The 67491-nt window shown below is 38.2% G+C and overlaps 3 protein-coding genes across 3 annotated transcripts; all 3 read right to left on the bottom strand.

The window, feature by feature from the left end:
• Positions 1-24044: 24044 nt before the first annotated feature.
• On the bottom strand, positions 24045-26340 carry LOC131614261 (uncharacterized). Its single transcript, XM_058885873.1, has 4 exons — positions 26040-26340; positions 25644-25862; positions 24706-25563; positions 24045-24622 (listed from the first exon to the last, which is right to left on the bottom strand). Exons 1-4 carry the CDS (start codon positions 26338-26340, stop codon positions 24045-24047), a joined length of 1956 nt encoding a protein of 651 aa, XP_058741856.1.
• Positions 26341-27995: 1655 nt separating this feature from the next.
• LOC131614260 (uncharacterized) lies at positions 27996-29622 on the bottom strand. Its single transcript, XM_058885872.1, has 3 exons — positions 28884-29622; positions 28362-28803; positions 27996-28272 (listed from the first exon to the last, which is right to left on the bottom strand). Exons 1-3 carry the CDS (start codon positions 29620-29622, stop codon positions 27996-27998), a joined length of 1458 nt encoding a protein of 485 aa, XP_058741855.1.
• A 24192-nt stretch (positions 29623-53814) lies between these two features.
• Positions 53815-56246, bottom strand: LOC131614258 (replication protein A 70 kDa DNA-binding subunit B-like). The gene is made up of 9 exons (XM_058885871.1): positions 55908-56246; positions 55326-55593; positions 55149-55239; positions 54941-55068; positions 54771-54861; positions 54529-54691; positions 54284-54441; positions 54073-54130; positions 53815-53985 (listed from the first exon to the last, which is right to left on the bottom strand). Exons 1-9 carry the CDS (start codon positions 56043-56045, stop codon positions 53815-53817), a joined length of 1266 nt encoding a protein of 421 aa, XP_058741854.1. The 5' UTR covers positions 56046-56246.
• Positions 56247-67491: the final 11245 nt, after the last annotated feature.

Genomic DNA, 67491 nt, shown 5'->3' with positions numbered 1-67491 from the left:
GCTGATTACCATTCCATATATAATAATTTGAGCCTTGTGCTTTTCCTTTGCAATCTAGTCTTATTCAGTTTCTTGAAATGCATTTTAAATTTTAACAGTCAATTTCTTGAAACAATTTTTTTCATAAAATAAAATGAATTTACTTGCAAAAATAAAGGTGAAATTTCTTTCTAAGGTTTACAAACAATAGGAAGAATGCAAATAGTTGCTCCGAGAACGGTTGAGACTCCGGGAACCAATATTTCCCCATGAGGTCGCTTTGCGAACATCTCCCGATGACGGATCTTTACTTCAATTCATATTATTTACTTCGGACAGCGGACAACTGGTAGCCGGATGTTCCAAACAGAGTTCGAACTACAAGAAGACGACATCTTCTGATCAACAAGAATTCAAGTCGTATCATTAGGATTTTACATCCGCGACAATTCTATTCACATTCACTTTACATTTTATAATTGTCATAATATTCATGCATACATTACATCACAACTGCATAGTCAAATTAGGCTTTTAATCATGAGAATGCCCGAGTCATGAGGGCATGAACTCAAGTTTCCCCTGCAAGTCCTGGAGAAACTTTTTCCTTCAAGACAACGATCCATGTAGAGAGATTTCCCCAAGCAAGTCAATAGATGGTAGTCTCCCTCAAAGAGATAGTTTGTTCACTTTTGGAATCCCTCAACTGAGAATTTCCTGCAGAGCAACGCTCGACAATCTTCATCAGATAAGATAGTCTGCTTCTCATTTTGGACTTCCCCAAAAGTTTGGCATTTTCCCAACAAGGTCGAGAGGTGCCACTTCTTGTCAAAGAATAATCCAGAATCTCCCAGCAGATCGACAAATGATTCCCCAACAGAATCAGTGAATGGTAGTCTTCGTCCAGAAGATAGTTCATGATCCCCAGCGGAGTCAACAAATGGTAGTCTTTCCCCAAGGAAAGACAGTTTGTCTGTTAAATACTCAAGAGATCGACAAATGGTAGTTTCTTCAAACAGTTTGTCTGTTTCAGGGATGTTTAGTTCCCCACAGAGTCAATAAATGGTAGTTTTCCCCTTAAGAAAACAGTTTGTTGATTCCCCAGGCACTAATCGACGAATGGCAGTTTTCACCCCGAAAACAGTTCGTCTGCCTTCAAAACAAAGTCATTAGCCCCTCAAAAGAGCATGGGCCCATATGACAATCTTTCAAAGATGCCAGGTCAAAAGGGAAGATGGTGAAGTTTCTTTATTACCATAAAATGGTATCTTACCTCCAAGTGCTGGTAAGAAGTTTGATGAGGAAACAAACCTTTGAAGTTTCTTTATTACCGTCAAATGGTATCTTACCTCCAAGTGCTGGTAAGAAGTTTGATGAGGAAACAAACCTTTGAAGTTTCTTTATTACCATCAAATGGTATCTCATCTCCAAGTGCTGATGAGAAGTTTGATGAGGAAACAAACCCTCGAAGTTTCTTTATTACCATCAAATGGTATCTTACCTCCAAGTGCTGGTAAGAAGTTTGATGAGGAAACAAACCTTTGAAGTTTCTTTATTACCATCAAATGGTATCTTACCTCCAAGTGCTGGTAAGAAGTTTGATGAGGAAACAAACCTTTGAAGTTTCTTTATTACCATCAAATGGTATCTCATCTCCAAGTGCTGATGAGAAGTTTGATGAGGAAACAAACCCTCGAAGTTTCTTTATTACCATCAAATGGTATCTCATCTCCAAGTGCTGATGAGAAGTTTGATGAAGAAACAACCTTTGAAGTTTCTTTATTTACTGTCAAATGGTATCTTACCTCCAAGTGCTGGTAAGAAGTTTGACGAGGGAACAAACCTTTGGAAATTTTCTCTTTATCTGAGATATTGTCCAAACGCAACTAAGACCAGTTTCGAGATTTGGACATCCGGAACGAGAGGAGGTTGTTTACCTTTCTCTAAGTATCAACACTTAGTTAAAGAAGATGGATTGCGCATCCTACATTGCCATCCATTCACCGGAATCCACATCAAGTATTTCTGCAGGAGTTTGTCTCCTCATCCCCCGCCAAGTGCGACAAAGGGATCAAATCATGCAAAGATTTTATCAATTACAACATCTCAGGAGCGCCCAAAATTCGGGCATTCTTTGATATTTAAGTCCCTTTTACGCAGGAGAGATCGAGATCTCAATCTCTCTCCCTCCAGATAAAAGAAACTTAAATAGGGGCATCTGTCATACCCTAATTTTTGACCCCCCTGAGATGACATATCTTCAGGATTTTTCATCAGGTCAAGACAAGTACCCAGAGCAGTCATTTCTCCATCTGGTACCTAATCGAGGATGCTCAAAGACAAGAAAGCTCAGGTAAAGGATCAATCAATACAAAGACTAGTCTCTAATACAATCATGGGGCTCAAAAACTTCACTTTTCTCATCTATGATTGATTAGACATCCAGTCATATGAGTACAGGTTTACTCAGGTCACCAGACTAGGGTTTTGAGCCTATCAAGGACTGAAATCAGGGATCACATTTGGGAAACCCTAAAAAAACCTCAGAGGGTCATTCAAAGACATCAATCATCTTCAAATAACTCATATTACAAGGTCTACTGGACATCACACTTCAATTCAAAGTCTACAGTCATTACTTTCACATGGTCGACAAATTAGGGTTTTGACCTAATTCACCAAGATAGTTGACTTCTGATCAGGGCATGAATCCAAAACTCAAGACATGATTCAAGGATCTCTACTACCTCCATATAATCCATTTATATCATCCATTTGGGGAGAAGATCTTATTTCTACACAAAAGCCCAAAAATTCACTTTGTCAGGAAAAAGTCAACTGTGAAGGATCATCATTGACTTTTAAGGTTTTTGGTCAAAAAATGACTTTCAAAGATCAATATCATCAATATATGGATGTCCAAGTCATTTGGCCAAAGAAATTCAAAGAAATTCATCAAGGAGCGAAAAGTCGGGAATTAGGGTTTTTTAAGGCATGGTGAGATCTCAAAATTTCACCTACACAACTCAAAAAACTTCCAACATGAAAGTTGTAGATCTTGCCAAATAAAACAACATCTTACAAGGGAACTTTTTTCAAAAGATCAACCATTTATGAAGTTTTGGAGATTTTGAAGTTTAGGTCATAAACACTTAGAAATTTTTCTAAGTGTTTTAACCTAGTTTTCTTCCAACTTTGGCCTCATTTTTCACAAATTTCCCAAAGGATTCTGAAGAAGACATAAACTAATGATTTAAAGTAGATGTTTAGGGCTTTCCAAATTGTGTTCAACCTTCTCAAAATTCAATTTGAGCTAAGAGTTATGCTTGTTCAAAGTTGGCCTCATGAAGTAAAATTATAGGTCATGCATCATTTTGGAACTTTGAAATTTTGTGCACATGACCTCAAATACAGATGCTACATGACCCATAATACATCTGCAAACATGCCATGCATTCATTTTCACCATGCCATAAGAATTGAAGAAGATTCTAAAAACAAGAACATGTGATTATGTAATGATTACATTTGTGAATTTATGGCAAATTGATGAATCACCCAAGGAATCTTCTCACCAACCAATTAGAGCTCATTTCTGGCTCAGAATTGTCCCCTAAGATCAAGCAAAATCGAGGGCTAGGGGATTGATCAAATGGAATCAAAATTCTCATCATTGCATAAGAGATATTTGCAAATTTCCTTCATGGCTAAGAAAGCAAATCAACTTCACTAAGGAAGCTCACTCCTCTGCAGCTATACTGATCCATTTGCCTATAAATACAGATGCATTCCTCATTCAAAAACACACCAAAGCAACCATATTACTTGCTTTCTCTTTCTCTTCTCTTGTTCATTGTTTTTCAAAGTTCTTTGGCAAGAAGAATCGATTTCTTCAAACCAGAGCTTATCTTTGGGAAGTGAGCATTCTAACATCTCAAGGGAGGTCATTTGAGGTGATCCAAGCACCTGGATCACTTCTGTAGGTGGAGGAACACCATTGTTGCTCTCACTTTGGAGCATCTGCAGTTGGAGGTCCATGGAGTGATTCAGAAGGTTTCAAGGCAAGCCAATCATCCAGATACACTCCTCAGGTCATAGTGAAGCTAACCAGATGGCTGCAGCTCATCTGTAACTCGAGAATCAACACCCTCCATGTTCACTTGAAGCTGAAATCGAGGGAGGTCCATAGAACAATTCAGGAGGTTTGAGGTCATTACAAGCATTCAGTTAGCATCACTGAGCCACAAGGAAGCTTTTGGGATCATTCATACAAGCCCAGTTGCTCTCTATCATCCTCACGATCTCCATTTTCAGAGGTAAGTTTCTGAACTCCACCTCTTTAATTTAAGTACTCTTTGTGTTAAAGCTCGATTCTATCTTGTTCAGCATCATCAGAGGATTGAAAACCCTCTATCATCGTTCATTTATTCATCTTGTGCATCATTTAATTTTAAAATTAGGGTTTATGTGTTCTTCGTGTTCATGATGAAATTCGTTAGTTACACTTAGAATAAATGAATTCTGAGCCCATAATCATGTTCCTTGTCCAAAAACGAGTGAGATTGATGTTTACATCATGCCATTTAGTTGAGAAACCAGAGAGTTAGGAATTTGAAAATCTGAAGCTCGAGGAAGAAGATGAACATGGCGCGCGTAAAATTTGAATTTCCTGGCTTATCTGAAAATATAATATATTGAGTGTATATAGTTAACAAGCTGCGCGCGCAGCTCAGTTGGTTAAGTTTTGAAATGTGATCATGAAGGGCGTGGGTTCGAACCTTTCTAGGGCCAAACCAATTTTTTAGCACCCATTTTCATTTCTTTTTTTTACAAACTTCACACAATTAATAAACCTATCAAAATAAATCATTTTCACTTCATTTTTCATACACCTATTATTTAATATACCTATTTTGTGAATAGTCAAAAAAATCATAAAAATATTATTTATTTCTTGAATTTTAATTAGGTTTAAAATAGTATGTTTTTAAGTGTTTTATTAAATACTTTAATACATATTTTCACTTTGATTTAACCTAATCATCTTTGTAAATAATTTTATGATAAAACCCTAATTGTTTAGGTCTTAATTAAGTAAAAATCTTTATTTTTACTTTGATTAAGTTGACTTTTGTCAATATTCAAAACTGTTTTCAATCTCTGACTAAACGGATGATTAAGGTTTTCAAACAACAAAACCTTGTATCATTCCAAATCATTTTCAAATTGCTTTTACACCAGTACTGTAAAGTACTGGGCCTCTAATAGAGTGTAAGTCCCAAAAAACCTTCTCTTCTTAGCTTGTTTTCAAAACTGTATTTTCAAAATCTTCTTTCTGTTTTCAAAAACATTCTTCTGGTATTTGAAGGGCATTATTCCCGGTGAAACTCTTCAGATACCTATGTGACCTTTGTCCATCTTCACTTCTTCTGTTTTCAAAAACCATTAACTGTTTATCATATATATATTCACCTGTTATCAACAAAACAACAAAAATTACTGTTGAGGCTCTGTACATACTTCTTCAATGGCCTCCACTCCATCCAGGTTAGGCTTTACAAGCTTTCAATTTACAGTCTTTATTTAAATTACTGTCAAATATAAACTGTGCATATATTAGTTTAGAGCTACGTTTGAGTGTAAACCCTAGGACAGTTAAACTATATATATATTATAGGAATATGACCTAGGATTGAGAATGTCTTCCCGGTGAAGGCTCTTTCCTAATTAGAGATCTGTAGTTCAAACCCCCAAGATGAATTATTCCCGGTGAAACATCTTGGCAAAAACCTTAGAATCCAAATAATAGGACACATCCACCCAAAGAGGAATTATTCCCGGTGAAACCTCTTACCCATTTGCTTAGAGCCAAATAAGTTCAAAACTACATAGCTTTCTCTTGTGCTATAACAAGGACCCTCGATTAGCCTCCTCTTGGGCTTTGTACAAGGACCCACAGGCTTCTTAAAAGCATTTCCAGCTTCCTCTTGAGCTTGTATACAAGGACCCATCAGGTTTCTTATAAATATAGGAACAGGTCTTTAGTCACCTTTTAGCCTACCCTGGTGAGTTTCTTCCAATTTAAACCAGACTTTAAACAAGCTAAGTTTGTCTCAATTTCACATTGAGTACATTTTTGGAATGAGAGACATGGACAGTCTCTGTCACCCTCATCTTCATCAATCTTCCTTAGCAGAGTCTAGGATCCATGTTTGGTCATCCTCAGCATTGAGTCAGCCTTCATCTTGGGCTTTAAACAAGAAGTCTCCATTAGATAATCTTCCTGCCCTTCATTTTAATAAAAACCCCTGGAAAGGGTTAGCCTCCAACATCTGTCTAAAATGCCAAAATCCCTGGAAAGGGTTAGCTTCCACACATTCCTTCATTTTAATAAAAACCCCTGGAAAGGGTTAGCCTCCAAAGTCAATTAATAAAAATGTCAAAATAAATAAAGATTCATTTCTCTTAGGAGATAATTTCCCCAAAAGAGTCAAAACCCCTGGAAAGGGTCAGCCTCCAAAAAACATGATAAAGTCAGTCTTTTAACAGACAAATTCACCAGCTGAGTCAAAATCCCTGGAAAGGGTTAGCTTCCAAAGAAAAATAGTCTTTTAATAAATAAAACCTCCTCAGTAGAGTCAAAACCAACAAAAACAGTTAGCCTCAACCTTGGGCTTCATACAAGGCACCCAAACAATAAAACTCCCCTGTCAAGAGTCAGCCTCAACCTTGGGCATTGTACAAGGCAGATAATAGAGTCCGCCACAACCTTGGGCTTTGTACAAGGCAGAAAATAATGTTTTCCCTAAATAGAGTCAGCCTCAATTCTGGGCTTTGTACAGAACACTAAAATACCCTGTAATTAATCCCCAGTGGAGTCATCTCCCAGAGTCAATAATATTAATTAATCAATCAAAAAGCCTCAAGCTTGGGCCTCATACAAGCCAGCTAAAGTCAAATCTTTTATACAGTAGATAGACATAGCTTATCTCCATAGAGAGATATTTTTACTACTCTACCACATTCAAACAAACAAACATTTCATTTCAATTTTAATCAAGTCTCCCATTTAGGATTTTGAAAGGCATGAGCTGGCAGTAAAACCCAGACATGTGGTAACTTTCCCTAATTTGGATGAGCATCTTTCTTTCATTTAAGAGGCATTTGACTGGTATACTTGCACATACACAAGTAAGGTCCCCCTCTTGAATGAAATGAATTCAGTTATTCTGTCACTCCTTTAAATGTTTGTGGTAGAATAGTACAAATACCTCTCTGTAGAGATAATTTCATGTCTCTTTACTGTAAACAGAGATTTAATTCCAAGCTTCAACCTTGAGCTTCAAGCAAGGCACCAAAAATAATTAATTTCCCTAGTTAGTTCCCCGAACTACATTAAGCTCTGACTTCCACTAGGGATATGTAGGCATGAGGTTCACAAGGAATCTCAGCGAGCTAATAAAATACCAAAAATAGTCAGTTTGTCTGTCTGTCTGTCTTTTAAAATCAATTCAATTCTCTCTCCTAATACAAAGGAGAAACTTTCCCAATCATAGCAATAAACACAAACACAATGACACAGAGAAGGTTCCTGTAGAGTACTACAGATATGTAGGGTGTTTAAACACTTCCCTATGTATAACCGACCTCCCGGACTCCAGAATTTCTAGTCTAGGTGTAAATCCCCACACTTAGCAAACTCCTAGGGTTTAGTTGAGATCTTTTTTTCCCTTTCCTACTCGTAGGACAAATAAGAAAGTTCGTGTGATATCGTAGGAAGAACTGAAATAAAATTCATCCCACCACGGGCGCATTCTCCTTCCAAATTTCGCGTGAAGGGTTTAGCGTGCCGTCCTCCCAAGTGAAACGGGGAGGTAAAGAAAACGACCACCACACAAAGGTCTTCCTTCCACAGGAGGAGACTGGATGGGTGGTTTGAGCAGATATTCCTTAATGTTGTCGAACGCTTTCTGACAATCGTCTGTCCAAACGCAACTTTGGTTTTTCCGTAGAAGTTTGAAAATTGGAGCACAAGTTGCAGTCATGAGATATATGAATCTCGAGATGTAATTCAAACGTCCAAGAAATCCTCTAACTTGTTTCTCGGTTCTGGGTGAAGGCATTTCTTGAATTGCCTTGACTTTGTCTGGATCCACTTCAATTCCTCGTTTGCTGACAATGAAACCAAGGAGTTTTCCTGAGTAGACACCAAAGGTACACTTGTTGGGATTCAGGCGAACCTGAAACTTCCGTAAGCGTTGAAATAACTTTGTCAGATCCTGTATGTGATCTTCCTCATTCTCTGACTTGGCAATCATGTCATCCACATACACTTCCACTTCCTTATGCATCATGTCATGGAAAAGTGTAGTCATGGCTCTTTGATATGTTGCCCCTGCGTTCTTCAGTCCAAAAGGCATAACGCGATAGCAGAACGTGCCCTAGGGGGTGATGAAAGTTGTTTTCTCCATGTCTTCAGGTGCCATTTTGATTTGGTTGTATCCCGAAAATCCGTCCATGAATGAGAAAATTTTGGATTTTGCTGTACTGTCAACCAACATGTCAATATGTGGTAAAGGAAAATCATCTTTAGGGCTAGCTTTGTTCAAATCTCTGTAGTCGACGCACATGCGGACTTTTCCGTCTTTCTTAGGAACGGGAACAATGTTAGCTAACCACTGAGGGTATTCTGAAGTGACGAGGAAACCAGCGTTGATTTGCTTTTAAACTTCCTCTTTGATTTTCATGGCCATCTCCGGATGAGTTCTTCTCAATTTTTGCTTGACCGGAGGGCATTCTGCTTTTAATGGTAAGTGATGCTCCACTATACTGGTATCCAACCCTGGCATATCCTGATAAGACCAAGCAAAGACATCTGAAAATTCTCTGAGCAACTGTATCAAACTCTCTCTGATCTCTGAACTGAGCGAAGCTCCAATCTTAACCTCTTTTCTGTTTCCATCGGATCCAAGATTAATAATCTCTAGAGGCTCATTGTATGGCTGGATGGCCTCTTCCTTTTGTTGAAGTAACCGTGAATTTTCCTTTGATATTTCTTCGTCTTCTTCCTCTGCCTCAAATACAGGAAACCCAAAGCTTGGAGAAGTCATATGGTCGCACGTTTTAACGGGGTATTTTATGATTAATCTGCATATGTGTGATAAGTTTTATTTAGGCAACAAGGGAAGACTCGGTGTATGCAGTTAATGGAATTTTTGATGTTTTTAAGGGTGTTTTTTAGGATTACCAATTTTCGAAAAAAGAAAAGGAAAAACTAACAAAGGAACAAAATGACATTTTTATTTATCAATAGTCACTTCTTGAAACAAAGACCCTATAAAACAAAACTCTATTGCTTTGGGCGAAGCAAAGAGGGACATTTTCCTAAGAAATAGTAAAATGCAAAGCCCTATGAAACATCTCTTCAACCTGGGCTATGGCGAGAGGACAAAATAACGGTGAAAGTTCCTACTTAGGAGTGCGAACAACAGTTTAAACTTCAACAGTTGTCCAATAGTGGCGAACCCCATTGTGCACTAAGTAATCTGGCACCTTAGGCTTAAGTTGGCCTGTGGTAGGTCTTGATTTACCAACCACTGTCTTTGCAACACTTATACGATCTTCTTCTATTTCAGCAGACTGAGCGGTGTGAGCATACCCATTTCCAAGTGGAGTTTGTCGGTTTTTCTTTTGAGGAAACTTCCAATCTTCTGAATGGAGAGACTCGTTGTCGGAGACACTTTCCAGATCATCCTTTTCTGTATTTTGGTCTTGCTCTTCTCCCAAGATGGCATTGACTAGGTATGTGAACTCTAAATCAGTAGCCTCAGAAGGTGACTTGGGGATATAATCCTCAATGATGACTTCACCAGTCGATGATGATGAATAGCAAGGGTTATACATCTCTTTTGGCTGAGTAAGGTACTCGTAATCCATGTTCCATACAGTCGGAACAATGTCTTCAAGAGATATCTTTGAACTTTCAGGAGCGGAGTATTTCACCATGTAGTCGAATTTTCCGCTTGGTTCTCCTAATGTATCTCAAGTCTCTTCGGGGATAGGAGGAACTTCTTCTGATGAACCATGACTTCTGGTGGTGAAGCTGTTTGTAACTTCGTCACTACTTGGTTGAGTCTTACTTTCAAATCCCTTAGTTGGATAACAACAAGGTGAATCAGACTCTGATAGGGCTATGCATCCTGCCTCGAGAAGGTAAGACATACATTCCACTTCAAAATTCTCATCGGTGTCTTCCGTACTGACGGTATTGACTATTTGTTGAACAGGTTGAAGAAAACCTCCACTGTGGAAAGTTTCTTGAATTGGAAGAACTACCTCAATTCCTGGAATAGCCTTCGATGATGTTGGAAAGAATCCAACTCCTGTTCTGTTTTTGTTGTTGGTAGGAATTTCAATGTGCCCCCAAACACTGGTAGTGCCATCCTTCACAACTTGGATTGCATCTTTGTAGGAAGAAATAGACGCTGCTTTCTCATTTCCTTTTTCCTTATCCAAGGAAAGTGCTTGGAATTTAGTTCCAGACCTCTTTTGGTTCTATGTCGGAGAATGATGACAGGTTACTGACGATCAAAGCTCGTTCTCCACATACGGTTACCAATTTGTCATTTCTTATGAACTTCAGTTTCTGATGAAGTGTGGAATTAATTGCCCCAGCCTCATGAATCCATGGGCGACCTAGCAAACAACTGTATTGTGCTGGGATATCCATAATTTGGAAAGTGATTTTAAACGTCTGAGGTCCAATAGTTATGGGAAGATCTACCTCTCCAAAAACTGACTTCCTTGATCCATCAAATGCTTTGACGATGACATGACTGTCCCTTAGCGGGTAATCTTTGAAAGATAATATTGACATTGTTGATTTTGGAATGACGTTGAGAGAGGATCCATTGTCTATTAGGACTCCTGTGAGAACATCACCCATGCAGCTGACTGAGATGTGAAGTGGGAGATTATGGTCCGCCCCTTCTTCAGGAAGATGTTCATCATAGAAACTTAGGCTAGTTCCTGCGGAGATGTTGGCAATGATACTGTTGAATTGTCTTACAGTGACACTTGGTTCTATGAAAGTTTGTTCCAAAACTTTCTGTAGGGCTTCCCTGTGAGCTTCAGAACTCAATAGTAGGGAAAGAACAGATATCCTAGACGGAGTATGTAGTAGCTGGTCTACAATGTTGTATTCACTCCTCTGGATTAACTTCAAGATCTCATCATTTTCTTTCGCTTGAACAACATTGGTCGGATGATTGTCTTACTTATGCGGTGCTTCTTCAGAAGGCTTTTCCACATTTTCTGTTGCTCTGTTGAAGACTCGTCCAATTCTGGTGACTCGACTAATGTCAGCAATGTTGACAACAGACGGTAATGGTATTTCCTTACCATTTTCAATGAATGTAGCATTGTATTTGTATGGTATAGCCTTATCAGACTCATACGGTACTAGACCTGGTAAGTAGATGACTAATGGAGCAATTGCTGTCTTCCTGCTGTCATACTTGACTTGTACTGGTTCAACTTGATTAATTTGAGGAGATACGGTAAAGACTTCGTCATCTTCTCTGTTGGCAAGAACTGTAATGGTATTTTCATCCATTAGTTTCTGAATGTCGTTGCGTACGCGCAAACATCCTCGTGAATTTCTTCGACAGATTCTGCATCTACTGTAAGGATGGAAGTCCGTTCCAAAGTAGGCAAGTCCATTTAAAGTCTTATGGAACCTGACTACCGATCCTTCGAGATCTTCAACTTTGTAGATTTTGTATTCTACCAGACATCCTTGAACCATGTTGACGTCGTGCTCAGTTTTGACTCGGATATGTTGAATCCATCATAAGTCCATTTGTTCTTGTAATGCAGCTTGAACTACAACATATCCTTGATTATTCTTTGGACAAATTTCACATGTGAAGTAGTTGTGAGGTGGTACATGACCATATCCAGCTTGTCTAGCGTGCATTTTGACGAGATTTTCCCCTATCTGACGAATGTCGTAGATTTGAATGACATTGGGGTGCTGATCTATCAGATTTACTGAAGCTTCTTTATTCTACGGCAAAGGATTTGCCTAGACGTTAGGATTAGTGTCTTTTAAAGATAGAATTCCAGTCTTTACTAATTTTTGAACGCCGATCTTGAAATTGAGACATCTCTCAATGTTGTGACCTGGTGCCCTCTGATGATAGGGACAAGATTGGTCAGCCTTGAACCAAGGTGATGATTCATTTGCAGGATTTGGAGGGCTCTTCGTCTGAATGAGTCCTTTCGCCAATAATGTTGGAAACAATTCCGCATATGGAATTGGTATGGGATAAGGCCGGATACCTTGGAATCCGATTGTTGTTGAAATTTGGAGGTCAAACCTGCTGCTGAGGTTGCTGCGACCTTTGTTGAAATGGTTGTTGAGAAACCTGAGGTTGATAAGCTGGCGCTGAGTTAACAACTGGAGTTACTGTAGCAACTTGAGGTTGAAACCTCTTTCTAACTTTGTGCAAGACATTGCTGACATCTTGATCCTTTTTCTTCTGAAAAGAACTTCCATACTTCCTTGGACCAATAGAAGATTCTGGTTCTTTGTTCAAGCGTCCTTCTCGAACTGCTTCTTCTAAACGTACACCCATGTTTACCATCTCAGTAAAGTCACTTGGTGCACTTGCAACATTCGTCCGTAGTAAAATGGACTCAAAGTCTTGAGATAGATTTTCGTCATTTCTTTCTCTTCAAGTGGTGGACAAATTTGAGCAGCAACTTCACTCCATCTCTGAGCGTATTCCTTGAAGCTTTCTCTATCATTTTGAGTCATGGCCCGAAGTTGATCTCTGTCAGGAGCCATATCCAGATCGTACTTATACTGTTTGACGAAGGCCTCTCCGAGGTCTTGGAAAGTACGAATCTCTGAACTGTCCAAGTTCATGTACCATTTGAGTGCAGCACCAGTCAGACTATCTTGAAAATAATGAATAAGCAATTGTTGATTATTAGTCTGAGTTGACATCCTTCGAGCGTACATCACGAGATGACTTTGTGGGCAGGAATTCCCTTTGTATTTCTCGAACTCTGGTACTTTGAGTTTGTGAGGAATCTTAACATTTGGAACCAGACAGAGGTCTGTAGCATTTGCAGAAACTGTTCTTGGAACTCGTCCAATCTTTCATACACGCCAGCGTCCTCACTTGGAGCGTGATGATATACTTGTCCGCCCGGTGGAGGAAAAGTATGCATAATCGGTCGTGGAGAAGCCATGACAGCAGATATTGGTATCTCAGCATTCTGTTGTGTGAAACCCATTGCCGTTGCTCTTGGAACTTCAATTTCCAAAGGTTTGTAACACTCTGGTGGACGCATCTCCGTTGTAGCTCTTGGAACTTCAGAAGCTGGAGGTATGTACCCTTCAGGAGTAAATTTATACGGCATGCCCCAAGGTCGATTGGGCGGCATGGTATACTGAGGAATAGGAGTAGAAACAATCTCGGAAACCACAGTCCTTTGCGGTTCTTCTGGCGTTGGTCGATTCTGCGCAACTACCAGAGCTTCTACCATACTATTGAGTCTTTCAACAGTACCTTTGAGAGTATTAATCTCTTCTCTGAGTTCTTCATTCTCTTGTTCAAAGTCTTCCATTCTTTTCTTGCGACTTGAACGAGTGTTGTATGGATGAGATAGCTTGAATGCCTTTGTTCACCTCCTTCTCCTCCTCTCTTTCTGGAGAAAGGAAAGTGACTATTAGATCCGCGACAATTCTCGTGTCAGTGCGTACAACTAAAGCGATGCATGATGTGTAATTAAGTTATTATTTTTCAAGGAAACACCATAATTACGTTATGAAACATCATACTTTTATTAATTAAGCGAAAACGTCGTTTTTACACACTTTGAAAAGGGAAATACAGAGAAACTGAGGGAAAGGACTCTAAAACTTTGACGAAGAGCCGACTCCATGTTCTAACATTTTCTTTTGTTTCTTGAGCTGAGCGTTCTCTGACGTGAGTTGATCGATGATCCAGGAAGCAGGAGGGATATGATGAGAAAGTGATGATTGTGTCACTTGTCGATCGAGCACTTCCAGTAACTCATCCTTCCTTCTTAGGATGTTCTGAATGTCAACATTTTATGTGTTGACGATTCGGTACTTGTTCCTCCAAGCATTCCTTTCTTGGCATACCTTGTTTAATGCCGCTTGCAGTTTTTCAACATCGGTGGAGAAAAGGTAAATTGGTTCCCTTAGGGGAATAGGTTCTTGATGTTGATATGGCATCCTGAGCTTGAATGCTCTGACGCGTACCCATTGAAGGTAAGGATCCAGGGAGATGCAAAGATGTTTTCCTAACAATCTTCTCCCTTTTGTGTGAACAAGACGCCAGGCCTGGACAATTTCCTTCTTCAGCATGTTACCATGATCGTCGATGTTCTTGAAGAACAGACCCTCCAATTGAATACTACTTGGAATGTTTTTCATAGGATAGCCGTATTGACGACGTGCTAAAGCTGGATTGTAACTGATTCCTCCCTTAGTTCCAATAAGGGGTACGTTGGGATAACTTCCCCAACTGAAGATGATCTTGGTTTCGTCATTGTCAGGACTACACCAATCAATGTCTGTATGAGTGAGAGACATGATTTTCTGTGACCAGTAAAGGCCATCCCTCATGTTCCAGAAAGTGCTAGACTTCGGCAGGTGCGAGACGAACCATTCGTATAACAACGGTACGCAGCAGGTGATTAATCCTCCTCGCTGCATGTTTCTTGAATGCACAGAGTGATAAGCATCTGCAAGCAAGGTTGGAACTGGATTTCCAATCAAGAATATCTAAATTGCGTTGATGTCGACGAAGTCGTTAATGTTAGGAAACAAAAAGAATCTGTAGATAAGCAAAGCCAAGATTTCCTCAAATGCGCTCATATCTTGGATGCTGACGAAGTACCGAGCTTGATCCAACAAGAACTTGGAGGGTAATCCTTGAATTCCTCCTCTACTCACCATATGAGTTCTGATTTCGACTACGTTCAAAGGGGTAGTTGCAGCAATGATAATGTCGTCAGGATTCTTTTCCAAACCGGAGTACGGATCTTGCACGTACACGGGTATTCCAATCAGACGAGAGTATTCCTCCAACGTAGGCATGAGTTGATAATCTGAAAAGGTGAAACAGTGATACGTTGGATCGTAAAACTGTACCAATGTGGGAAGGATCACATCCACAATGTTGGTGCTGAGAAGAGGCAGAAGTTTTCCATACTTCTCCTTGAAAGCCTAGGGATTGACCACCAGTTTTCCGAGCTTTTCCAATTCCTCTACTTTAGGAATCTTGAAGGTGTATTTCCTAGCTCTCTTTCTTCCGTAATCCATGGTATAGATCCTTAAGTCCTTTCTCCGTTTCTCTCTTTCTATGAAGTTCAAAAACGTTCGTTATTTAGTTTCCTTGAAAAACGACTCGGAAAAAGACTCTTTTTTTTGTTTTAATTATTATGATGAATGAATGGATGCATGAATGCACACACAAGAGATTTTAAACAAACATGGCGTAGAAGGGTATAGTGGTCACGAAGTTACAACGCAAACCTCGCCCCAATGGTAAACTAAGGATAAGGATTTTTGTACCTGTAGAACGGGTTCTAGGGGTCTCAGAGTTTTTGCTCAACCTTAAAGATACGTTGATTGGTATCTATAAGAGAGTTTTCTCTGAGTGTAGTATCTGCGTGACAATTACTTTCGTAATCACCGCTCTACGTCCTAAAAAAGGCCTTAAGTGGGGTTAATGTGTTTCTAGGTCCTCCTGGTACAAATCAGTTTCGGAATGCATTGGCGCAATTAATCACAACCAGCCAGGCAAATCCCAAGAGTAGATTTGGAAACCAAGATTAGAGGGCCTTCACCGAGAAGACATCCTCCATCCTATCTTATGTTGCACTCAAATCCGGGTATAGGATTTCTCACCACAAGAGGGAATCAAGCCCTTTCCAGATACAAAATAAACAAAATAAACAAATATATATGCAGCAAACACATGAAATGACACAGAGGTTAGGCAGAACCTCTCTTGTTTAAGGGGGAATTTGGCATCCCTAATTCCTCATTGGGGCTGGACCAGCAACAGGTCAACCATTGGTTTGGATGAAAAACCAAGGTTTTTAACACTTATATCCCCAGTAGAGTCGCCATTTTTCTGTGGTGTCGTTTTTTTTACCTCCCCGTTTCACTTGGGAGGACGGCACGCTAGACCCTTCACGCAAAATTTGGAAGGAGAATGCGCCCGGGGCGGGATGAATTTTGTTTCAGTTTTTCCTACGATATCACACGAACTTTTTAATTGTCCTAACGAGTAGGAGAGAGGAAAAAGATCTCAAATTAACCCTAGGAGTTTGCTAAGTGTGGGGATTTCACCTAGACTAGAAATTCTGGAGTTCGGGACGTCAGTTATACATAGGGAAGAGTTTAAGCACCATACATATCCGTAGTACTCTACGGGAACCTTCTCTATGTCATTGTGATTGTGTTTACTGCTAATGATTGGGAAAGTTTCTCCTTTGTGTTAGGAGAGAGAATTGAATTGATTTGAAAAGATAGACAGACAGACAGACAAACAAACTGACTATTTTTGGTATTTTATTAGCTCGCTGAGATTCCTTGTGAACCTCATGCCTACATATCCCTATTGGAAGTCAGAGCTTAATGTAGTTCGGGGAACTAATTAGGGATTTTAAATGATTTTTGGTGCCTTGCTTGAAGCTCAAGGTTGAAGCTTTGAATTAAATCTCTGTTTACAATAAAGAGACATGAAATCATCTTTATAGAGAGGTATTTCTACTATTCCACCACAAACATTTTAAAGTAACAGAAAAGCTAAAAAAAGGTGTTTCATTAAGAGGGGAGTCTACTTAGTTGATCAAGTATGACAGCCATCGTGCCTCTAATATGAAAGATTCTCAACCAAATTAGGGAAACGGTCGTACAAGTCTGGGTGTGTTGCCAGAGCATGCCTTTCAGTGTCTTAAATGGGAGAAATGATGATTTGTTTGAAATGATGATTGTTTGAAATGATTGTTTGTTTGTGGTGAGATAAGAGAAATATCTACCTATGAAGATGAGCTATGTCTATCTATTGTTTGAAAGATTTGATTTTTTAGCTGGCTTGCATGAGGCCCAAGCTTGAGGCTTTTTGATTGATTTATTGACTCTGGGAGAAAAACTCTATTGGGGAGAATTTAAACTACGGAGTTTTTGTGTTATGTACAAAGCCCAAAATTGAGGCTGACTCTAATTGGAGAGTGTTTATTTGATGGATTTTATTTGGTGTTCTGTACAAAGCCCAGAATTGTGGCTGACTCTTTAGGGAGACTCTATTTTTGTGTGCCTTGTACAAAGCCCAAGGTTGTGGCTGACTGCTGAGGAAACTGAGTTTTTTAAGACTATGGATGACTCTATTTGTGTGCCTTGTACAAAGCCCAAGGTTGTAGCTGACTCTTTACTGTGGAAGTTATTAATTTGTGCCTTGTATGAAGCCCAAGGTTGTGGCTAACTCTAGCTAGGGGGAAGATTATTTTCTGCCTTGTACAAAGCCCAAGGTTGTGGCGGACTCTTAAAGAAACTGAGTATGGAAGACTCTATGGGGAAAAGATCCTTGAGATTAGGAATCTTTGACACAGGGAAATATGGTTTATCTGCCTTGTACAAAGCCCAAGGTTGTGGCTACTTAAAAATGAATGACTCACTGGGGAGTTTTACTCTATTGGAGGATTTATTTATTAAAAGACTGATTTTTTTTGGAAGCTAACCCTTTACAGGGGTTTTGACTCAGCTGGAGAGATTATCTATTAAAAGACTGGATTTTTGGAGGCTAACCCTTTCCAGGGGTTTTGACTCTTTTGGGGAATTTATCTTTTGAAAGAATGAATCTTTGGATTTGAAGGAGTGATTTTGGAGGCTGACCCTTTCCAGGGGTTTTTGTTAAAATGAAAGAATGATGTGGAGGCTAACCCTTTCCAGGGGTTTTTGTTAAAATGAAATAATATGTGGAGGCTAACCCTTTCCAGGGGTTTTTATTAAAAATGGCAGAAAGAGTATCTAGTGGAGACTTCTTTTTTTAAAGCCCAAGATTAAGGCTGACACTGACTGAGGATAAGAAAATATGGATCCTAGACTCTATTAAGGAAGATTGATGAAGATAAGGGTGACAGAGACTGTCCATGTCTCTCATTCCAAAAGGTGTACTCAATATGAGATTGAGACAATCTTAGCTTGTTTAAAGTCTGGTTTAAAGTGGAAGAAAGTCAGCAGGATAGGCTAAAAGGTAACTAAAGACCTGTTCCTATGTTTATAAGAAACCTGATGGGTCCTTGTATACAAGCTCAAGAGGAAGCTGGAAATGCTTTTAAGAAGCCTGTGGGTCCTTGTACAAAGCCTAAGAGGAGGCTAATCGAGGTTCATCGAGGGCCCTTGTTATAGCACAAGAGAAAGCTATGTGGTTTTGAACTTATTTTGGCTCTAAGCAGATGGGTAAGAGGTTTCACCGGGAATAATTCCTCTTTAGGGGGATGTATCCTATTTTGGGTTCTAAGGCTTTTGCCAAGATGTTTCACCGGGAATAATTCATCTCGGGGGTTTTGAACTACAGATCTCTAATTAAGAAAGAGCCTTCACCGGGAAGACATTCTCAATCCTAGGCCATATTCCTATAATATATATATATATATATACTGGTAATAAAAACAGTTGAAAATGATTTGTGATTTGAAATGATTATTGTTGTGAAAATAGTTGATTAAAATAAAAGAGGGGGTTGGGACTTACACTCTATTAGAGGCCCAGAGAAAAGATTTACTATTTATAAAAACAGTTGAGGAGATACAAGGTTTTATTGTTTGACAATACTCGATCGTCTGTTTATTTTGAAATATGAGAACAATTTTGAATTTTGACAAAAAGTCAACTTAATTAGGGTAAAGATGAAATCTAAACCTAATTGAGACCTAAATGGCTTAGGGTCTTATCACAAAATATTTATGAAGTATTAGGTTTTTGAAAAGTTTAATGAAAACAAATATTAAAACATATTTTAAACACTAAAACAACACCATTTTCAACCTAGTAAAAATGCACAAAATAAATAATACTTTTGTGATTTTTGATTTATTCATGAAGTATATATATTAATCAACGAGTGTGTGAAAAATGAAGTGAAAATGACTTAGTTTGATAGGTGAAATAATTGGTTAAAGTTGTGAAGAAATTAAGTGAGAAAAGTGATAAAAAATTAGGTTTTGGTCCTAGCAAGGCTTGAACTCACGCCCTTATAGTCACACACTCAAAATAACACCACTGGGCCAAACGCCAGTTGGTGACTATAACACGCGCGCATTTGGTTTTGTATTAAAACAAGTTAGAAAATCTAAAAAAAATAAAAGGATCAAAAAGTTTGGGACGAGGGGGATTCGAACCCCAGACTTGAGGCATGAGGAGACTAAGAGCGCATGTGAGGCCACTAGGGCAAATTATTCATTCGTTTAAGAAACGCCTACCATTAAAAATAAAATAAACTTTGCCCAGAGATTTGAAAATTGCGCGCCATAGCCATGGTCGTCTTCTTCCTTGAGCTTGTGAGAATTCAAAATTCTAACTCTCTGGTTTCTCAACCAAATGGTATGATGTAAACATCAATTTTTCTCGTTTTTGGACGAGGAACGTGATCATGAGTTCAGAATTCATTTATTCTAAGTGTAACTAACTAATTTCAGTATGAACACGAAGAACACATAAACCCTAAATTTAAAATTAAATGACAAACAAGATGAATAAATGAATGATGATAGAGGGTTTTCAATCCTCTGATGATGCTGAACAAGATAGTATCGAGCTATATGAGAAAGAATACTCAAATAAGTGGGTTGGAGTTTGAAAAAATACCTCTGAAAATGGAGGTCGTGAGGATAATGAGGAACACCTGGGCTTGTGTGAGTGATCCTAAAAGCTTCCTTGGGACTCAGTGATGATGACTGAATGCTTATTGTGACTTCAATCCTTCTGAATTGCTCTATCCGACACCTTCGATTTTAGCTTCAAGTGGACATGGAGGATGATGAATCTTCAGTTACAGATGAGCTGCAGCCATCTGAACAGCTTCACTATGCCCTAAGGAACGTGTCTGGATGCTTGGCTTTGTTTGAAACCTTCTAAATTGCTCTATGGACCTCCAACTGCAACATCTCCAAAGTGAAAGCAACAATGGTGTTCCTCCACCTACAGAAGTGATCCAGGTGCTTGGATCACCTCAAATGAGCCCCCTTGAGATGTTAGAATGCTTACTTTTCAAAGAGAAGCTCTGGTTTGAAGAAAACGATTCTTCTTGCCAAAGATCTTTGACAAACCATAAGCATGAGAAGAGAAAGAGAAAGAGAAAGCAAGGAATGGAGTTGCTTTGGGGTGAATTGTATGAAGGATAGCACTTGTATTTATAGGCAAATGGTTCAGTATAGTTGCAGAGGGGTGTGGTTACTTAGTGAGGTTGATTTGGTTTCTTGGCTATGAAGGAATTCAAAAATATCCAAAATGCAATGATGGAAATTTTGATTCCATTTGATCAATCCCCCTAGCCCTCGATTTTGCATGATCTTAAGGGAAAAATCTGAGACAGAAATGAGCTCCAATTGGTTGAGAAGAGATTCCTTTGGTGATTCATCATCTTGCCATAAATTCTCAAATGTAATCATTACATAATCACATGCCTTTGTTTTTGGGAATATTCTCTAATCCTTATGCAATGATGAAAATGGATGTATGGTGTGCTTGCAGATGTATTAGAGGTCGGGTAGCATCACTTAGTGAAGTCATTTGCACAAAATTGCAAAGTTCCAAATTGCACATGACCTATAATTTTCACTTAAAGTGCCTAACTTTGATCAATCATATCTCTTAGCTCAAAATGAATTTGGAGAAGGTTGAGCATTATTTGGAAAGCCCTTAACATGTTCTTCAATTAATTAGTTTGGTGTTTGCCCAAATTCTTTAGGGAAATTAGTGAAAAAGTCCCATAAAGTTTGAAGAAAACTAGGGTTTTCTTGCATGTTTTGTGAAGGCAGCCACTTTGAAGCTCCATATCTCTTCAATGGTTGATTTTTAGCCAAAAAATTATATGTGTCAAAGTTGTTTATTGGATCAAAATCTACAACTTTCATGTTGGAAGTTTTTTTCAGTTTGTAGGTGAAATTTTGAGAAATTCCCTTCCAAAGTTTGGCAAAAACCACTTGAAAACACTTAGAAAAATTTCTAAGTATGAAAAGTCAAACTTTTGACTTTTGATTCTTGATTGATTTTCTTGATTTTTCTTGATCAAATGACTTAAAATATCATATATTGATGATTTAAAACTTCAAAAGTCATGGTTGACCAAAATTCCCAAAAAGTCAAAGGTGATCCTGTACAGTTGACTTTTCTCAAATGAAGTGAATTCTTGGACTTTTGTGATGAATCAAACTCTCCTCCTCAAATGAGTGATGTGAATGGATTATATTGAGGTAATAGAAGCTTTTGAATCATGCTTTGAGTTTTGGATCCATGTCCTGATTAAAAAGTCAATTATCTTGGTGAATTAGGTCAAAAACCCTAATTGTCGACCAGATGAAATTGATGACTGTTAGAATCCAAAATGTGAATAATTGTTGATAACTTTTGTGGTATTTAGAAGGAAGTATTAGGAGGTATTGAGGCATTTTGGAGCAAGTTTGGAGGCCAAAGGAAGGATTTTTGTTCAGCAAGGGCCGCTCAGCGGCCATTAAGCGCGCTTTCCAGTGGCGAAGGGAAATTTTGTGCTCAGCAAGTTTCGCTAAGCGGCCTCAGCCCGCTTAGCGGCCTCCAGCGTGGAAGCAGATATTTTGTGAGGACCGCTTAGCGGCCGTCATGGCGCTAAGCGGCGGTACTTTTTCAAGTGGCCACTTTTAGGCACTTAGAGATTTTTTGTGGATCTTATCTTGTTATCTTTTCATTCTAAGAACACACACACTCTAGGGTAAGAAGAGAAGAAAGAAAAACTCATCCGTATTCAAGATTTCTCAAGCATTTTTCTTCATCATCTTTGAATTTCTATGCTAGGAGGTCTTGTATTGATGTTTGTTGTTGAAGCTATGGATAGCTAAACTTCTCATGTGTCAAGATTAGAGGTAGTTAGCTTGTAGAGTATGTATTTAGCTTGATCTTTTGTATATGAACCTTGTTGGTGATTAATATATGGTGAATATCTTTGTATTCATGTTTATATGTTGTTTTGATACACTATTGAGAGATATGTTTCAAATCTTGACCAAAAGGGTATTCATCTATCAACAATCAAACTCTAGAGATAGATTTGTGAGTTAGTAATCACTTGTATCAGACTTTAAAGGTTATTATGTCAACTGTCGGCATGAGAGATCATCTGATGGTTAATATAATAACAATCACGACACTGCTTTAGAGATAAACAGTATCGAGAGGATACGTGATTGTATTAATCATTGATATGTTCATATACATGATCATCAAGAGTATATACAAAAGCAAGCTGACGAAAACTAATCTTGACACAGTTTTACCAAACCGTTTTTAAATCCTAAGTTATTGTCTTTAATTTCTTTTCATGCTATTTATCTTTCATGACACTAAAAACATCCAGAACCTTAACTCAAAATACACTAAGCTGTAGAACGGCGATAATATCGCATCAATCCCTGAGGAGACGATACTAGAAATATTTATCCTATACTTTCTAACAATGACTGCTCTAAGTCTCTGCTTTGACTTTGATGAAAAGTTAAAAGATATGACATCTCAGGGGGGGGGGGGTCAAAATTAGGGTATGACAATAAGTTTTTTTTAGATAGCAAAGATCTCATCACAGGTGAACTTTTCAATTTGTTGTTATGCTTAATGGTATTCAAAGATTAATATTGGTTAAGTTTTTGACATTCACACTCAATAGAGGTATCATATATTTTTTCAACGATATCCAGAGATTCAACCATCATTTGTTGAGGATAACAAAGATAAAATTTCAAAGTGTTGGACTGTGATGAACAACCAAGGTGTATACCATGACATAATATATAACCAAGTTCATCTCCAACCTCTCGTTATTAGTGGTTGGGTTTGTATGGAATCCTATTACAACCTACCGTCTAATGTGGTTGTGACAGTTGGGTACTATGGCAACAACAATTTCGGACTTTTATCATTTAAGGAGGTGGTGACCCCAGAAGATTTGTCGCGTTTTCATAGCAGAAGTCTTTATCATCAGGACATTTAGTTTTTTGACATGGATGTCTTCCCGTTCAGTGTAGATCGTCCTAAATTAGTTGAGTTATTGTTTAGCTTTTTCTTAGTTTTTGTGTCCCAACAACATGTAAAAGTAAAAACTAACATGTTTTTATTTTGTAGAAATTGCATGAGGATTTCGCTTCGTTTCTCGGTGACCATGGATATGAATATATTAGACTTTGCAGTGACAATGGAAAGAATAAATGCATGGCGGCATTAAAACTTTCAGACCCCCGCCGCACAATTAGGATATGGATGGGACGACTTCTGCGCGGAAAACAACTTCAAACGCGGAGACCGAATCCGATTTAGGTTAGACGTTACTTCTGTTGCCAAAATATGTCATGTGTATTCACTCCCACAAGTGTAGTGTTTTTATTTTCCCAAACAAAAACATCTAATTATGTGAGTTTCTAAGTAATACTTTATGTTAAACTGTTATATATATTGGATAAGAATGGTACAAATGTATTATGACTTATCAAAAGAGTATTGCACATCAAAATTAACTATGCATCTTGTTTCCCCTAGTGATATGGATATGAACTCTGGCTATATTAGAGTACATATACCAAAAAAATGAAGTGCCTACTGTCATGAGAACAGCAGTATCCAGAGATATTTTGGGCAGTAGCGTACAAAACAGAGCACAAAGCCTGCACGTTCACATTTAATTACTTAAAAGTTAGCACCTCATGTTAGCATAAGCATAAACCGTTGCCACAGTGTTGAAGCGAGGAAAGTATATACCTTAGATAAGAACCATCTATATGTTGTTGAAAACCTCTTTGTACACGACGTTTGTCGTAGTCGACTTTAGCCGGTTGTTTTGATCATATATAAATATTTTTATTCCTTGTTTCGTTGTGACCCTTGATAGTGCTACATAGATTTGTCCATGAGTGAATACGTCCCTCAGCAAATAAAGTCCAACTGTATCCAGAGATTGTCCTTGAGATTTATTTATCGTCGTTGCATACGAAACAACTATTGGAAATTGACGCCGTTTAAGTTTGAAAGGCCAAGGGGACTGAGAGGGAGACATGTCCATTCTTGGTATGTATACCATATTACCACAACCTTTTCCAGCCATGATTTTTGCCTCTATAACATGGTTGGCCATCTTAGTTATCATCACCCTTGTTCCGTTACACAAACCCTCCGACTGATCTATGTTACGCATAAGCATAACAGGCGTTCCTACCTTCAGGAAAATGTGGTGGTTAGGTAACCCCGAAGTAGTTAGTGAACTAAGAAACTCTGGTGTGAGGATGTCGACCACATTGGTGTCATGAATCTCGGACCTGTCCACAGTGTTTGAGCTGTAGTATTCCTTCATGTCACCTATATTCCATAAATGTGATTAACAGTGAGTGTAAAAGATATTAAATATGTTCATAGAATGTTTGGAAGAGGATAACGAAGACCTGGCATTAAATCAAGCACGTGACGATTGATTTGATCAACAACTTCTAATGTAGAAGCAAGTATCGCGCGACTTTTGAGGTAGTTGTTAGATTGGTAATTCTGTACGAAATCAGGGTAAGTACTATTGACTATGGCTACAATTGGATCGGTGTAATCCGTTATCAAAAGTTCTGGTGGCAGTTCAATGTCGGCAAACCCGTCATTTGGCTCAGAGACCTTTCCTTCACCAATGTCTAACAACCACTTTGAGAAGTCTGCTATTTCTTTCTTTTCATGTTCATTTGGGCCGGATTGCAGTCGCATGTTCTGTGTCAAAGTCAAAACTTCAACCGACCACCATATGTAAGAAGCATTTATCGCAGAGTGTACGATATCGGAACGACTTCCTTTGGGTACAACGGGCAAAATCTGTCGAAAATCACCACCGAAGACGACCACCTTTCCACCAAAGATTTCCTTTGAATTACCGTATGTACGCATCACATCCTTCAAAGTTCGGTCGAGTGATTCAAAAGCATGCTTGTGTGCCATGGGTGCTTCATCCCATATAATTAGCTTTGTCTGTCTTAGAAGGTCTGCAACGTCATCATCATAGTCGATTTTGCAGGTAGAATTATCCATTGTTGGGACAGGTATTTTGAATTTCGAATGTGCAGTTCTACCACCAGGCAATAATAGAGAGGCTATTCCACTCGTTGCAACGGTTAAACATATAACATGCTTGGACCTCAATGCACTTGCAAGCGTTCTCCACATGTATGTTTTACCGATTCCACCGTAACCATGTAGAAAGAACACACCACCGTTTTGAGCTTGGACAGCGGTCATTATTTTTTCAAATATTTTCCCTTGCTCATCTACGAAATAGTTAGCCACATATCACAATGAGAACTACATATCAGAGGAGGCAAGTATACTATAACTGATAACCACAAACCTGTTAGAACATTGGAAAGGCGGGTGAATTCGGTACGCATTGCAGAGACATCATAACTTTGTTCATCGTATATTAGCCTGTTCCCTAACTGCTGTAGAACGTACCCGTCTGGATATGGAATTGGTTTATAGTCGTGGAGGGTTCTTCGATTTGCTTGCAGCAGTTTTTCAATCTCAGTTAATGTCAAATTCAGCAACCGTTCTTCAGTCAACACCAAATCTGTCCCGGTTGCGGGTATAAAACGAAAACACAATAACATTAAATTGGTAAATGAAAATCAGAAGACCGAATACTTTAACACCTGGAAATTTATAAGCACGCGAATAGTAGAGAATATGACAGCAACACCATAATTGAACACAATTTCATATTACTGTTTTTGTATTTGGGCACAACCTGCATTGTTAACTATCTGTCTCTGTTCATGAAGCAGGCCATCAGCCAACAGTGTCCATGTCTCATTCCAAATATGAGCAGGCCTATTAACAGCGCCGGACAAAAGCATCACTACGAAAAACTTGCGGAGAAAATGACCCGAACCCCATTCACTTGCTTCCTTAATCGCCCCTATGTATTCTCGGTCATCTTCAAGGAATCCCATTGCAAAGTATGCATCCCTAAAAGTATCATATTGTATGTCGCTAACTCTGCGAATATCTTCATAAGTAGAAGGTCCCTTAACCACAGTCAACATCATCCGTAGGTAAAATAATTCTCCAGTCGTTGGGGGTACCCATATTAAACGGCCAATGGTGAAGCCCTTTTTACGCGGTTTCCAAGTTCTGCTTTTTTTGTCATAAACAAATTTTGAGACAAATAGGCCACATGTCAGTTCTCGTGCTTCTTCGTACTTGCTGTTAGCAACCAACCAAGCTGTGAACATTGACTCTATGACACTTGCTTTTTTCCAGAATATCTTCCATTCTTGCGTGATCGGGGTAGTAAACCGCTTTTTCACCAACTAAATGATAATACATCCGTTCAACCGCCGGTCTCCTGCCATGAATTTTGTAAGAATAAATTCTCCAACATGCTTCACATGAGGAGACATACCTACAATCCAGATATTGTTGGATCACATCAACGGGTTCTTTGTCTATTCCGGAACCCGAGTTTGTGGATATTGACGCTGTGATTCTATCAAAACCCTTATGTATATATTTGAATAGATATTTGATTGATGTACTTTGGTTGCACCACTCCATGTTAATATGTGCATGGTATTTCAGAAGGAACCTTACGTTGTAAGGTACAACATGGAGGTTGTCTAAAGACACACCATTTTTTTGAATGACATGGGAATTAGAACGTCTTCTGTATAGGGGATAGCCATCTGCATCAACAATTGTGTTTTCTTGGAATTTCTTTGGGAAGAATTTAGAGCACTTACGATTTTTCATACACTGTGAATTCATCCGTGATGGACCACACGGACCGTGCATCATGTGGGCCGACACCAGTTTGTACAATGTTGGTTGTAAAGTCGGGTCCGGAATCTCAGCACATATGATATTATCTATGTCAGTTGGGGTTGGGTATTTGCTCTGAGGGTGCAAAAACAATAATATGTGAGCATGTGGCAATCCCCGTTTTTGAAACTCAATCGTGTACATGACTGCAATACAAAAGCACATGTTAAATGAAATATATGGTTATCAACAAAGAAACTGCAAGCTAATATTAAAAGTATTGACCAGAGAAAGAAAATTTACATGCAATAACCTTCCCGAGAACGTGGCGTTTGGTTATATCATCCATTAGCTCATCAAACTTTATTTTGAAAACTTTGGTAATGAGATCAGGTCGATCATGTGGCTTTAAGTTAGTCCCGGTCAGGGCACGTTGTATTTCCGACCAAGCAGGATTGCAAGTAAACGTCACAAACAAATCAGGGAAACCTAGCTTACTTGAAATGGCCATACCATCAAAATAGAGTTGATCCATGTACCGCTTGCTCCCAACAAAAGTAGATGGCAAAATAACCCTTTTACCTCGTTTTGGTGCCACATTAGCCTCATTGCCGTTGCATCGATCATTCAGATTGCTATACTTTCCAGCTCGTAACTTGGATTGGTTGGTCCTTAACCAATTTAGACGCTCAGACTCCATCATTGCAAATCCATCCACTAAAAACTGTTGAAACAGTCGCCGTGAATGAAGCAAGGTTTTTGCCTCAGATTGGCGATCCTGTAGGCGGAAAGCTAGCCAATCCATGATGGATTGCCGATTTTTGCTCGTAACCTTCTGCTCATGTTCATACCTGTGAAGTATGTTTTTCCTATATCCATCCTCTCCATAAACAAAAATGAGAGGGTATTGTTATGCCAAGTAAGCAGGATGAAATTCCGTAATTTATTGCAAATGACCATTGCGGCCGTGGATGATGATATCTCGCGTTGTATCAGGATCAATATCCCCAACAATCAAAGCAGCAACCTCCGATACAGTGGGTGTATTGTAGACACGGCCATCTTGGGGATGATCGCCAATTAGCCGTATCTTCAAGTCTAAGAAAGGATTGCCTTTCAATAGATCCCTTGCCATTCGAAATGCCTTTGCATGTGGATTGCAGTCGTCCAACATATCCTTCAACTTAACAACCACACCTCTGTCGACCACATTGCTGTCACTGTAGATGATTTTAAAGGGAATAGCTATGAGTTTGCGTCAGAATTACCAGGGTGAAATATTGATGGATGGATGGATAAGTACAATTACCTGAAACATTTAATTCGGTTATCCACTTCATTGTCGGTGTCAAAAATATATAGTTGAGTGTACTGCGGAGTGCTTCTATCTTCTGGTATCAACGTCCCTATTCGATGACATGTTTGACCATGCAAGCGTAATGTAGGAGGTCCTCTACCATCAGCAACGGTTTTGTCGAATTTCATTCCCGGAGAGGTGAAGGAAAACATGGCGTTGTATGTACAAAGATTGCTTTGATAGTTTTTGCTTTCGGAACTGGTACCGCTATGTAGAAGATGTTGCAGCAGTGGAGGGGGGCTCGCAAGTAACGGTAGTACAACTTTTCCGCTCTTACAACACTTGTGGAACTTAGGAACAGTGGTATTTTGTGATTTTTGTTTCCTTTCCTGATACCACATATATGCATGACAAAACTGACATTCCCAAACTCGATCCCCTATGTCAGAGTATTCTGCATTGATTGGTAAATGGAGTTTAGAAAATAATATATAAAATTTCTAATTAAATAGGACAATGAGAAAAGAAACATACCTTCTAGATAGGCATCTACGAAGGATTCATTATCGACTCCATCATAATCATCATCAGAATTCTCACCCAAGTTGATATCATCTTCGGAGCTAGAGTGTGCCTCAGTAGTTCCATGAGCTGCGGTGTCAACAATTCGAGTAACATTGAGAGGGTTTGCACTGGCATTAGATGTAGAAGCCACGTCGGTGTTACGTACTTGGAAGTCCGCTTGGTTAAAGTCTTTGAGTAGGTTGTTGGGAGCATGACGACTAAGTCTGGTCCTTTTTTGAGGTAGTACACCTTGTACATGTCTATTGGAAGGGGCTGTGTTAGAATGGCTAGATTGGTTGTCAGTTAGAGGTCGTCGATTACAGGATGTCGGTGTCGTGCTGGTAGAAGGAACAGCATCGCCGAGGTTGGGCATATTTTCTTTATCTGGGTGATGTGGGCCATTCCTCCGGTTCGACAATATGATCCTCCTCCCCTTCCTAGCCATTGCATGAACATTTGAACAATGCGACGGTTGACATTGTGCAGAAATAGGAGTTCCATTTGATTGGAGGTTTCCACCTATGGAACTACTTCCATGTGTAAGATAATCATCGTTCTGGATGGTTCCGGAAACTGGAGGTTGCATGACAGTAGGTGTACCCGGGAGATTACCATGACGTTTGCGTCTCCGGTGATCCAATATAATTTTTCTCCGACGTCTCGCAATAGCAGCCATCGCAGTTGAACTTGAAGCAACATCGTACTCCATTACTTGATAAAGATACAATGCAGTATAGATTTCTTATAGAGTACAGCAATGCAACAGATATTAAACGGTTGGTTTTAAAGTTGGAAGAATTACATAAAATTGGTAGAGTAAAGCCTTGGCCTAAGTAAGCAGCATCCAGTTCTGTACTGATATCGCATGCAAATGGGATGGAGACCAAAAAGAGAGGGTAATTTGAAATAATTGTATTTCCCGCTAATGGTGTAAATTATATTTGAAATTTGCCATCAAAATTAAAAGATATTAATATTATATCAGGTTCAAAAACCATAATTTTATAATATTGTTGTGAATGAAATGGGACAGGTAGAAGCATAGGGTTAATATATATGTAGATGTGCAGTGTAGGAAAAAGTGGAAGGTAAGATGATTGGGCAGGTAGAAGCATAGGCTGCCGGAACTATTACAGATAGCAAGTTTGGAAGAAAGTAAAAAAGCACTTCCTGACACACAGAGCACGTGAGTTTGTGTTGTTGATATTCTATATGCATAAAAAATAAGCACATTTGTTTGGAAGACTGAGCTGTAAAGGTGTTAAAACCACTGTAAGCCTTATAGTTGTTTCAAAGGTGGCATAAAAAAAACGTATGCACGCATCACATACGCATATAGTAAGGTTTGAGTTACCAAAGATTTGAAAGATATTAATATTATATTAGGTTCAAAAAGCATAAAAAAAACTATTTTGTTATTGTCAATGAAATGAAATGGGGCATGTAGAAGCATAAGGTTAATATATAAGTAGGACTGTTATTCGATAAAAAGCAATATAAGCCTTATAGTTGTTACACAGGTTCAATAAAAAAACGTATCGGGAGAGTGAGTCAATACATAAGCCTTATAGTTGTTACACAGGTTCAATAAAAAAACGTATTGGGAGAGTGAGTTCGTAAGTAAATACATGTTCATTGTAAAATATTAAAAAGATGAATACCAATGCTTAGCAATTAAGATAGAGTTTAAAGTGAGCCAAAATACCAATGGAACGTAGAGAAATAGACCGTCGTCACCAAAATGTAATGACATATCCAGTAGGATAGTTCTATGAAATAGGACTTGCATATAGCGGCACGCGACACAATATCAAAAAAGTACATGCCATTACAAAACGGTGTTTCAAAACAGGAGTACAACTACATTTTATTTCTCCAAATTGATGATCTTTTTAAGTTTTGTCGAAGAAATTTCCCCATCACACACGGTCGTCGATTCGCTTGAGCCATCATGGTTTTGCCTTTTTGCGGTGGGTGTTTGCGGATTGGGGTTATGTTTGGAGGTTATCTCTAGACCATGAAGTCAGATAATACAAAGAAACAATAATCAACAATGCATACGTCGACATGTGTTTTGAATAGAGGAATTTCGTATTATGTGTATCATACCGTAACAACGTCACAATCATCGGCAGCAGCAGTGTTAGCTTCATCAACGCTCTCTTTTATCTGCAACAAAAAAGAAACACGTGTGGACGAATTATAATCATTCAAACCAATTGAGTTAAAAAATTCTGTAATGAAGTTATAATGTTATTAGTGTCATACCCCAATTTTTGACCTAAGATACCACCTCATATCATATGCATCATTTGCATCTCTAACAAATTGCATAGTTTGTGTTTGCTACTTGTGACTCAGCAGGATTTGATCAGGAAATCACTCATCAGTACAAGTAACAATCAATTAGGGTTTTGTTCTCCCTTCATCTCAAATGAATCATCTTCATCAACAATCAACATCTGGTCCTCAGAGATTCATTTCAACAAGCTCAAAGGCTCTGAACCAACCAGATTAGGGTTTTGACTGAAGATAGCATACTCCTGACTTTTGCTCAGGATTTGACCTAATGACTTGGGACATGAACTCAAGACCCCAAGTACATCATTTTGACCTAATCTATTGACTCAAGACATCCCCTACACAAGGATTGATCAACAGTGAAATTTCAAATCATCAGATTAGGGTTTTGAACTATCAGGGACTGAAATCAGGGATCACATTTGGGAAACCCTAAAAATCCCCAGGAAGTCAATCAAAGGTTTCAATCATCCTCAAATAATCCCTATGACAACATCCAATGGAAATTGCATCTCAATTCAAGATCAACAGTCATCAATTTCATCAGGTCGACAATTAGGGTTTTTGACCTAATTCACTGAACAACTGACTTTTTAATCAGGACATGGTGCCACAACTTAAACCATGGCTCAATATCCTCTAATGACTCAATATGATCCATTCATACCATTCATTTGGTGAGGATAGCCTGTTTCATTTGAAATCTCCAAAAACGCGATTCGTCTGAAAAAGTCAACTGTACAAGATCACCATTGACTTTTGGGGAATTTTGGTCAACCATGACTTTTGAAGTTTTGAATCCTCAATATATGATATATGAAGTCATTTGATCAAGAAAAATCAAGAAAATCAATCAAGAATCAAAAAGTCAAAAGTTTGACTTTCCATACTTAGAAAAATTCTAAGTGTTTTTTAATGGTTTTTTCCAAACTTTGAAAGGGAATTTCTCAAAATTTCACCTACAAACTGAAAAAAACTTCCAACATGAAAGTTGTATATTTTGATCCAATGAACAACTTTGTCACATATAATTTTTTTCCAAAAGATCAACCATTTAAGAGATATGGAGCTTCAAAGTTGGTATCTTTTGAAAATTTCACTTAAAACCTCATTTTCTTCAAAGTTCATGGATCTTTTTCACCCATTTCCTTAAAGGTCTTGAAGGAACTTTCAACTAGGGTTTTGAAGTGTGCAACATGAGCTTTCCAAAATGTCCAAGAGCATGAAAAAATATGGAGTGTAGCTATGGTTTTGAAATTTGACATTAGTGACCATTATGCTTGAATTTTCACCATTTTTTTCACTAAGTTATGAACACTATGTGACCAATAATGCAAGAAATGACCAAATAGAATGATGACAGCAAGATTCTTATATCTAAAGATCAGATTGGAGAGAATATATTAGCACTTGAGTTCTTTAACCATGGTTTAGATTTTTAACCTAAAGCATTAAATGAAAAGATTCTATCTTACCTCTTAAGCCAAGTTGCAAACCATCCAAGCCATTCCTTGCTCTCACCATATCAGAATGTTTGCCTATAAATAGAGGTTTCTATTTCACTTAAAATTCACACCAAAACCTCCCAAAAGAATGGTTTTTCTTTCTTTCTTAAGTGTTAAGTTTCATAAGTTCCAAAAGAGGTAAAATTGCAAAATTCCAAACCTTGCAAGTTCTAACCAAACTCTTGGTTCTAACACTTCCTAAACATCATATGGAAGTTGTGTGAACCATTCACACCTCTCAAAAACACCCAAAACACATAATCACTCTTCAACCTCCATTTATGCACAAAGTGAGCCAAAACTTGCCAAAACAAAATCCACTCGTGCATCCATCAAATTTCCACTTCCAACACCTCATATACATCATATAGAAATCATCTAAATCATAAAAACACTTCTGGTATCGTGCCATTCAAGTTTCCTCATTCAAAAATCAGACAATTGCAAGTTGGTTTGTGTGGAACAATTCAGGAGTTTTCAAAGCAAGTTAGGGGTTGGAATACACTCAAGGACACTCAAGGAAGCTCATAGGATCATCAAATCGCATCTGGAAACACTCCAAGCAAGAATTCAATTTCCAGTTTTATGAACTTTTAAGAGGTAAGACTTGAAACTCAAACTCTTATAATCATGCATCATAAATGAAAAGTTGGTTTGCTATCATGTTTCTGCACATATGAGGATCATTAACCCTCAATCAATTGGTTGATTTGATGCACATACACGATTTCACATTGATTTGTTAGAATTAGGGTTCTTCGTGTTCATCCAGAAATTGATGATCTTACACTAAAAATAAATGAATTTTGTGGATACCACCATGTTCCTGGGATCAAGACGAACAATTTTCATGTTCACAACTTTCAAAAACATTGAGAAATGAGAAAGTTACGAATCAGAGGAGATTAAGGTTGAAGGTGGTGTTCTTGGCGCCATTTTCGTTTTTAAATTTTTATTTCGTACAAAACTAATTGAAGGCTTTTGCATTACAAGCCACGCGCGTGGCTCAGTTGGTAAAGCTTTTGGACTTGAAACCAAAAGGGCGTGGGTTCAAGCCTTGGTTGGCCCATCCCTTATCTTTTTATCACTTGTTTTGTTTGGTTTTTTACACAACTTCAACTAATTAATTAACTAACCAAATCAATTCATTTTTGCTTCATTTTTTGCACACTTTTTATTTAGCACATATATTTTATGAATATAAAAAAAATCACAAAAATATATTTATTTAATACATTTTTAATTGAGTTTAAAATGACATATTTTAAGTGTTTTTAATACTTTTAAATATTGTTTTTCACTTGATTTTTCAAACTTAACCACTTGTAAATATTTTTTGAGCAAACCCTAATCATCTAAGTGTTAATTAAGTATAATCTTTTTGTTTATCTTGATTAATTTGATTTCTTTCAAAATTTCAAACCGTTTTAAGACAAACGATCACAATTCTTTTTAAAACGATAAATCATTTCTTTTTTCAAAGGAAACTATTGATTAAATCTTTTTTGATCAATTGATTTTCAAAACGATGTGGGGCCTCTCGAATATTAGAGAGTATAAGACCCACTCCTTTTTCTTTTTATACAGTCTTTTTGTTCAAAACAAATAAACTTCTTTCAAAACAAATTTTCAAACAGTTTTTTCAAACGACAAACTTCAAAAAAAACAATCAACCATGTTTTATAAAATAAAACCTGGGCCTCCACATAGGTATAAGTCCCATTCCCGTACATGAAATTAGGTATTTCATTGTACACCTTTTTGTACATACCTCAATCAATTTGAATTTTAACTTTGAATAACTAATCAAAAATGAAGGTTTTCTTTAAAATCTTCCCAAAAATATACCATGGGCCTCCATGTAGGTATAAGTCCCAAGCCCCTTTGTAAATACTTGATTACATAGCTTTGAATAAACTCAATGGGCCTCTCCCGGAGTATGAGTCCCGATCCCCGTGTATACAAATGGAGCATGCTTACAGGTATATTTCCTTCATAAACTCCATTATATACACACACTTTGTCATATATAACTGTTCATATAACTGTTCATATTTGTTCATGTACTTGTTCATATTTGTTCGTACTTGTCCATATTTGTGATTGTGTTATATAAACTTGTTCAACTTAGTACAACACTAGGTTCCCCATAGCCTCCTATTGGGCTTCGTGCAAAGAATCTCCCTAGTTTAGGTTAGGACATAAAGTATGGTTTCCCGGTGAAATCGCTCTAAGAGCTCAAACCAACTATACCATGCCTCCTCTTGGACTTCGTACAAACGACTTGTCCCTCCCATAGCCTCCTCTTGGGCTTACAATGCAAGGACCCTCGATTGTCCCTCCCATAGCCTCCTCTTGGGCTTACAATGCAAGGACCCTCGGATAGCCTCCTCTTGGGCTTCGTACAAGGACCCACGGGCTTCTTATAAGCATCCCCAATATCCAAATTAAATACCCTAGGAGATTAGACATTTATCATCTCTATGATAGGAGTATATCTTCTATATCATCACAAACAATCAATCAATCAAACTTTTTTGCCACAAGGCTGGCTAATCAATCAAACTTCTTTTTGCCACAAGGTTGGCTAATCAATCAAACCGTTTTGCCACCATACTGGCTGATTAATTAAAGTTTTTGTCACAAGGCTGACTTCATTGAAACTTTTGCCACAAGGCTGGCTGATTAATCAAAACTTTTTGTCACAAGGCTGACTTCATTGAAAGTTTTTGCCACAAGGCTGGTCAAACAAAAAACATCTTTATCATTCTAAGCGCCATAAGTGGCATGGCCCAGGGCTTATACTGAAAAGATTTTCAAACAAAAAATCAAACAGATGTATGTGATGATATAGATTAGATACATCGAACATTAAGATGACATTTGTCTCTTTTCCTTTGCTTCCACTAGCATAAGTGGGAACTACGATTGCTCTGACTTTCTCAACATCCCTTTGAGAATACGTTGGCACAAGGTCGTATCCTTGGCGAGCAAAACAAAACAAAAAAAACCATTCAAACCTTAGCACCCGTAGACCCCGAGCTACAGATGCTCTGATTCCCTCTAAGGGATATGTATGCAGAGGATCGCGATGATCTTTGCGAGCATAATCAAACAAACACCTTAGGTCCCACCTATTTCACAAGAACCTCTCAATAACATGGAATGAAAAACATAGCAAAGAAACCTATAGAGTACTATAGATACGTTGGGTGTTAATACCTTCCCTTTGTATAACCAACCCTCTTACCCAAAGATCTCTCCCCCACTTTTTAGGTTATTGCAGCTTTTTTCCTTTTCCTACTTTGGAAACAATAAAAAGTTTGGTCGGTACAAAAGAAAAATCATTTTTTGAGCACTCGAGCCCAAAGAAGGCATCAGGTGTCTCATCCCGAAAAAAGGATACGATTTTTCCCCGCGACAGAAAAATGGCGACTTCACTGGGGACCATCTTTTTATTGTTTCCAAAGGAAGGGTTAATTCTATTTTCTATATTTTTCATTTCATTTTTTGTTACATGTGTGGTTCTGGTTCTGTTACTTGTGTGGTTCTGTTACAAGTGATACATTATGGACAAATCCTAACCCGGATTAAGTACACATAAGAATTAGGTGGAGGGTATAGTCATGTACAGGCGTACGTGAGAATCCTTCCGCTCAGTGGAGGTTCCTTGTTGGTAATATATGTTTAGCATGTTTCGTAGCGAAGACATTATTACTTTCATTGAACTGTAGAAGCTGAGTTGGCCGTAGAACCCCAACCCATCCTGGCCTTATTAGGTTGTGGTGCAGAAACTATTCAGGTGAAGACTTGGATTAATTGTCATGCGGAGAACCACACTCAGACGAGTTTTTCTTGAGAATATTGCTGGCTCACAAGTTTAATTGGCAAGCCGGTAATATCCGAAAGAAAAATGTAGACTCTGACGTATCAGTAGAACATGTTGTGCAGGTGATTAACTAGAACTATCCCATTTTTGGTTCTCTGACCTCATGCTCGTGACGCTGGACCTTTGAACCTGTGTGAATTACCATGTTTGCGTTACCATGTTTGCGTTACCATGTTTGTAGTACCATGTTTGCGTTACCATGTTTGAACTACCGTGTTTGCTTTACCATGTTTGAATATGTGGCATCCATGCATCCATGCATTCATACGTTCATTAAAAAACCCATCTTTTTCCATAAAAACATGATTTTTCCAAAAAAAAATTTAGAGAATTTTCTTTGCAAACATTATAGGATTAAGTTATGGAAAAAAGGTATACCAAAAAGTACGGTTTCAAAGCGCCTGATGTGGAAAAACTAAGAGAGTTGGCATCTTTTGTACAAGATCCTTCTGATTTTAGGAAAAGTTATGGAAAGCTTTTGCCTATCTTGAACACTCATGTTGATGAAGGACTTCTCAAAACTCTGGTTCAGTTCTATGATCCCGTCTACCGGTGTTTTACCTTTCCGGACTACCAGTTGGTACCGACCTTGGAAGAATATGCCAATCTTTTGGGTATTCCTGTGTCTGACAAAATACCCTTCAATGGTTTGGAAGCCATTCCTAAGTCACACGTCATTGCAGCAAGTATCCACATGAAGAAGTCTGAAGTAGAGAGTAATTGGACTACCAAAGGAAACCTCCCGGGTTTGACTTCGCACTTCCTAATAAAGAAAGCCTTTGATTTCATCGAAACTGGTAGCATGATAGCTTTTGAAGCTATACTAGCCTTGCTCATCTATGGGTTGGTTCTGTTTCCCAATGTTGACAACTTTGTTGATATCAATGCCATAAAGATCTTTCTGATTGGAAATCCTGTTCCGACTTTGCTTGGTGACATGTATTTCTCTATCCATCATAGGAATCGCCAAGGCGGTGGAATCATTGTATGTTGTGCACCTTTGTTGTTCAAATGGATTGTTTCACACTTACCTGAGTCTCCTATTTTCACGGAAAACCGAGAAGGTTTGCGTTGGCCTCGAAGACTTATGTCTCTTACTAATAATGATATTCATTGGTATACCTTGGCTCGCTGTGGTACAGAAACCATTGATAGTTGTGGAGAGTTCGCCAACGTACCCCTCATTGGTACACAAGGAGGAATTAACTATAACCCAGTCCTAGCCCGACGACAACTCGGGTATGCAAATTCAACTAAACCCAATGGTCCCACAGTGGAAGGCTACTTCTACCGAGAAGGGGATAATCCTCAAAGGTTGAAAGCAAGAATGGTGAGAGCTTGGTACGACGTCCGATGGAAAGAAAAAGGTGAGGCAAGAAATTGCATTGCCATGGACGCCTACACCTGCTGGGTAAAGAAAAGAGCAAAAGAGTTTCAAATGCCTTATGCTTATGAAAAACCCATGTTTCCTGCAGTATCTCAACGACCCAAAATTCCCACTATGGAAGAATACCAAGACACTTTGGCTAAGATGAGGGTAGAAAAAGACGCTTGGGAAGAAAAGTTTCATAGAACTGATGTGGAAAATAGAAAGTTGAAGAAAAGAGTGAAAGATCACGAAGAAACTCTCTATTATCAAGATGGATGGCTCATGAGCAAAGATGAGAAGATCCGTCAGAAAGACGCTGCAATCAAGAGGTACATCAAAGAAAGCAAGAAAAATCTTGAAGGTTCAACAAGCAACGCTCCGACTCCTGATGATTGGAAAAATGTTGTTGACAAACTGAGGACCGAAAAGGCCGAATTGAAAGCTCACTATGGGAAAGAAATCATGAAGCTCAAGCTGCACAATGCATTTGGTTCTTTGTCTGATGAAGATGCTTAGGATTGTTTAGCTTTTTATTTATCATTTGCTTTTGTAAGGAGCTACGCTCCAATGTTGTAACATTTCCCATTTATTCAATAAAAGAATAGTTTGTGTTCAAATGTTTGCAAGAAAATAATCTTTAAAATATTTGGAAAAATCATAAATTTCTTTTTGCATACATCATTCTGCATATCGAGTCTGTTGTATAGAGTCTCATCTTTTGGACCTTTCTCCAATAGATCGTCAAGTTGTCGCGTCTCAAAGTTTCTCGACCGCGCTCGCAATCAGATCACAGATACAATACTCGTTCAAGCAGAAGAAGAGTAATGGAACACTCTGAACAAGAGAATATTGAGCTTCGTGGTACAGTGACCACCCTTCAGGAAAAGTTGGAAAGTCTCACTACTCTGGTTGACTCCTTAATGGCCGCACAGAATCAGCCGCCGCCACCCAACAGTCAAGCGACGGTAACATCTGAAGTCACTACTCCAGTTTCTACGGTTTATTCAGCATTCCATCTTTCTCCATGCCAGAAGGTTGGGGCTCGCCTTTCAGCTTTGGTACAGGTTTCCGTCATAATTTCTATGGGGTTCAAACAGCTACAACTGAAGCGCCTGCTACACAGGGTTCGGCGTTTATTCCACATTTAGGGGTAACTTTTTCCCAAATCACTATGGCACTTTCTCAACCCACTATGACAGTTCCGACCCCTACGGTTCACACAGTTCATTATGGTGGCAATGAGATTTATCATGATCAGGATGATAGTATAAATCAGCGTAATCTTGTGGGAAATCTCCAAGAGCAGTTTAACAAGATGTAGCTGGAAGTTAAAGCTATTCATGGAAAAGATTTGTTTGGAAAGAATGCCCAGGAGCTATGTTTGGTTCCCAGTGTACAAATACCTGCTAAATTCAAGGTCCCTGACTTTGAGAAGTACAAAGGTAGTTCTTGTCCACAAAGCCATCTTGTGATGTATGCTAGGAAGATGTCTACTTATGCAGATAATCATCAGTTGCTTATCCATTACTTTCAAGATAGTTTGACTGGTGCCGCACTGAAGTGGTACACAGGTTTGGATAGCACCAATATTCAGACTTTCAATGACCTAGGCGAGGCCTTTGTCCGACAATACAAGTATAACTCGGATATGGCTCCAGTCAGAGACCAGCTTCGATCCATGGCTCAGAAAGACCATGAAGCTTTCAAAGAGTATGCCCAACGATGGAGAGAAACTGCTGCTCAGATTAATCCACCGTTGAAAGAGAAAGAGATGACAAAGATCTTCTTGAATACTCTTGGCCCGTTTTATTATGAACGCATGATTGCTAGTGCTCCAAGTGATTTCACCGAAATGGTAAACATGGGGATGCGTCTAGAAGAAGGGGTCCGAACCGGACGTCTAACTAAAAAAGGTGGATCTTCAAGCGGAACCAAAAAGTTCGGAAGTGGTTTCCCAAAGAAGAAGGAACAAAGCGTTGACATGGTATCCCAAGGGAGGCCAAGAGGAAATGTCAATCGTCAACGACAGATTGCTGCTATTGTGCCAGTCGTTAATACAGCACCAAATCCGGGATTTACCCCGCAGTTTCAACAACAATAGCCTCGACCACAGGCTCAACAGTTTAACAATAATCAGAATCGTGTACAAAGAGCTCCACAGTTTGATCCGATTCCGATGACCTACACAGAATTATACCCTGCTTTGATTGAAAGAGGTCTTGTTCAAACTAAAGCACCACCACCAGTACCTGAGAAACTCCCATGGTGGTACAAAGCTGAGGTCTCATGCCCTTATCATCAAGGAGCACCTGGCCATGATCTTGAGCATTGCATAGCTTTGAAATATGAAGTTCAGAGGTTGGTTAGATCTAATCTCCTCTCTTTCAGAAATTTGAATCCTAATGTGCAAGCAAATCCGCTGCCCAATCATGGAAGGCATGTTGTAAACATGGTGTATGGATGTCCTGGTCCGTACCGAGTCTATAATATCAATTTCTCAAGAGCAGATTTGGTACAAATGCACGCCACTCTCTGTCGAGGGCAGAATTTTCGCCAGCATCAATACGGTTCCTGTAGCATATGTTGTGTAGATCCTCACGGATGTTCGATTGTGAGAAGCGATCTCCAAGTACTGTTGGATAATGGTACTATTCAGATCTACAGAAATAGGGATGAAAATGAAGTTAACATGATAGGATGTTATCCGCATGAGCTTTTAGTCTCAGATATCAACTCGGAAATGCCTAAAGTTAACGTCATCGTTCCTCATTTCAACATGCCTGAGCGCATAGAAGTTACCTACAACAAGCCAAAGGTTCCTATTGCTCCTTTGATCATTTGTCTACCTGGACCTGTTCCTTATGACTCTGACAAGGCAGTTCCATACAACTATAACGCAACAATGATAAAGAATGGACAAGAAGTTCCTTTACCTACTCTTTCATCTGTCGTGAACATCGCTGATGTGAGTCGAGTAACAAGAAGTGGACGTGTGTATACTCCACTACCTCCAAAGCAGCCGGTTGTTCCTGCAACCGGGCAAAATCCTGTCAATACACCAGTGGGGAATCCTGAGGAAACTCCTGTCAGTAATACAAACACTGATGTTGGTCAGTCCAGTGGAACCAATGTCAATCCTGACTTTGATGAAATTTTGAAACTTATCAAAAGAAGTGAATACAAGATTGTGGATCAGCTTATGCAGACTCCTTCGAAGATCTCAATACTTTCATTGCTTTTAAACTCAGAAGCCCACAGGGAAGCCCTGATGAGAGTCTTGGATCAAGCTTTTGTAGATCATGATGTGACTGTTGATCATTTAGATGGGATAATAGCCAACATAACAGCTTGTAACAATTTAAGCTTCTGTGATGAAGAACTCCCCGAGGAGGGTAAAAATCACAATCTTGCTTTGCACATTTCTATGAATTGTCAGTCAGACTCTTTGTCCAATGTGTTGGTAGACACCGGATCTTCCTTGAATGTGATGCCGAAGACGACTCTTGCTCGCTTGTCTTACCAAGGAATGCCTATGAAGTTCAGTGGTGTAGTAGTCAAAGCATTTGATAGATCGCGAAAATCTGTTATCGACGAAGTCAACCTTCCCATGACAATTGGTCCACATACATTTCAAATCACTTTCCAAGTCATGGACATTCAAGCTGCTTATAGCTGTTTGTTAGGACGACCATGGATCCATGAAGCAGGGGCAGTAACTTCTACGCTCCATCAAAAGTTAAAATTTGTAACAAATGGAAAATTGGTAACGATAAGTGGAGAACAAGCCTTAATGGTGAGTCATTTATCCAATTTCTCTTTCATTAGCGCTGATGATGTGGAAGGAACTCAGTTCCAAGGTCTCTCTTTAGAAGACGAATCTTCCAAGAAGAAAGCATCAATCTCTTCTTACAAAGAAGCGGTAAAAGTAGTGAAAGATGGAACTACCACTGGCTGGGGGCAAGTTGTGATCCCTACCAAGAATGAAACCAGAGCAGGTCTCGGATGTTCGCCAATGTTCGCAAACTGCACCAAGAAGGATGAAACCCTTCGTCCGATCAAAGAAACATTCATTAGTGGAGGATTCCTTAACCCGATTCCTCAAGAGGTTAATGTCCTTATCGAAGAATGCATCGAAGAAGGTCTCTCCGATGCTAAAGAAGAATGGAAATGTTATCTCAATGACTCGGGATATATATCTCAGGAAGAACCATATGCACCGTTCCATCCTCCGTCAGAGAAATCCAAAGGCAATGAAACTGAGCCTGTTCCTGCAGAGGTCTGGGATACCTTGGGGCAACCAAGTGGCAAATATGATTATATGGTGAAATATACTGCACCTGAAAGTTCAAAGATTGCGATTGAAGATATCCAACCAACTGGATTGGGAGATTCCTTTAAATATAATAGTCAACCAGAAAAGGCTTATCAGCCCTGTCAATTTTCTCAGCAGCCTGAAATTACTGAAGATTTAGGCTTCAATGCATCTACCAAGATTAACAATCCTAAAGATGGTTATTATCACATAAATGCCATTTTTGAAGATGAAGGGGAAGATGGTCCCGCAACTGACTCGGAAAGTGTCGCTGACAATGAGTCTCTTCATCCTGAAGACTGGGAAATACATCCTGAAAATTCTGAAGATTGTGACTCATCTTATGCTCTTCAAGAAGTAGAAGAAGACCGTTTCAACTCTACAAAGAACAAGGTTGACAAACCAGGACCTTTAAATCCTGCTCGACCAGCGGTCAATGTCAATACTGGAGATAATTCTGAGGAGAATTTTCCTGAATACATAATACACAGAGGAGTTCGTTGCTACTGGAAAGCTGTCGACGTTCCGAATGTTGTTCGCCGCTCAAAGTAATCACCTCGCTGTTATTTTGACCTCCTGCCTTGCCCAAAGCAGAGAGATGTTTTATAGGGCTTTGCTTTTAAATGTTCCGCCCAAATAACTTTGTGTATAGGGCTTTGTTTTAAAAGTTTCCCTCTTTGTCCTGCCCAAGACAAATGAGTTTGTGTTTAGGGCTTTGTTTCAAAAATGAATCATAAATAAAGTGTCATTTTGAATTCCCTACATTATATGTTTTATTTTTGCTTTTTCTGGAAATGGTAATCCTAAAAAACCAAAATAAAAAAAATAAAAAAAAAACTTTTTCAAAAAAAAATCTGCATACACTCTTGCATTCATAAATTTTCTGAAATAAAAATCATATGTGCAGATTTACTATTGATAAACCCATTGAATGCAATAACCCTATGCCCTCTCCCAACTTTGAGTTTCCTGTGTTCGAAGCCGAAGAAGAGGAAGAAGAGGAGATCCCGGACGAGATCTCTCGATTACTTAAGCACGAGGAAAGAGCCATTCTGCCTCATAAAGAGCCTTTAGAAAGGATCAACTTGGGTTCCGAAGAAGACAAAAAAGAAGTGACCATTGGATCGCTACTTGATGCTGATATCAAGAGTAAGTTGACAGACCTTCTCAAAGAATATGTTGACGTGTTTGCCTGGTCCTACCAAGACATGCCTAGGTTGGATACCAATATTGTTCAGCATTACTTGCCATTGAAGCCATAATGTCCGCCAGTTAAGCAGAAATTGCGAAGGACTCACCCTGATATGGCTAACAAGATCAAAACAGAAGTTCAAAAACAGCTCGACGCAGGTTTTCTAGTCACCTCTGAGTATCCACAATGGTTGGCCAACATAGTGCCAGTTCCGAAGAAAGATGGCAAAGTCAGAATGTGTGTTGATTACCGTGACTTGAACAAGGCCAGTCCAAAAGATGACTTTCCATTACCGCATATCGACATGCTGGTTGATAACACCGCTAAGTTCAACGTCTTTTCCTTCATGGACGGGTTCTCCGGTTATAATCAGATCAAGATGGCTCCTGAAGACATGGAGAAGACATCTTTCATCACTCCATGGGGTACCTTTTGCTACAAAGTGATGCCGTTTGGATTAAAGAATGCAGGCGCAACTTACCAAAGGGCAATGACTACTCTCTTTCATGACATGATGCATAGAGAAATTGAAGTTTATGTGGACGACATGATAGCCAAGTCCAGCACAGAAGAAGAACATATTGAATACCTTTTGAAGTTGTTTCAACGACTAAGGAAATATCAGTTTCGCTTGAATCTTAACAAATGTACTTTTGGGGTTAGATCTGGAAAACTCTTGGGTTTCATTGTCAGCCAAAGAGGTATTGAAGTAGATCCCGACAAAGTCAGAGCTATTCAAGAGATGCCCGCACCAAAAACTGAAAAGCAAGTAAGAGGATTTCTCGGACGATTAAACTATATCTCCAGATTTATCTCTCAAATGACTGCTACTTGTGGGCCAATTTTCAAGCTTCTCCGCAAAGATCAAGGGGTTGTATGGACTGAAGATTGCCAGAAAGCGTTCGACAGTATCAAGGAATACCTGATAGAACCACCGATATTGATTCCTCCAGTTGAAGGAAGACCGCTAATCATGTATCTTACTGTGTTGGAAGAATCCATGGGTTGTATGCTTGGACAACAAGATGAAACCGGTAAGAAGGAGCATGCCATCTATTACTTGAGTAAGAAATTCACAGACTGTGAGTCTCGTTACTCCATGCTTGAAAAAACATGTTGTGCTTTGGCTTGGGCTTCAAAACGTCTCCGCCAATACATGATCAACAATACTACTTGGTTAATCTCCAAAATGGATCCGATCAAGTATGTCTTTGAAAAGCCTGCCTTAACAGGAAGGATTGCCCGATGGCAAATGCTGTTATCTGAGTATGACATTGAATACCGTGCTCAAAAAGCGGTCAAAGGAAGCATTCTCGCCGATCATTTGGCGCATCAACCAATCAATGAATATCAATCTCTCAAGTTTGACATTCCTGACGAAGATGTCTTGTACTTGAAGATGAAAGATTGTGACTAACCTTTACCTGAAGAAGGTCCTGATCCTGGATCAAGATGGGGCCTAATTTTTGATGGAGCAGTAAACGCTTTTGGCAATGGAATTGGGGCAATCATCATCACTCCCAAGGGTACTCATATCCCATTCTCTTCCAGACTGCTATTTGATTGTACCAACAACATCGCAGAATATGAAGCTTGTATCATGGGTCTCGAAGAAGCCATTGACTTAAGGATCAAGATCCTCGACATATATGGAGATTCAGCCCTCGTGATCAACCAAATCAAAGACAAATGGGAAACTTACCACCCTGGCTTGATTCCTTACAGAGATTATGCAAGACGTCTGTTGACTTTCTTCAACAAGGTTGAATTACATCATATACCTCGAGACCATAATCGAATGGCCGACGCCTTGGCTACTCTATCTTCCATGTTCAAAGTCAGTCATTGGAACGATATGCCTAAAGTCAGAATTACGCGCCTTGAAAGGCCTGCCTATGTGTTTGCAACTGAAGCAGTCATCGATGATAAACCGTGTTTCCACGACATCAAGCGCTTCCTTCAAACTCAAGAGTACCCGCTTGGGGCATCAAACAAAAATAAGAAAACTCTAAGGAGACTTTCTGGGAGTTTCTTCCTTAATGAAGATGTGCTATACAAAAGAAACTTCGACATGGTTTTGCTCAGATGCGTGGATAGACACGAAGCAGACATGTTAATGCATGAAGTGCATGAAGGGTCCTTTGGAACTCATTCAAATGGGCATGCAATGTCCAAAAAGATCTTAAGAGCATGATACTATTGGTTGACAATGGAATCTGACTGTTATAAACACGTGAAGAGATGTCACAAGTGCCAGATCTACGCAGATAAGATCCATGTGCCACCGACTCTACTCAACGTTCTCTCATCTCCGTGGCCTTTCTCCATGTGGGGTATCGACATGATTGGAATGATCGAACCGAAAGCTTCAAACGGTCATCGTTTCATCTTGGTAGCTATTGATTACTTCACCAAATGGGTCGAAGCAGCATCTTACGCCAATGTTACAAGACAAGTGGTTGTGAGGTTTATCAAGAATAACATCATTTGTCGATATGGTGTTCCCAGCAAGATCATTACTGACAATGGTTCAAACTTGAACAACAAAATGATGAAAGAATTATGTGAGGAATTCAAGATTGAGCATCATAACTCTTCTCCTTACAGACCAAAAATGAATGGCGCCGTCGAAGCCGCCAACAAGAACATTAAGAAGATCGTCCAGAAAATGGTCGTCACTTACAAAGACTGGCACGAAATGCTGCCATTTGCTTTACATGGGTACCGTACTTCAGTGCGTACTTCAACAGGGGCAACTCCCTTTTCTCTAGTATACGGCATGGAAGCTGTGCTCCCCGTAGAAGTTGAAATCCCATCAATGAGGGTCCTCATGGAGACTAAGTTATCAGAGGCTGAATGGTGTCAAAGAAGATACGATCAGTTGAACTTAATCGAAGAAAAACGTATGACCGCTCCATGCCATGGACAGTTATACCAAGCAAGGATGAAACAAGCTTTCAACAAAAAGGTTCGACCTCGTGAATTTCAAGAAGGCGACCTCGTGCTTAAAAAGATCTTGTCTTTTCAACCAGATTCTAGGGGCAAATGGTCTCCTAATTACGAAGGCCCGTATGTTGTCAAAAGAACATTTTCTGGCGGCGCCATGACTCTTGCAACCATGGATGGTGATGAACTCCCACATCCTGTGAATGCTGATGCAGTCAAGAAATACTTTGTCTAAAAAAAAAAAAGAACAGCTCGCTAAGTTGAAAACCCGCAAAGGGCGACTTAGGCAAAAATGAGCGTCTCGGTGGACTGAAAACCTGAAAGGGCGGTCCAGGCAAAAATTAGAGACAATAAACAGAAAAAATTCATCCTGGTAGATTGAAAACCTGAAAGGGCAATCTAGGCAAAAATTAAGGATTTATGACAAAGTAACTCCATCAGTCCATACTTCGTCACCTGAAGAGTCTTTTCCATCGAAGGATCTTCAATCAAATCATTGCTAATCTGAAGCGACAAGCACAGTTGGAACTCAAAGTTGTTAGGGGGAATATTGGTTATTGCTTTCAATGTAGCCTTTTCCGCATAATTACCATCTCTAACTTTTGTAAATACTCTGTGGAATCACGCCTTTAGCTGATTACCATCCTATTAAATAAATTTGAGCCTTGTGCCCATTTGCTTGCAATCTCTAATTTCTTTTAGCTTTCAAAATGACGCTTTAATTGTGTTATTCACTTTTGAAAAAAAAAAGAGAAAAAAAGTTTTAAATGAATTTACTTCACTTTTTCAAAATAAAAGCGAAATTTTCCTTTGAGTTGTGAACAACAGAAGGAACATCAACAGTTATCTCCATAGGATGAATCAAAGATTATGATAGGAAAAGCTCTTCTTTCCCCAGTGAAGAAGGTCTTTTATACCCAGTAACGAACATTTTCCATCTCCAGTGAAGAGGTTCTTCCATCTCAATAAGAAAAGATGCTCATCTTCCCCAGAGAAGTTTGAAGCACGCAACACCATTCATCACTCGTGTTACCTACACCGTGTTGAAGAACATTTGCCAAGTATCTGGTTGCATTGCGACGTCGGTCCTTCTCCAGTATACACTTCTTTGTCTGTCAGTATCGTCAGCATGCATGCTACATTCATGACATTCATCATTCATACATATTTGCATCATTTACGCATTCTTGCATTTTTCAATGTTTGCTTTAAAAACACTTGTTTAGGATATATTTATCCCACAAAAAGAAAAAAAAAAGAAAAAAAGCAAAAAAAAAAAAAGAAGAAAAAAAAAAGAAAAAGAAGAAAAGAAGCAGATATGGGCGTGTCATCTCTCCAGTAGGTTGTTACCCATAAGCAGAAATAACATCCTTTCTTTCTCCAGTTCCCCACTGAGATCATTCCTCGTGGAAGAAGGTTGCTTCAGTTTCTCCTTTCAAAACAAAGGAGGAAATCCCCAGTTGAGTTCATTCCTCATGGGAACAAAGTCTTGTTTGACTGTCTCTTTCCAATTCATTCTTGGATAGAACCCTGTCTTTACCAGAAATTCAAATTCCGATTCCTCAAATAGAGTCGAGAAAAGTTGAGCCATAAACAATAGCCTCATCATATGAGCAGTTTATGTTTCTTTCAAAAGATTTTTCCTCCCAAGGAAATCAATCATGAAGACCATTTGACAATCAGGGCCTTATTACTGTTCACAAAGCTGAATAACCAGTAATTTCCCTAGCAAAGTCTCCAGGATCATTTTATCACTCGGCTGATAATTGATCATGTCTTCAAAACCACTATCACGAGGCTGGTAGTCGGTAACCTTTTGTTCTGGTTGTATTATTTAACATGTCTATCACCATGCTGATAGTCGGTAATATTAACCAAACCTTTGAAACTCTTTTTACCTTGTCAAGTCTATCACAATGCTGATAGTCGGTAATACAGTTTCATACCTTTCACCTTCGCAATATTAAACAAGTCTATCCCCATCCTGATAGTCGATAATGTCGATAGGTAAGCTTTTCTTACAAAGCTATCATTCCCCGGTAAAGCATACACTTGCTTTCCCGAAAAGAAAAAATGGATTCTCTTCCTAAAACGGATTGAGACATCCTTCCCGATCTCTTGTCCCCAGTGGAGTCAGTTTTGATATCCCTCGGTAAAGATATCCTTGCATCATTCGCAATTTTGGTATCTTAGGTCCAAAATTTGCGTCTTCTGATATTTAAGTCTCTTCCACCCTATCAAAACGAAGATTTTCAATCTTCATGTCTCAGGTTGAAGAAACTTAAATAGGGGCATCTGTCATACCCCAATTTTTGACCTAAGATACCACCTCATATCATATGCATCATTTGCATCTCTAACAAATTGCATAGTTTGTGTTTGCTACTTGTGACTCAGCAGGAATTGATCAGGAAATCACTCATCAGTACAAGTAACAATCAATTAGGGTTTTGTTCTCCCTTCATCTCAAATGAATCATCTTCATCAACAATCAACATCTGGTCCTCAGAGATTCATTTCAACAAGCTCAAAGGCTCTGAACCAACCAGATTAGGGTTTTGACTAAAGATAGCATACTCCTGACTTTTGCTCAGGATTTGACCTAATGACTTGGGACATGAACTCAAGACCCCAAGTACATCATTTTGACCTAATCTATTGACTCAAGACATCCCCTACACAAGGATTGATCAACAGTGAAATTTCAAATCATCAGATTAGGGTTTTGAACTATCAGGGACTGAAATCAGGGATCACATTTGGGAAACCCTAAAAATCCCCAGGAAGTCAATCAAAGGTTTCATTCATCCTCAAATAATCCCTATGACAACATCCAATGGAAATTGCATCTCAATTCAAGATCCACAGTCATCAATTTCATCAGGTCGACAATTAGGGTTTTTGGCCTAATTCACTGAACAACTGACTTTTTAATCAGGACATGGTGCCACAACTCAAACCATGGCTCAATATCCTCTAATGCCTCAATATGATCCATTCATACCATTCATTTGGTGAGGATAGCCTGTTTCATTTGAAATCTCCAGAAACGCGATTCGTCTGAAAAAGTCAACTGTACAAGATCACCATTGACTTTTGGGGAATTTTGGTCAACCATGACTTTTGAAGTTTTGAATCATCAATATATGATATATGAAGTCATTTGATCAAGAAAAATCAAGAAAATCAATCAAGAATCAAAAAGTCAAAAGTTTGACTTTCCATACTTAGAAAAATTCTAAGTGTTTTTTAATGGTTTTTTCCAAACTTTGAAAGGGAATTTCTCAAAATTTCACCTACAAACTGAAAAAAACTTCCAACATGAAAGTTGTAGATTTTGATCCAATGAACAACTTTGTCACATATAATTTTTTTCCAAAAGATCAACCATTTAAGAGATATGGAGCTTCAAAGTTGGTATCTTTTGAAAATTTCACTTAAAACCTCATTTTCTTCAAAGTTCATGGATCTTTTTCACCCATTTCCTTAAAGGTCTTGAAGGAACTTTCAACTAGGTTTTTGAAGTGTGCAACATGAGCTTTCCAAAATGTCCAAGAGAATGAAAAAATATGGAGTGTAGCTATGGTTTTGAAATTTGACATTAGTGACCATTATGCTTGAATTTTCACCATTTTTTTCACTAAGTTATGAACACTATGTGACCAATAATGCAAGAAATGACCAAATAGAATGATGACAGCAAGATTCTTATCTCTAAAGATCAGATTGGAGATAATATATTAGCACTTGAGTTCTTTAACCATGGTTTAGGTTTTTAACCTAAAGCATTAAATGAAAAGATTCTATCTTACCTCTTAAGCCAAGTTGCAAACCATCCAAGCCATTCCTTGCTCTCACCATATCAGAATGTTTGCCTATAAATAGAGGTTTCTATTTCACTTAAAATTCACACCAAAACCTCCCAAAAGAATGGTTTTTCTTTCTTTCTTAAGTGTTAAGTTTCATAAGTTCCAAAAGAGGTAAAATTGCAAAATTCCAAACCTTGCAAGTTCTAACCAAACTCTTGGTTCTAACACTTCCTAAACATCATATGAAAGTTGTGTGAACCATTCACACCTATCAAAAACACCCAAAACACATAATCACTCTTCAACCTCCATTTAAGCACAAAGTGAGCCAAAACTTGCCAAAACAAAATCCACTCGTGCATCCATCAAATTTCCACTTCCAACACCTCATATACATCATATAGATATCATCTAAATCATAAAAACACTTCTGGTATCGTGCCATTCAAGTTTCCTCATTCAAAAACCAGACAATTGCAAGTTGGTTTGTGTGGAACAATTCAGGAGTTTTCAAAGCAAGTTAGGGGTTGGAATACACTCAAGGACACTCAAGGAAGCTCATAGGATCATCAAATCGCATTTGGAAACACTCCAAGCAAGAATTCAATTTCCAGTTTTATGAACTTTTAAGAGGTAAGACTTGAAACTCAAACTCTTATAATCATGCATCATAAATGAAAAGTTGGTTTGCTATCATGTTTCTGCACATATGAGAATCATTAACCCTCAATCAATTGGTTGATTTGATGCACATACACGATTTCACATTGATTTGTTAGAATTAGGGTTCTTCGTGTTCATCCAGAAATTGATGATCTTACACTAAAAATAAATGAATTTTGTGGATACCACCATGTTCCTGGGATCAAGACGAACAATTTTCATGTTCACAACTTTCAAAAACATTGAGAAATGAGAAAGTTACGAATCAGAGGAGATTAAGGTTGAAGGTGGTGTTCTTGGCGCCATTTTCGTTTTTAAATTTTTATTTCGTACAAAACTAATTGAAGGCATTTGCATTACAAGCCACGCGCGTGGCTCAGTTGGTAAAGCTTTTGGACTTGAAACCAAAAGGGCGTGGGTTCAAGCCTTGGCTGGCCCATCCCTTATCTTTTTATCACTTGTTTTGTTTGGTTTTTTACACAACTTCAACTAATTAATTAACTAACCAAATCAATTCATTTTTGCTTCATGTTTTGCACACTTTTTATTTAACACATATATTTTATGAATATCAAAAAAAATCACAAAAATATATTTATTTAATAAATTTTTAATTGAGTTTAAAATGACATATTTTAAGTGTTTTTAATACTTTTAAATATTGTTTTTCACTTGATTTTTCAAACTTAACCACTTGTAAATATTTTTTGAGGAAACCCTAATCATCTAAGTGTTAATTAAGTATAATCTTTTTGTTTATCTTGATTAATTTGATTTCTTTCAAAATTTCAAACCGTTTTAAGACAAACGATCACAATTCTTTTTAAAACGATAAATCATTTCTTTTTTCAAAGGAAACTATTGATTAAATCTTTTTTGATCAATTGATTTTCAAAACGATGTGGGGCCTCTCGAATATTAGAGAGTATAAGACCCACTCCTTTTTCTTTTTATACAGTCTTTTTGTTCAAAACAAATAAACTTCTTTCAAAACAAATTTTCAAACAGTTTTTTCAAACGACAAACTTCAAAAAAAACAATCAACCATGTTTTATAAAATAAAACCTGGGCCTCCACATAGGTATAAGTCCCATTCCCGTACATGAAATTAGGTATTTCATTGTACACCTTTTTGTACATACCTCGATCAATTTGAATTTTAACTTTGAATAACTAATCAAAAATGAAGGTTTTCTTTAAAATCTTCCCAAAAATATACCATGGGCCTCCATGTAGGTATAAGTCCCAAGCCCCTTTGTAAATACTTGATTACATAGCTTTGAATAAACTCAATGGGCCTCTCCCCGAGTATGAGTCCCGAGCCCCGTGTATACAAATGGAGCATGCTTACAGGTATATTTCCTTCATAAACTCCATTATATACACACACTTTGTCATATATAACTGTTCATATAACTGTTCATATAACTGTTCATATTTGTTCATGTACTTGTTCATATTTGTTCGTACTTGTCCATATTTGTGATTGTGTTATATAAACTTGTTCAACTTAGTACAACACTAGGTTCCCCATAGCCTCCTATTGGGCTTCGTGCAAAGAATCTCCCTAGTTTAGGTTAGGACATAGAGTATGGTTTCCCGGTGAAATCGCTCTAAGAGCTCAAACCAACTATACCATGCCTCCTCTTGGGCTTCGTACAAACGACTTGTCCCTCCCATAGCCTCCTCTTGGGCTTACAATGCAAGGACCCTCGGATAGCCTCCTCTTGGGCTTCGTACAAGGACCCACGGGCTTCTTATAAGCATCCCCAATATCCAAATTAAATACCCTAGGAGATTAGACATTTATCATCTCTATGATAGGAGTATATCTTCTATATCATCACAAACAATCAATCAATCAAACTTTTTTGCCACAAGGCTGGCTAATCAATCAAACTTCTTTTTGCCACAAGGCTGGCTAATCAATCAAACCGTTTTGCCACCATACTGGCTGATTAATCAAAGTTTTTGTCACAAGGCTGACTTCATTGAAACTTTTGCCATAAGGCTGGCTGATTAATCAAAACTTTTTGTCACAAGGCTGACTTCATTGAAAGTTTTTGCCACAAGGCTGGTCAAACAAAAAACATCTTTATCATTCTAAGCGCCATAAGTGGCATGGCCCAGGGCTTATACTGAAAAGATTTTCAAACAAAAAATCAAACAGATGTATGTGATGATATAGATTAGATACATCGAACATTGAGATGACATTTGTCTCTTTTCCTTTGCTTCCACTAGCATAAGTGGGAACTACGATTGCTCTGACTTTCTCAACATCCCTTTGAGAATACGTAGGCACAAGGTCGTATCCTTGGCGAGCAAAACAAAACAAAAAAACCATTCAAACCTTAGCACCCGTAGACCCCGAGCTACAAATGCTCTGATTCCCTCTAAGGGATATGTTTGCAGAGGATCGCGATGATCTTTGCGAGCATAATCAAACAAACACCATAGGTCCCACCTATTTCACAAGAACCTCTCAATAACATGGAATGAAAAACATAGCAAAGAAACCTATAGAGTACTATAGATACGTTGGGTGCTAATACCTTCCCTTCGTATAACCAACCCTCTTACCAAAAGATCTCTCCCCCACTTTTTAGGTTATTGCAGCTTTTTTCCTTTTCCTACTTTGGAAACAATAAAAAGTTTGGTCGGTACAAAAGAAAAATCATTTTTTGAGCACTCGAGCCCAAAGAAGGCATCAGGTGTCTCATCCCGAAAAAAGGATATGATTTTTCCCCGCGACAATTAGTCATTAGATGACCTGGACTGCCAGCTTTGTTCCGAAAAATTCAGTACCGGACGGTTCAGAAACCGCGACGTTAGCCTTATAGAGAGAAATACAATCAGCATAAGAGGAAGAGGATTTAAAACAAACATGCTTTCTTTTATTGGTTAAGTGTTACCTACCTAGGCTCCCAAGGAGCACCGAATTGTTTAACAAACAGTTTGTCATCTATAAACCTAATAACAGAGCAGCTGTCCCAACTGGGCTGCCATCTAACTCTTAAAGCCAGATCCAAGTCCAACATGGCATCAAGCTTTAAGGGAAAATCCAAAGGATCTGTAATACCAGCCTATAACAGAAAACGACCATGTTAAGGACAATACATTAAAACAGTAGGTTTAATCTATGATATAAAAAGTTGGATACGATGAAGAACATGTATCATTGTGTCGCGCATTTGAGCAGCTGAAATACCTAAGATTTGTTGGCATTCCCTGTCCCAAAAAATAAATCTGCAGGACGTGTCCAGATGGAATCCTTCAACTTCGATCTTATACCCGTTTTTTGATAACAAATACATGTCAAAAAACCATAAAATCAGCCAGAGCCTTTATAGTTCAAATAAAAACGTACTAAAACATCCATACTTATATATTTCAGTCCCAGTCAAATGGTGATTATCACATTCGTATGGAGTTTTATCACCGCGTGCAGCTTTGGTGCATGCATGGCAGCACCGGTAGTACCATCCATAGGAAGAAGCAATGAGTTTCCTTGTCTTTGCAACAGTAGCACAGAAAGTGTCCTCCAAGAACACATAAACATGATCGATAAAATATCACATGGTTCTCCCGTGTCCCAACTTTAATACTATCACATTCAGCAAATATACCTCGCGCAGTTGTTTAAGTTGACTCAGAGGCAGAGTAACAACCATATTAAGCAGTTTTTGAGTGTCACTCTGTCTACCATTCTCAGAATTCGAGCTGCGCGAGTATTGCTGAGAGTGTGAGTTGAGCTGGCTTGAAACGGTACGCAAATCCTCCTTTGAGAAACTGTATGAGGATATAAGATAAAACATATTAGCAACCATCCCAAATAATGAATGGAACACATAACTGACATGGAAGATACCCATTTACGAAGTCTTTAACAGAAGGCAAATCTGGATTGATCTGGAGTTTTGTAACATGGAATGTATTTGTAACGGATAGTGGGTATTGGCCTACATAAAAAATGAATGTGTTAAAATATTGGCAAAACATCACAGACTCTAAAATAAATAATACAACTAAACATCATACCCTGTTCCTTAACTTTTGCATAGCTAAGCAAAATCACAGTTGGTCCAGAGGTTGTTGGATTTTTCTCGTGAAACTTGAAAAACTGTTTGGCATAGTCCTCCCAGAGGGTGCAGTTCATTGTGTTGTTGCTGGGAAGATGACAATATAATGGTTAGAATACATGACTTAGATATGTATAAAACATCAGGAAATAACATAGACGACATACGTTGCATCCCTGAGTACAAAATTGACCTGCATTGTTTCCCCACCACTTTGAGTTTGTTGATATCCAATAGCATCGATCACGCCAATAACGTCTAAGAGAATAAGAAAAATGATAAACATAAGACAATGAACAACATTATAAAAGTAAAAGTATAAAAAACACGACATGTAACATTACCGATCAAGACATCCTTCTTAAACTTGCCGATCATAATATCAGGGAAACTGGTGAAGGCGCGTTGCATGGGGGGTATGTCGTGTTTGTTGACATCATTCACAGAAGTTCCTCCCGTGAACTTCACCAAGAACTTGTGAGTGCTTGGTTTAAAAACCAAGTTATTTGGCGGCACTGCAAAGTTGGAGACAGTGTATGTGTTGTCCACCTCAAACTTGTCATTGTAAGCGGCCATGCACGTATTTGGAACAACTACGTGAATGTCAGACCCCTGACAAATATAAAATAACCAACACATGTTAAACATTCATAACACATGTACTGATAAACATAAAAAACCCGATGAAGACGGTACATATGGATAACAAACTTTCTAACACATGAAACAACATATTAGGGCTCAATGTAAGAAAATGAAGGTGGGGTTAACAAAAAGAAATGAACAAACATCTTTATCCAACCACAAACAGATTTGAAACAAATAACACAAACAATACCATATGTAAAAACAGAAAATAAACATGCTAGATGGAAAGCTTTTTGAACCAAAAATGGAAACCGTCAACAGTAGCGATCAAAGCTAACCTCTTTGTCTTGAAAGATCATCTCATAGTGCTCCTTGTTGTTGGAGACTACCTTCCATTTATGGACAACTCTAACCGCCACCTTCCATAGTTCCTTGGAGTCGTTGATGTCCACAACTTTCTCCATCGGTCGAGCCATGCTGAACAGAAGCTTAAAATAAAAAAGGAAAATGGAAATATGAAGATGAATGGCAGTTTGGTGAGAAATGAGGAGGGAGGAAAGCGGAAGTAGAAGGTAATAGACAGACTAACATTGGAGAGGCATGGGAAAGAGTAGGCTGCAATGATAAGACAGGTTGAGTAAAGCAAACAGTAACTTTGGGTTTCCAAGAAAGATTAAAAACGAAACGGCTTTGCCTTGCAAGAAAGATGAGTTAGTGGAAGGTAGCATAGAAAGAGTAGACAGAGCAAGGATTGCAAAGACAACATCCACGTGGCGCAACATATAAGCAAAGGGGCATTCTGGTACTTTCCAGAACATCAAACTTTCTTATATTGTAGATGCCCATTCATATCACACAGATAAAAAAATACTATGTACTAGTATAATAAACAAAATTTACTTAAAAATGGATAGAATATGGTTTGAACCTAGTGCTTAAGTGAAAATACCAGCATTTTGTCTCTAAGCCAAAGAGTGTCAAACATTATAGTCTCCTTCATCTTTATGTATTTATGATAAACTATATTACATATTCAATATAACTTTTATATTTATATAAACAATCTACTATTCTACTATCTAACATTTACTAAGAGATTGATCAAACTCCCCAAATTGCCTTTCCTTAAAAATAAATTTACACTACAAGTTAGACATTTTGGTAAATAACTAAATAAGTCTTCACTTTTTCATCTGTTTTTGATTTCTTGCACCAAGTGTTTCACTTTCATTGGTCCATATCCACTTTCTACAACATAATACACTACTTCATTCTCTCTCTCTCTCTCTCTCTCTCTCTCTCTCTCTCTCTCTCTCTCTCTCTCTCTCTATATATATATATATATATATATATATATATATATACACTCTATCTTCAATACATAATTATTGCCATTCTAGATGCTTTTTGAGAAGAAATGATACTTTTACATTTCTATCTAAAGTTTTGGATTTGTATTTGTTAAATTTCATTTTTTCAACTCACATGTTCTTTTTTATATGGTTATTTAATATAGCTGAATTTGTATGATTATTACTTATTTATAATTAAGTCGTTCATTTTAAATTTACATGTTTCTAAATATATTTTATATACAATATTAAATAAATGGGAAAATACCCTTTTTCGTCCCTTAACTTTGCGTCGGGGTCCATTATGGTCCCTTAACTTTTAAAAAGTTCGAATCAATCCCTTAAGTCTTAAAAACGGAGCACGTTAGTCCTTTCCGTTAGAGCTGTTAGTCAAAGTCAAAATTAAGATACAGTTGGCATACATGTGGTGCTGATATGGATAAAACATTATATTTTTTTCAAAATAACAACCATAAAATTTACTCAAACTCAGAAATTGAACAAACCCAGAAATTACTCAATGGTAACAACTTCTACTCAAACCCAGAATCTGAATAAACCAAGAAACAACAAAAAAATTGAACAAACCTAGAAACAACAAAAAAATTACTAAAACCCAGAAATTACTCTATTGTAACAACTTTTACCCTCTCAATCTTTGATTTCCATCTTTGATCTCCAACCAAGGTGTGTTATTAAATTTTGATGATAGGGTTCACGATATTTGCATTTAGTTCACAATCTTCGGTAAAGAAATCAAAATGCACGATTACTGATATCGATGTTGATGATGAACAGGTACACCAATTGATGAATGAAAATAAACACTGAAAAACAACTTCCTTGTTCAATGTATTCTTCTTCCAATGGTTGTCTCCCTCATCACCACTGCCCACACTGCCCCTTCCGCCGTCACTGCCACCACTGCCCTCTCCACAACAACAACCCTTCTCACTTCTCCTTCCACACTTTCATTTCTCCTCCTTTTCAATCCCAAAACCTCCCTCTTGCTTAGTAAGTTCCTTTCATTCTTCTCTTGTCTCTCTCTCCTTTTTCTTATCATAATAGCATACTGAAAGTGATTATGTTGAGGAACTTATGCAATTATGTATCCAGAAGACGAGTTGAGGAATTTCTCCATGCCATTCGTGAAGACGAGAGAGGTGAGAGGTGTTGTTGAAGTTGTTTTGTGTGGTTAGGGTTTTCAATTTTGAAACTTCGATCCGGACGATTGAGGAAGCTTTTGGACTTTCTAAGGTCAGATTCAAATTCAGAGCTTAAAACTATGAGGGGTTATGTTCAGGTTTCAATTTTTTAGGAGGGTGCTCGCCAGAGAAGACAATGGCGGTCGCCGCGTGCTCGTCGGAGAAGACGGTGTTTTAGGAAGAAGCTTTCGTGTGTTTCCTTTAATGTTGTGGGTTTGATGAATTTTTTAGTAATTTTCTGGGTTGTTGTATGAGTGTGTTGTTTGGATAGAAGAAAATAGAGTTTATAAAAGATCAAATCTGGAAATAAAAAAAGAGACTACACAGGGAAGAAGAAGGTGTTGAAGATAAAATGCCAAATCAGATGCCACATGTGCCACATGTGCAAACTCAAATGTCTGTTTGCAGTAAATAGACGGAAAGGACCTACATGCTCCGTTTTTTAAATTTAAGGGATTGATTTGAACTTTTTAAAAGTTAAGGGACCATAATGGACCCTAAGGCAAAGTTAGGGGACGAAAAAGGGTATTTTCCCTAGATAAATTTACATGTTATTAGACTGTATTTTGTGGGTCACAATCAAAATACATATTTTATTTTTTCAATGTTAAAAAAAAATTTATTGTCTTTTCGTCTCATGGATCAATTTTTTTCTTTGTATAATTATTTAATAATTAAGTAATTCGTTTCATATTTATTTGTATTTAAATAATTTTATACCATATCAGTTGAATGATAATATAATGTATTTTTTAATTTTAATAACATTAAAAATGTATTTATCTCACGGGCCACTAACAAGACCATATTTATTTTAGTTTCATCAATCATTATTTTAATTTAAAGAGGCAAAATCTTTCCTTTTAAATATTAATTTTTCTCCGTCTCATAATTATATTTTTCTTCATTGTCTATGATTATTTAATATAATTAAATCTATATGATAACTGTTCATTTTAAAAAAGTAAATCATTTCAAATTTTGCAGTTTGTCATACCCCAATTTTTGACCTAAGATACCACCTCATATCATTTGCATATACATCATTTGCATCTCTAACAAATTGCATAGCTTGTGTTTGCTACTTGTGACTCAGCAGGGTTTAATCAAGAAATCACTCATCAGTACAAGTAACAATCAATTAGAGTTTTGTTCTCCCTTCATCTCAAATGAAATATCTTCATCAACAATCAACATTTGGTCCTCAAAGATTCATTTCAACAAGCTCAAAGGCTTTGAATCAACCGGATTAGGGTTTTAACTGAAGACAACATACTCCTGACTTTTGCTCAGGATTTGACCTAATGACTTGGGACATGACCTCAAGAACCCAAGTACATCATATTGACCTAATCTATTGTCTCAAGACATCTCCTACACAAGGATTGATCAATAGTGAAATTTCAAATCATCAGACTAGGGTTTTGAACTATCAGGGACTGAAATCAGGGATCACATTTGGGAAACCCTAAAAAGATCCAGGGAATCACTCAAAGGTTTCAATCATCTTCAAATAATCCCTATGACAATATCCAATGGAAATTGTACTTCAATTCAAGATCCACAGTCATCAAATTCATTTGGTCGACAATTAGGGTTTTTGACCTAATTCACCTGAACAACTGACTTTTTAATCAGGACATGGTGCCACAACTTAAACTATGGATCAAGGTCCTCTAATAATTCAATATGATCCATTCATACCATTCATTTGTTAAGGATAGCTTGATTCATCTGAAATCTCTAGAAGCGCGATTCGCCAGAAAAAGTCAACTGTACAAGAACACCATTGACTTTTTGGAAATTTTGGTCAACCATGACTTTTGAAGTTTTAAATCATCAATATATGATATTTGAAGTCATTTGATCAAGGAAAATCAAGAAAATCAATCAAGAATCAAAAAGTCAAAAGTTTGACTTTCCATACTTAGAAAAATTTCTAAGTGTTTTCAATGGTTTTTACCAAACTTTGGAAGGGAATATCTCAAAATTTCACCTACAAAGTGAAAAAAAACTTCCAACATGAAAGTTGTAGATTTTGATCCAATTAACAACTTTGTCACATATAATTTTTTTCCATAAGATCAACCATTTAAGAGATATGGAGCTTCAAAGTTGGTATCTTTTGAAAATTTCACTTAAAACCTCATTTTCTTCAAAGTTCATGGATCTTTTTCACCCATTTCCTTAAAGGTCTTGAAGAAACTTTCAACTAGGGTTTTGAAGTACATAACAAGAGCTTTCCAAAATGTCCAAGAGCATGAAAAAATATGGAGCATAGCTATGGTTTTAAATTTTGCCATAGTGATCATTTCACTTAAATTATAAGCCATTTTTTCACAAAGTTTGAACATTTTTTGGCAAGTGATGCAAGCAATGACATAAAAAAGCAATGAGTGCAAGATATTTCTGGTTTGTGATCAGATTGGAAAGAGATAAGAAGCATAGAAGATTTTAACCATGGTTAGTCATTTTAACCATTTGCATTTAATGTGAAAGATTCCATTTTATCTCTTAAAGCCAAGTCACCAAAGAAAGATCAACTTGTATAGTCTTGCATTCAGAACTTTTGGCCTATAAATAGAGGTTCAAACTCCATTCAAAATCACACCAAAACCTCCAAAAGCATAGGTTTTCTCTTCTTTCTTGAATTGCAAGCTTTCTTAAGTTTCAAAGAGGTAGAAAACTCAACCTCCAAACCATTGAAGTTATGGCCAAGATGATGGTTCTAACATCTCATAAACATCATATGGGATGTGTTTGATCCACTCATACACCCCAAAAACACCTAAATCTCAAAATCACTACCTCACTTCCATATATGCATATAATGAGCCTTATCATGCCAAAATTCATTCAAGCTCATTTCTGTCTAAACTAACCTCCCAAACATCATCCATATACTTCATATGAATGATCCAAACACTCATCATCAACCTGTAACATCAGAATTATCAAATTCGACTCATGCTCCAAGTGACTGCAAATCGAGTACCACAGTTTGATCCAGATGAATTCAATCCATTCCAAGCCTTCAAACATGTTCCATAATCATCATTGAAGCTATCCATATCAAGAAACAACATCTGTAACACCTCCAGGCACGAGTTCAATTCCCAGTTTTGCAAGTTTTTAAGGTAAGTGTCTTGAACTTCAAACTCTATTATTCATGCGTCATAAATGAAAAATTGGTTTACCATCGTGTTTCTGCATACATATAGATCATTAACCCTCAATCAATTGCTAATTACCTTGCACATACACGATTTCATGATCAATCTCAGAATTAGGGTTCTTCGTGTTCATCAGAAAATCAATGATCTTAGAGAAAAAATAAATGAAATTAAATGGTACCATCATGTTCCTTGTGAAAAACCGAGTGAAATAGACTATCTACTCGATCAATTTGGTTCAGTTTCACGAATTCTCAAATCTTTGGTAGGGTTTGTGTTCTTGGCGCCATTTCTGTTTCAGAATTTTGGAAATTGATTGAAAATATAATTAATTGGGCGCGTGTTGTTAACAAGCCACAGGCGTGGCGCAGTTGGTTCATGTTTTGGTTGGTGAGTGATCGGAAAAATAGCAAGTGTACTATTTTGCCTCTGTAGTAATAAAGGGAATATTCCCCGAATATCGATCTCAAGGACTGCGTGAGATTATAGAGTTAGTCGCACTTCAATTAAACAAAAAGCCTTGGGGTTTTGGTTTCTGTGATTACAAATTAAATTGCAAATAAACTTAAAAAGGTTGAATTGGCCAAATATGAGTAACATGCCAGGGTAGGTGTGTGCATTAACATGTAACAATTCTGAACCCTTATTTCATTAACAAAGTTCAACTTATCAAGTACCGGTTCTTAAGGGTATTTGCTCCTAAGTCCTTAGTGGGCAAACTTTTGAACATTGAAATCCTAATCCCAAAGTCCTTCGAAATTAGTGATCAAATCAAATATTATTATAATCAAGAACAATCCGGTTACTATAGGGTATCCCTAGTCCTAGGTGATATCTACTATAATATAATGGTATAAAAACCCTAACAATGGAGGTCAATCCTAATTGTCAGTCATAAATCAATCCAGTTGGTCCGACGAGGAAAGCATTAAAAACCTTATACCATTAAATTGAATGTAAAAGAGAAACATGTTATTGAAATTCGGAATTCAAAATCATCACAAATGTTAATCAGGGACACCCCCCTAGCATTGGGGGGTTTAGCTACTCATATCATCCAAAGAAATTACAAAGATATCAAATAAAGACATTACAATAGAGATGATGAACTTTGATCTTCAATGGCTTCCGCTCATGAGAGTTCTCCGTTCTTCTCCAATTGCATAGGCTTCTTCCCTCAATCCTCCCATTCTTCGTGTGGCAAAAAGATCCCTAATTCATCTTGAAAGCTCTCCTAAATAGTGCAGACTCACTTAAGTTGGTTGGAAATACCAAAAACACCCTTGCAGGCAAACCACTGAACAAAATCATAAAATTCATTGAAATCAGCGTCAAACCCAACACGGGCCGTGTTGAGCAACACGGGCACCCGTGTTGGTCCCCTGGAATATTTATTTTTGACACTTGGTCCCAGACTTAGCAACACGGGTCGTGTTGAGCAACACGGGTACCCGTGTTGCACCACTGTTTTCCTCTCTTCTCAAACTTTGCTCCTAGCGCTCTTCCTGACACGGCCCGTGTTGAGCAACACGGCCACCCGTGTCAGGCCTCCTGTAGCATGTTTTTGAAATTCCTTCAAAACTTCCGAGTTTCGCACTGATTTACTCCGGTTTCTCCATATGAACCTGAAAAACATTAAAGCATACAACCAAAGCATAAAATGACGAATAAAGAAATAAAACAATCAATAACAAAACTTAAACATACTTAAAAACAACGATAAAAATATGTGTGAAAACCACTGATCAAACTCCCCCAAACTTAAACCGTTGCTTGACCTCAAGCGACAACTACAAAAGTTAATGACCTTCAAAGCACACGGTGTTCATACGTGAGATATCTGTCTGTATTGATCAAGAAACAGTGATTTGGCATTCACATGACGCGACGAGTTTTGTCACCACATTAATCCTCAAGCTCCCGTTTCGGATACCTCTCCAACTATGCTTTGCACTTAAGTCTCTTTCCGATTTTCCTCCTCTTTCATTCGGACAATCATATTAAGGCACTGCATTTCTTATAATAATCATCACCTGCATGAGACGGATCAAGGCTTCTTATTATTTTTTCTGGCACCAAACTAGCAGCATTGGTTACTTTTTATTACCGATGAAATTTTCAAACCTTGCAGTTATATATTGTCCTTTTGGACGACGTTTGGGGATCAATCTCCTTTGGGCTGAATAACCGGGTGAGGGTTACCCAACTTAGCGAGCCGATTGCCTTTTACCGCCTTTTCATCATTTGGTACCAACTTTATATCTCTTTTTTTCTCAACCAGCCATCATGCAAGTGAATCCGAATTATGCCAGACTGTATCAATAAACTACTCGAGAAGTACTTCTCAGGAGACAAGTACTATGGTGCAAATCTACACGTTAGACTCGTATCTCTTTCAGGGAACCAGGGGTGCTTAAACAAACCTCTTGTCACATTATTCCGCACTTCCTGTCCTCAAACAATCCTCGCTTCATCTCTATATACTATTCCCGGTCGCTCTTTAGGATCAAAACTTCTTCAACAAAATTTTAAAATTTCGGTAAAAATTTGGGCAGAATTCACTTTATGGTTTCACATCATACCAATAACATAAAACTAACATAAAAATAAAATGCACAGAGAAGAGCCTCCCCCAAACTTGAACTAAACATTGACCTCAATGTTTCAGAACGAGTTCGAGAGAGGTGACTCACAGAGGGTATCGCACTCTAATGATCACTTCCAAGCTTTCACCAGAGACGTCCTCTTTTATTTCCTGAAAATAAAATAAACAAACAGAGAAATTAATTATTAAAACCGTGGGTTGCCTCCCACGAAGCGCTTCGTTTAACGTCGCATGGCTCGACGGTCCATTACCCTTTATTATGGAGGGTATTTCCTTTTCCAAACCTTGTTGCTTGTCACTTTCGCAACCACTAACTCATGAAGACGAAAAGCATTCACCGCTTTTCTCTTTAATTTACTTCCCACATTCTTCTTCTTTCCTTGCTCTTTCTCATCCACCTTCTTCTTGACTTCCTTAGCTTCCTTAAGATTTTTGACAACTACATAAGATGGTTCCACCCGGGAGGCTATGCTTGACACTTTTTCTTGGAGCTGTTTAGACTTCTTGTTCTTTTCCTCACTTTCTGTCATACCATCAGAAGTTTGATCATTCACAACCGCCCTCTGTCTTTTGACTCCTAACATCTTCAACGTTACCTCTTCATCAAAAGATTTCAGCGTCAGCGTTCCTTTTTCAATGTCGAGGTTGCAGCGGCCTGTCGACAAAAATGGCCTCCCAAGAAGGATAGGAGTTTCTTCGTCTTCCGGAATGTCCATGATGTGGAAATCAACAGGGAATACAAATTTATCAACTTCCACTAGTACATCTTCAGCTACCCCATATGATTTCTTAACGGTGTGATCGGCAAACCTTAACTGGGTCTTACTTTCACTAATCTTTTCCAACTCAAGCTTTTTGAAAATGGACAAAGGCATTAAACTCACACTAGACCCAGAATCGAGGAGTACCTTTTTAAATGCTATATTCTTGATAGTGCATGGTATCGCCACCGCCCCAGGGTCTTTCCTCTTTATTGGGATCTTTCTTGCTGTCGAGACTATACCACACTTCTCGGGTGCAATTTTTGGCTCTCCTCCTAGTGATCTCTTTTTCGCCAACACCTCCTTCATAAATTTTTTATACAAGGGCATGTGTTCAAGTGCTTCAAAGAATGGTAGATTTACCTCTAGCTTTTTGAACAATTTTGTAAACTTTTCAAAGTCTTTCTCTCTTGAAACCTTCTTTGTCACTCTGGAGGGGAAAGGTAGTTTTATCACCGGTTCAACGTCTTTCTTATTTTTTTCTTCAATTGGTTTAACCGGTGGTACCACCACTTCTGGCTCTTTTGGATTCTCTCTTATTTCCAGATCTACCTCTATTACCATGGGGTCATCTATTTCCTCTTTCTCTTTTTCTTTTTCAGATTCTGCTACTCTCCTACTTCTTGTAGTAACAGCATTAATCTTCTCTTGGTCTTTCGGATTTTTCACAGTTGAGCTCGGAAGGGTACCTTGTGCCTGTAGAGTGAGATGTTGTGCTATCTGCCCCACTTGAACTTCCAGATTTTTAATTGAGGCCGAAGTGTTTCTGTGGTTGTTTCTTGTTTCTTCTTGGAACTGAGAACACTGCCCAGCTAATCTTTCAATTGCCACTTCCCACTCTGCCTTCTGGGTACCTTGTTGTTGTTGATCTTTCCAAGCAAAATTTGGATGATTCTTCCACCCTGGATTATAGGTGTTAGAATACGGGTTGTTTTGCCTTAGGAATTTGATTTCTTCAATCTGCTTGGGAGTAGCGAAACAGTACACCGTTTGGTGTGGGCCATTACAGATTTCACAGCTGACAGGTTGAGCTTGTTGAACTTGAGCCACCTGTTGTTTACCTATATTCATAGCCTTCAATTTCTTTTCAACTTCTGCGGCTATCGCATCTTCAACCCGAGTTTTAGAAGTCTCCAGCTTGAGATCAATGATTCCTTCCGGTTTGCTAGCACACCTGTCATACAATTCCAAATGCTCATTTGCAGCTATTGCTTCAATGATTTTGATGATTCCTGAGGCTGTTGTGAAATTTGTCGAGCCTCCAGCTGCTGTATCAATTAACTGCTTTGTTTTGATTCTGAGCCCATTGACAAATACTTGCATCTGTTCAGTCTTGTCCATGTTGTGAGTGGGACATGCCACTAGAATTCTTTTGAATCTTTTGTAGGCATCTCCTAAGGGCTCACCCTCCTGCTGCTTGAAATTTAGAATGTCATACCTCTTCCTTATAAATACCGAAGCGGGAAAATACTCATTTAAGAAAGCTTTTTCCATCTCTTCCCATGATGTAATGCTGCCCGCTGGAAGGGAATAAAACCACTCTTCTGCTTCTTCTGCCAAGGTGAATGGAAACATTCTCAGCTTCTTGGCCTCTTCTGTATGACCTTCGATTTTTAAAGTTGTACTCATGGTCAGAAACCTCTGTAAGTGCTTGTTTGCATCTTCATTAACCTTTCCGGTGAAAGGCTTTCTTTCGAGCTGAGTGATGGTGCTTGGGTGCAATTGAAAATTAGGGACATTCACCGGTTGGTTGATAATTGTTTGTCTTCCCCCCGGTGTATTTGCAACTCCATAGTCTCCGAGGAGTCTCTCCGGTGGTGGTACCTCGCCCATGACTTCTTCTTCACTTTCAGAACCTGAATGAACTGTCACAACTTCTTCTTCGGATTCCAGTTTAGCTTGGTTAGCTTGTCTGCGCCTGGCGTGAAAAGTCCTTTCAATTTCTGCGTCAAAAAGAAATTCTGCTGAGGCCTTGCCTCGCATAAACAGATTAGACAATTATTAGAATGAGGACAAAATAATATAAAATTTTTATTATTATTTTTTTTTTTGAAAATAAAATTTTAGTCGCAGAGCAACAAAATTCTAATTGAAATAAAACTAAAACTCTACAATTTTCGGCAGTCCCCGGCAACGGCGCCAAAAACTTGATCGGAAAAATAGCAAGTGTACTATTTTGCCTCTGTAGTAATAAAGGGAATATTCCCCGAATATCGATCTCAAGGACTGCGTGAGATTATAGAGTTAGTCGCACTTCAATTAAACAAAAAGCCTTGGGGTTTTGGTTTCTGTGATTACAAATTAAATTGCAAATAAACTTAAAAAGGTTGAATTGGCCAAATATGAGTAACATGCCAGGGTAGGTGTGTGCATTAACATGTAACAATTCTGAACCCTTATTTCATTAACAAAGTTCAACTTATCAAGTACCGGTTCTTAAGGGTATTTGCTCCTAAGTCCTTAGTGGGCAAACTTTTGAACATTGAAATCCTAATCCCAAAGTCCTTCGAAATTAGTGATCAAATCAAATATTATTATAATCAAGAACAATCCGGTTACTATAGGGTATCCCTAGTCCTAGGTGATATCTACTATAATATAATGGTATAAAAACCCTAACAATGGAGGTCAATCCTAATTGTCAGTCATAAATCAATCCAGTTGGTCCGACGAGGAAAGCATTAAAAACCTTATACCATTAAATTGAATGTAAAAGAGAAACATGTTATTGAAATTCGGAATTCAAAATCATCACAAATGTTAATCAGGGACACCCCCCTAGCATTGGGGGGTTTAGCTACTCATATCATCCAAAGAAATTACAAA

The sequence above is a fragment of the Vicia villosa genome, linkage group LG6, assembly GCF_029867415.1.
Source record: "Vicia villosa cultivar HV-30 ecotype Madison, WI linkage group LG6, Vvil1.0, whole genome shotgun sequence".
Taxonomy (NCBI): Eukaryota; Viridiplantae; Streptophyta; class Magnoliopsida; order Fabales; family Fabaceae; genus Vicia; species Vicia villosa.
The sequence above is the reverse complement of the archived record's forward strand: the minus strand, read 5'-3'. Positions and strand labels throughout refer to the sequence as shown.

Coding starts and splice junctions, on each gene's coding strand:
- LOC131614261 (XM_058885873.1), bottom strand. CDS start 26,340: ATGATGTTGACTGTGGTTAAGGGACCTTCTACTTATGAAGATATTCGC. Junction 25,863..26,039: donor ACAGATAGTTAACAATGCAG/GTTGTGCCCAAA, acceptor CAACCGGGACAG/ATTTGGTGTTGACTGAAGAA. Junction 24,623..24,705: donor CGTGCTTGATTTAATGCCAG/GTCTTCGTTATC, acceptor TATGGAATATAG/GTGACATGAAGGAATACTAC.
- LOC131614260 (XM_058885872.1), bottom strand. CDS start 29,622: ATGGAGTACGATGTTGCTTCAAGTTCAACTGCGATGGCTGCTATTGCG. Junction 28,804..28,883: donor CGTAGATGCCTATCTAGAAG/GTATGTTTCTTT, acceptor CAATCAATGCAG/AATACTCTGACATAGGGGAT. Junction 28,273..28,361: donor AACCGAATTAAATGTTTCAG/GTAATTGTACTT, acceptor AATCATCTACAG/TGACAGCAATGTGGTCGACA.
- LOC131614258 (XM_058885871.1), bottom strand. CDS start 56,045: ATGGCTCGACCGATGGAGAAAGTTGTGGACATCAACGACTCCAAGGAA. Junction 54,442..54,528: donor AACTTAAACAACTGCGCGAG/GTATATTTGCTG, acceptor GTGTTCTTGGAG/GACACTTTCTGTGCTACTGT. Junction 53,986..54,072: donor TGCGCGACACAATGATACAT/GTTCTTCATCGT, acceptor TTTCTGTTATAG/GCTGGTATTACAGATCCTTT.